The sequence below is a fragment of the Taudactylus pleione genome, unplaced genomic scaffold (genome assembly GCF_031769625.1).
Source record: "Taudactylus pleione unplaced genomic scaffold, aTauple2 ptg000120l, whole genome shotgun sequence".
Classification (NCBI taxonomy): Eukaryota; Metazoa; Chordata; class Amphibia; order Anura; family Myobatrachidae; genus Taudactylus; species Taudactylus pleione.
In genome coordinates this window covers 10,737,190-10,809,278 of record NW_028284522.1, presented here as the reverse complement: position 1 = coordinate 10,809,278, position 72,089 = coordinate 10,737,190, and the positions used below count along the sequence as shown (strand labels likewise).

The 72,089-nt window shown below is 42.8% G+C and overlaps 1 pseudogene; it reads right to left on the bottom strand.

The window, feature by feature from the left end:
- Positions 1-26,886: 26,886 nt before the first annotated feature.
- LOC148524223 (uncharacterized) lies at positions 26,887-69,388 on the bottom strand (annotated as a pseudogene).
- Between the last annotated feature and the right edge of the window lie 2,701 nt (positions 69,389-72,089).

Below are 72,089 nucleotides of genomic sequence, written 5' to 3'. Positions count from 1 at the left end.
CAGTTTATATATACACACAGGGATGGACTGGGAGACCCTCTGTGCACACATCCGCAAAAGAGACATGGCCTCATCTCAAAATGGGCACGGCCTCACTTCACGGGGCATGCTGCGAGCTGTGGGCACGCCCCCATGTTTCAGTATCCCTGGCTGAGCAGAGCACTATGAGGTAGAGCTGCTTGGCCAGGGTTTGACGCCGGACTGGCCCACTGGCCATTCAGTCAATCTGGCATTTGCCAGAAGTGTCAGATGGGCAGTCTGGCCCTGTATATGTATTATAAGGGCACAGTCGTGCCCTTATATTAAGGCTGCACCTAAAAAAACGGATTTCTCCACAAAGAATTCGGAGGGGGGCATGGTGTTTAAGGGGTTACACCTCAAAAGCTATAAAATGTACCATGCTGAAATTTAGCACGGGCAGGTAGAACTGTTGCTCAGTGCTGCATGCCAAATTTCAGTGCAAAAACATAAAAAGTAAGGATTTGGGAGTAATCTAAAGCTCCAACTGTCACTTTTTGTTGACATTGAATTAGGATCACTTTTCTGCTGTTCTCTTTGGGGGATTTTGAGAAGGCATAACTCAGGGTAGGGGGCAAATATAGACTTGGGGTTTGTTTTATTAGGTAGCTATTGTGCCAGGGTAGGGCCTTTTGGGGTTCAGGTAAATTAGAAAGTTACAGTTTTTAAACTATTACCTCTAGAATGCGCCATTGAATAGATAGGAAATTTCAACTTGTTGCAGCCACAGTAGGAGCCTCCTCCACTCACTGTGGCTTCACTTGGGTGCACAAAGATGGCCATCGTTTGCTGGATTTAGCGGTGGTGGGCTTGGGGAAAAAAAGCGGCCATTAGCTGCAGCGGGACCCAGGAGAAAGGCTCGGGTGGTAGAGGGCATTAGCTGCGGCCACAACCCGGGGATGGTAGAGGGCCTTAGTGGCGGCGGTACATGCGGCATTGCGGTCGGCAGTGGGGCAGGCGTTAGGACCCAGGGGAGGTAGCAGCACCCAGAATGCAGGCTCAGATCTGGAAGATCCATGATACCTGCTTCTGTGTTTCAAAAAAAAATGTTGTGCAGGGGACAAATGACGTAGGGGTCCCCCATATTAAGCACAACCAGCACCAGGCTTTTCAGAACCAGTCCTGGTTGCCAAAATACAGGGGACAAATGACATAGGGGTCCCCTGTATTCAGCCCAACCAGCACTGGGCTCTGAGCAGGCCGTGGTTCTAGAAATACTGGGGAAAAATGCGTAGGGTCCCCCTGTATTTACCAGAACCAGCACTGGACTCTTTCTAGCAGGGGGGGGAGAAGCCACAGCCAGGGGAGCCCTATCACTGGGCCCCCCAGCCGCAGCATCACTCCTGACCGCTAGTTTGACCAGGCCGGGGATCCCTGGGGAGCTGGTGACCACCCCCAATAAAGGGCTATCCCCGGCACTCCTGGGTGGTGGGTGCCAGGTTGATTGTGTAGTGTTGAGCAAGTAAAGTTAAAATATTGGACCTCATTCAGAGCCGGTCGCACAGAGCGTGCGGTCGGACTGAATGAGGGGAGGACGTCTTGAATTTTCAAGACGTCCTCCTTTGTGCTGGTAAGGCTGTGGGTTAACACCCACAGCCTTACGACCGCCTAAGGTGATGGTCGCGATGGTCAAGACCATCGCGACCATCGGGGCTTACAACGAGACGCTAGGGTAGGGTCTCTCTTGTCGTAAGCCCCGGAGAGCTTTCGGCTCTGTCTGAGTAGTGTCTCACTAGTGATGTCAGTGGGGTCGCCCCCAAATGGTAGGCATTCCCATGGGAACGCCCCCGTTTGGGCTGCCACCCCCCGGCCCGCCTTCCAAACGGGGCGAGCTGTCAATCAACATCGACAGCTCGCCCCCTTTGGATCGAGACCCGCTACGACCGGCGCTGTCGGTCGTAATGGGTCTCACGCATGCGCACGATGGCGCCGGTGCCGTCGTGCGCATGCTCTGTGGGGGGCCATCAACCCAGTCCGAGCGCATCAGCGCTAATGACCAGGTCTGAATGACCCCCATTGTCTTTTGCCATGGAATTACAGTTCCCAGCAAGCCTCCCCCACATGCTGGTGCTTGGAGAAACACAAGTATCAGCATGCGGGGCATTACGGGCCTGCTGGTACCTGTAGTTCCCCATCAAAAGCAATATTAAAAACCACAGAACACACACATCGTAGAAAACTACAATTTTCTTAAAACACACATGCATACACACTATCTCACATACTCACCAAGTATCCCTGAAGCAAATCTGTCCTCTTCTCTAGTAGAAAATCCAATGGAGTACCTGTAATAAAAACTCTCACCTCCTCCTATGCGTGGATCTGTCCTCTTCAGGTAATCCAGGGTCTTGGCCAAAAAAAAACACGCAATTACCCAAGCCACGGACATTAGTAGTGTCCTCTAAGGACACTACTACCTGAATGACAGCTCCGTCTGGCATTCCAATTCAGAAATCCCTATGCAGAGCGCTCATTGGCTGAGAGAGGCGAGCCTTCTGTCTCTCAGTCAATGAGCTGTTCTCACCATTGACTTCAATGGTGGGAACGGAGCGTGCCCTTTTCAAATATGAAATTCAAAGATGGCCGCCGCGAACCAAACATACTTTTTGGCATGCACAATATTTACCTATTGAGCACAAGTTTATTTGTTTTGAAATAATACACTATTAGGCGCACGTCTTTATTAACATTTTTCATATATATATATACAGTCAGATGCATAAATATTGAGACATTGACAGAATTTTCATGTTTTGGCCTCTATTCACCACCACAATGGCTTTGAAATGAAACAAACAAGATATGCTTTAACTGCAGACTTTCAAATTTAATTTGAGGGTAATTACATCCAAATCAGGTGAACGGTCTAGGAATTACAACGGTTTCTATATGTGCCTCCCACTTTTTAAGGGGCCAGTTGTCACCAATTAGTATGCTTGGGTATGGTTCTGTCTCTTTAAGCCAAAGAGCCAGCACCAAAACCCACAAAATAAATATAATGTGTATTTAAAATCTATGTGATACCTGGAGCCAAATGATGCAGGGCAATGCTCATATTTTTGAGAGTCAGTGCAGGTACTGACCAGAATGGGAAGACCGTGATGTGGTTGGTCAGCTTGACAAATTTTTGTAATACAGTACTTTGGAACTAACATTCCCTGGAATTAAGTGAAGTACAGTTTGGAACATAATGATGATTGTGGAGTTTGTATATATATATATATATATATATATATATATATAAATATATATATATATATATACAAACAGACCGGCGGCACTCGTCCAAAAAAACACACAAACGGCAGGTCAAATGCGTATCAACGTTTCGATGTTAATACATCGTCATCAGGATGACGATGTATTAACATCGAAACGTTGATACGCATTTGACCTGCCGTTTGTGTGTTTTTTTGGACGAGTGCCGCCGGTCTGTTTGTATATTGAAGCCTACTGGAGTGGAGCTTCTCCGGAAGGCACCCTTACGTTTGCCATATTACATGGGAGTGCCACCCGTACTGGTATATATATATATATATATATATATATATATTAGCTAAGGACAACAGAGAATCAATTGCACAAATAGTGTCTGAACCTGTGTTAAGCAAACTACCACACACAGCAGCTACAGTACATGCCATTCCTGACCAGGTTAAAAACAAGAGAGGATCAATTATTGCAAAATACACCCCTGATTAACTCAAGAAAGACAAAATGTGTTGGATGGTTCACAAGGGGACCCTCTTTAAAGGAACTATACTAATTCTACCAGGAGCACACACCCACTGGAATGGAGAGGCGGACTTATTTGATCATCAAGAGCCAAAAGAGGAATTCCAACATGGTGTAAAAACAAACAATTTACAATGTAGGGCATACAGAAGCCAGGACAAGCATAGAGTAGCACACATCCATGCTACAGTAGCTCTCCAGCTACATTTGTCTCATAATCCACCCTATATCACTGCATTTCACGAATAAGTGCAGTTTAATTGTGTACTTGCGTTCATCCACAGGACCAGCATTTCCCTTCCCGGGACTCTTGAGGCTAGAACAAACACCCTGTTGCTTGATCCCACAGACTTCTCAGCCACCATCATGGCCCAGGACTTGTCTTATACCTGAGGTTACCTTGAGGCAAGTGTTATGGGCGCTGGATGTGTATGCACATCGAATGATTAATAAGTTTGGGAAGCTGTAGATTGAACAGTTGCCCTTTAGCTATAAACAGCACATGATTGGTGAGAATGTGGAAAAGGTTGATACCCATATGTCTATATCAGAGAGGGTACACCTTCCTATCACATTTAAATTTTAATATCTGTAAACTCCATTGATTGCCATCAAGCAACAGCTTTCCGGTATGGAAGGCCACCTTAATTGGTATACTGTTACTTTTGCAATCTTGCCCATAAGGAAGGGGGACACACAACCTGAATCCTATTTGGAGTGGATTCTGCAAGTCTCCTGTGGCCCAGATGTTTATCTGGAACTCACTGCTTCAGTATGTGCACACACTACTTTCACCTGGACTCTACCACTGAGGTCCTACCTGAGTGCCTTTCTACCTAAGCTGTTCTCCCATTGAGATGGAGATGTTATCATGGTCATGTTAGTATGGAGGACCCATTGAAATTGTCTCATGCATGGAGTTCAGTGTTTCCAGGCTCCCAGGGTCTCCCTGGATAATTTATGTCCAATTTGTACCACTGGAAAAGCTTTCAAGAGCCGTTTACTTGCTTTGTACCCTGGCAATTCTTTTTGCATTTCAGGCAGTATCAGCTGTGACGCCCTGCATTCAGATATATATAGAGAGGGACTTTGACTTGTTTACTTGAATGGAATGGATTCCTGACTACTGTCAGAAGTCTCAATGAATGTCTATTCTACCTTCCTGTTTCGTAGATATTTCTTGTATTTAAAGGCATATCCAATTGCAGGCAAAATTTTTAAAAACCCGTGGTGTGGGGTTATTACCTCAGCAGTAAGGTTTTTCTTATTCAATTGCTGGGAAGAAAATCAGTTATGGTAATTTCTATAGGAATTACCAAGGCTATTTTCTTGCAGGCCCAGAACAGGTCTAAAAAATAAAAAAATCCCTTTTTTAAGCTAAAAAATATGGGAACCTCTTCAGAACCCCTTGGACATGCCCATAATGACTAATTAGGCATATGGAAGCTTTCATCTAGCCTAACTGGTCCAATAATTACATGACATTATTGGTTGTTAAATCAGTGCCTCAAATTACCCCAAATTTATATTTTTAGTTAATTTTGGCACCCCAAATTTAATTAAAACATTTATTTTAATGAAAAATAATTGAACTTTGCTTTTTATAATTTTTTTACTTAAAAAAATTCACAAATCAGCCATTTAATGCATTTTTTTAAATAACAATATTTATTTGGGGAGGAAAGCAATTGCCATTATCACTGTTACCAAATATTTTTTTTATAATTTTATTGGGTACAGGCTGTTTTGCATTTTATATTTAAAAAACACCCCATGTCTGCGGGGTTTGGGCTGAAAAAATTTTGCAGCTGATTTTTTTCTATTGGATACTGCGGGTATTGGGAGCGCCATACCTGCACTAATAAAAAATGGTCACGATCCCCAGAAAAGCTCGAGGTCAAGTGTCTATGCCCATTAGTGCACCATGCTTTTAAGTGATAATAAATCTAATAATTTTTGTTTAAAATTAATCCTAATCCTTATCTAATTCTTGCATAGTCTATTTAATCATGCTGGTGCATATTGTCTCTCTTGATAATCTGTCAAGCATTACTTACTTGCTGTTTATCTTTTTTCTTACTGAGTCATTATACCGCTGGGGACCAACTTGCTTTGCAGTCATTTATAGGTTAGCTACCTCCTGCTATTCCTTGTTTGTGTTTTGGGATCTTAGGTTGGAAGGGGATGGTGAGAGAAATTCCATAGCTTGTGTTTAATAGGTTGTTAGGGAGCAAGGTATGCGATAGTTGGGTTTTGGTATATGGGATGGAGGAGGGTTTGGATATGTAGAGGAGTATAGTTGGTAGTTATGGATCCAGATATACTGACTTACAGGGTGGGGGGAAACTATTGTTGGGGTTTTATTTATCTTTTGATTATTTTGTTAACTTCTTACACAGTCATGTGGTCTCATATGGTTCTGGAAGCATTGGGTTGTCATTTGGTGTCTGAATTTGGTGGCAGGCTTGTCTCTATCGCATGCGTACTGCATGTTAATTCGCTGGAATCATAATTTCTAATACAGAATTCTGCAGGACTATACAAAATCTATGATTGAGCTCTATCTGAGTAAGCTCCGGGACTCCAATTAAATTGCATCGCAATACAGGTGCAAACTATAAACTTTGAGTATCACACACATTTACTTTTTACTGGTATAGCCAGGATTTTTAGGATCCACCTCCTTTAGGTTTAACAGAAAGATTTTATTGTGATATAATTGATATATTCACTAATAGGATATTTTTCCAGGGCATATTGCTATATGTGGGATGTTTAACTTTATGAACTGTCTTATTGCTGTTTTAAAGATATTAAATATATTATCTTTTGATTTACTTTGAGTATGTGATTTTTCAGAAAAAATACTATGGGAGGTATTCAATTAGGCTGCGAAAAGTCAGAATCGGCGACAATGTATCGCCGATTACATCATTTTCGGCTATTTCAATTGTCCCCATATTCAATTTCAAAGGCTTTTCACAGGTTCGAAAAGTCTTTGAAAAAAAACGGGGATAACTTTTCACCATGTTTTACATGGCAAAAAAAAGTGCAGAATTGGGGTTTAGGGGTGCAGGCTTTAAAAAAAATAGCCTGCATCCCTTGGAATAGCCCCTAAAAATGAACTGTCTCAAAAAAAGTTTAAAAAAATAGGGACACCCCAAAAAAATAATTTTTATTTTGAGGTACAAAAAAACAACTGGGGAACAGTGTTTAAAAATAGCAAAATAGGTTCAGGGGTATTCTGTAAGTATGCGGCAGGTGTTTTGTAGAATAGGCTATTAGCGGCAGGTGCATTTTTGCAGAATTTTTAAAAAATTAGTTTAGAGACTTAAAAATATGCTAGTACCCATTTTCATGTACCCCAAATTTGATGGGAACAATTTAAAAAAAAAAAACCCTATGTGCTCTTCTGCATCACTTCTTCAATGTCGTGAAAAAACACCTGCTGCGGCTATTTAAAAATGCATAACACATTCTGCAGGGCTAAACGGGGGTACCCACAGTAGTCCCCCATTTCTGAACATCATTAGGGGGGTCCCAGGATGAATTCCCCAAAATTCCCCTATTTTTCCAGATACCTCTCCGCAGGCTCCTGTTTTTGACGGCTCCAAATTAAATATAGGGATAAAGCGGGCACACGCCCGATACTTTATCCACAGAAAAGCATGGACTTTTCGCTCCAATATTGAATACAGGCCTAATTATCTGTGTCTTACCTGTTTTCCAGGTACATTTGTTGTGCTTCCACAAGCACATCTTGTTCTGCTTCTGCACTACACATTTATTTCTAATTTTGTTTTTCTATGTATTATTTAATATTATCCTTTTCTATAGTATATTGTGCAATGCAAGTTTATTAGCGCTTGTTTTTTTTTGTTATTAGTCCTAGCCAGGCCATGCTTCACCATGTTTAATGGTGTGTGTCCTCCTGCTATGCAATTACCACCCCAACTGGTTCTGCCTGGCACTGGTTAATGGAAAATAGGGGGACCACCACTCCAGTTTTCCACCTGATTTTTATGGCCAGAATAGGCTGAAAGGTTCAGGGCTGGTTGTGGATTTAAGGGGGACCCCACAGAATTTTTTTTTTTTTTTTATTATTTCATTGTGTAATACCATAAGAAGCCTGCAAAATGAAAACATTTTTGGACGGGTTTACCATCATGTTAAAATTTCTTTTTGCCATTAACTTTGAATTGAAAGTTCAAAACTGACGGCATTTACACCTGCAAAATTTGCCTGACATTAACATCAGGTTTCAATTGAAGTTAAAAGTCGATGGATGATAAATATGTGAATTTTGCAGTTGGAAATCCTGTCAATGCTGGCCAATTTAGATCAATTTTAAAATCGATCTAAAACTGATTTTTAGTAAATTTACCCCTAGAAGTTGTAGAATAAAATAGGTATACAAAAGTGCCATTTTATACTGTTGCTTCAGTCACACTAAATAACCTCTCTTTGTTCCATGTCGCAATGTCTCAGCAGGCTGACCATCTTTTTCACTCAAAATGTGCATATTATTTTCATAAATAAAACAACTGGGAGAGATAAAACTGCATTGCTCATGTAATACCCCGATATGCAAGGTATTATGCCTTACATTGTGTGGCCAATTCTCAGCAGTCTCTGCAGCTGCTCAGGAGGTCAGGAGCACGTGACATGACCAGTGTCAGACAGGTGTCAGTTGGAAGGGAGCAGCAGTTAGCAGTTGAAGTCCTGAGGTAACAGACCTGAGCATCTACCTGGCAGCAGACAGGAGCGGGCAGCAGCCACAGATGTGATAATCTTCAGATGGAGCACCGGGACTGACTGGGAATGGAGAGGCAGTTATCCCTGTCACAAGCCGTGGCAGTGGCTTGTTTCCCACCGGCTCGGGACCTACACTGACTCAGAATCCAGTTCCGCTGATTACCAAGCACCGGGGATGCTGCAGAAAGTGACTCATACTCCATATGCTGCTGATTGGCTGCTCCTCCTATTTGTAGCTTCCAGATTCATTCCCCCCACCTGTTATAGAGTTTCCTCCTACAGCTCGGTCTGGTTGTTCCAGCTATCCTCCATGATTGTCTACACTTCAGCCGCTGCTTCTATTTACCACTCTCCGTCTCCCTCCACACAGCCTTCCAGGCTTCAGCAGGTAGCTCAATTAATCAAGATTGTTGTTCCACTCTGCTCTGAATGCTGTTAGCTTGCTGTCTGTTTTCACCATCCACATGCTGTGCTCAGTGTATGCAGGCTCAATCCTTTGGGTCCGTGCTTCCTCTGTATAATCAGCAGCTACAGCTTTCTCAGCCCTACTGTGTGTAATCAAACTGTACATTTACACCTGAACTATTCACCATCCACATGCTGTGCTCAGTGTATGCAGGCCCAAGCCTTTGGGTCCGTGCTTCCTCTGTATAATCAGCAGCTACAGTTTTCTCGGCCCTACTGTGTGTAATCAAACTGTACATTTACACCTGTACTATTTTCAGCCTGTGTTATCCTGCCCTCCTGGCAGGCAACTCATCTATCCAAGTTATTCTGCCCTCCTGGCAGGCAACTCATCCAGCCAAGAAATCCTGCCATCCTGGCAGGCAACTCATCTAGCCAAGAAATCCTGCCCTCCCAGCAGGCAACTCATTTAGCCAAGTAATCCTGCCCTCCCAGCAGGCAACTCATCTAGCCAAGAAATCCTGCCCTCCTGGCAGGCATCTCAACTAGCCAAGAAATCCTGCCCTCCTGGCAGGCAACTCATCTAGCCAAGAAATCCTGCCCTCCTGGCAGGCAACTCATCTAGCCAAGAAATCCTGCCCTCCTGGCAGACAACTCATCTAGCCAAGAAATCCTGCCCTCCTGGCAGGCAACTTATCTAGCCAAGAAATCCTGCCCTCCTCGCAGGCAACTCATCTAGCCAAGAAATCCTGCCCTCTTGGCAGGCAACTCATCTAACCAAGAAATCCTGCCCTCCTGGCAGGCAACTCATCTAACCAAGTTATCCTGCCCTCCTCACAGGCTACTGTACAAACCAAGTTTTCCTGCCTTATCTGGTGAGACACTTTTCCATAACAATCTCACAGAGTCTGCCGTGATCCTGAGCAGAGGTTGGAGGATATCCTGGTGTGCCAGCTGAGTGGTAAGCGGAGACACTGAACCCTTCGTGAAAGCTTCAGTCAATCGGTCAGCAGGTAGACTGTGAGCCTCAAGTCCGTAAGACTGCATCTAGCTACCTTCCACCATTCTAGTACCAGAGCAGTTGCCCTCAGTACTTTTCTATTAATACTGGAAGGCATCCTATTAAGAAAAACTGCCAGCCCAATTGCTACAACAGTTAGAGAGAGAAGTAACACAAAGGAGACTTCAATTGAAATATATTAAGTAGCAACTCAGGCGGAGAACCTTGCTTTTCATTGAACCTTAGATACTCTTTTATAGTCAACAACCCGGGCAACGTTTCATGCACGAAAGTGAGACTAGAGCTGAACAATTGTTAAGGTAGTGAGCTCAGATACTGGTTTTAAAACTATATTGAGTTAGTTCAAGGAACAGATAAGACTGAAAATTGGACATATTAATTAGTGTCTCGCAGGGACATATAAAGTGTGTTAATAATACGACTGATTCAGTGTTTAATTGGTTATTATTTTATGTAGTGTTGTATGCACTAATATTTTCAATTTACAGGGTCTAGTGAAAAGCTTCAGTTGCCGGTTCCAGTTTATTTCCTGTAAAATAAAAAATAAGAAGGTGTTATTGTCCATTGGTGTGCACTAAAGTTACAGTGATTGTACCAAATTAATAATTTTGTTTTGTTAGGTATGCAGTCGGGAAGCCGGCAGACCTAATCCCGACAGCCGGCTTTCCGACTGCTTAATCCCGGCAAGGGTTAAATGACAGACGTCTAAATCTAGATGCATGTCATTTTACCGATGCCAGGAGACTGGCGCCCGGCATCCCGATTGAAGTGATGCCGGGTGCTGAGTGCAGACAGCAGTGGGGAGGGTTATGAGAGGGGCTCCCTGAGGGGACTTAGGGTTAGGTACCCCCCCAGGAGGTTAGGGTTAGGCTAGGGGAAGGGAGGGTTAGGGTTAGGCACCCCCGGGGGCAGGTTAGGGTTAGGCACCCCCCCGGGGGACTTAGGTGTAGGTGGCAGGGAAGGGGGGTTAGGATTAGGCACTTAGAGGGGGGGATTAGGGTTAGGCACTGGGGGGAAGGTTAGGGTTAGGCACCCCTAAGCTAGGGTTAGGGGGTAGAATTAGGTTAGACAATACTTACCTTGGATGATCGGGATTTCCTCCTCTGCCGGGATGCCGCTGTCGGGATTCCAACTGCCGGGCATGGGTTCGGCGGTAAATCTTACCGATTCTGTTTTGTTATGCTGGGTATACACTGGCCAATATATTGCCTGATCAACTGATCGGCCAATATATCTACTGGTCTTCGGCCAGTATGTACAGACGGTATGTCTGTGAACGGTGTCGTTCACAGACATATCGCATTGGCTGTGTTGCACAGCCGATGGACAGACATGTCGGCAGACATATCTGTCCATCGGCAAGTGTGTATGGGCAGTCTGCAGGCTGCCCATATGCACACAGCGGCAGCTGCGGGGAGGGGGGCAGCCCCGCCCTGATCTGCCTCCCTGCTAGCGGGACCTGCGGCTTATGGATAGATGATAGCCGTGTATGAACAACTATCATCTAAAGATATATCTGCAGATCACTCGATCTGCAGATATATCTTTCAGGTGTGTACCCACCTTTAGATTTAGAGAGACAAGTCTGATTGTGCTAAAGTACTTGTACAATTTGTCCAAATAAAAGTGACTTATCAGTTCAAAGAATTTGTATTTACTCAAGTGGGGAATCTCACCTCTCAGGTAATTACTACCACAATTCCTACTCCACAGCACTTAAATCGGACCACAACTAGGCGATTGTATCACTAACATACATGGACCACTCGAGCTTGTGACATTTGTACATCTACTTATTTTCACCAAAAAAAACTGCTTAATGCTATTCTTCACCATTTGTGCAAATATGCTAATTAGAGGCAATTGTACCAACTTAAGCACCCCAAACAGTTACATTCTGACTAATCAGGCACTACTACATTGATCCCCAATGTTACTGCATCTTCTTGTGGGGTTCAGGCTGATTTCCCCAATTTTGACACCACTTTCTGCCTGTTTTGACTTTGCGTGTTGCCGTTTTCACGTCTTTTGGAATTGAATACGGTGAATAACGGGGCCGCGCATGATAAGTTTCTGAGACCAAAAGATGCGATGTACTGTAGACGAAAAGTCCAGCAGGCAGCTTTTCCTCACTGCAAGTTCCATTATGCTTTATCTGCGACTTTGTAATGGTGCAAAACCAACTTCTGTGTGGTTAATATCACAGCGACTCAGGTGCACTGTGAGCAGCTTTTTGTTGCATCTGTGATGTGCTTATGCCACGTATCCACTAGACGATATATTGGATGTTTTGAACGATAATGACATCGTTATCATTCATCGTCCGCAATATCGTCCAGTGGATATGCCATCAACGACCAGTGATGCGTGCTCCCGATGTTCGTTGACGACATCTTTCATCGCCCGTACTTGCAGGGCAACCTGACAATATTGTCAGGTTCTGCAAGTATGGGGATGAGGGAGGGTAATGTCACTGAATGATATTGTGAACGATATCATTCAGTGCGGGTGCTCAATGACGTTAACAACATTGAGCACATCCACTGCTGGGATCGCTCATGTTGCATATCGTCTAGTGGATAAGCGACATTAGATTCAAGATTGAAGGAAAAATACAGTAAGATACTTGTTTAAGACCATTTCATGCCGGGCGTTTCAAGTCATAAAGATGCTCAGTGTACGAGGACACATCTGTATAGGAATTGGTATGAAATACCGCCATCCCTCTGGCCGGCAGTTTGAATCCCATCCGCGGCAGGCCAATAGAAGCAGAGACCCCGGCAGCAGAAGCCCGACAGCACTGGAATTCCAGATCATCCATAGGTAAGTAAAAACTAACCTGACCCCGTAACCCTAACCCTCCTTAGTGGTGCCTAACCCTAACCTCCCCCCCAAGTGCCTAAACCTAATCCCCCCTGTAAGTGCCTAACCCTAACCCCCACTTCCCCGCTGCCTAAGCCTAAGTCCCCTGGGGGGTTGCCTAACCCTAAGTCCCCCCCGGGTGCCTTAAACCTAACCCTCCCCCCCCCCGTGGCTGTCCGCTCGCGGCGTCCGGCATCCCTTTGATTGGGATGCCGGGCGCCTGTCTCCCAGCATCGGGAAAATGACAGGCATCTAGATATAGATGACAGCCATTTAACCCTCGCCGGGATAAAGCAGGCGGGAAGCCGATTTCCCAATTGCATCCCATATGTATATCATGGGTTATATTATTTTCATGAAAGTAGCTACAGTATCAAACATTTTTGTCCCCATTTCTCTGTTTTCTTCTTATATTTGTAGTTTTTTCCTAATCACTAGAATATAGACAACATTATTTTCCTTAGCCCTTCTGTGTAGGAGATACCTGTCTATTTTAATCCACCCAATGTTTGTTATTTCTAACTTGTACAGTATCTAAAAAAATTTAACATTAGTCAAGATTTTTACATAGGTGTGACAGTTTTTATTTTGCTTCTATATATAATTGTAATTTTTGTGATGAAAGGATTATAAAATGAACATAAATATTGACAGTATTTTGTTATAAAGCAACACGATGGGAATAACCTAATTATTTTAGAATAACGTTTGCAGGTTTATGCTTTCTGTAGATTGATTTACTGGCATGTCTATATCCATACTAGATTAATCAAGTAAACCCAATCACAATTATTTTTTTCTTCTTTTTTTTAACCTGTACCTTAATTGCTAAGTATTGATTTCACATTTACATGCGTTAAGAATAGAGACATTTACTCCAATGTTCCCTGAGCTTGAGCAGGTCATTTAAAATCTGATAGCCTGTCAGATAATGGCTAAAATGTGCATTCACTCTGTCTCATGGGAAAAATAAATATGTAATGTTAAATACAGTAATTACCTTTTAATAAAACCTGACACTTTACACTCTTTAAATAAAAGAATTGAGCCTCATTGGGACAGAATCCAATAAGCTTTTATGCTCCAACAGGAAAAGATTTAAGATTTAGTTGAAGATCAAGAGCATGGACTCTGTTTTTATTAACATTTGGATATTTTCCCTAGAATTATGTATTAATAAGTGTGGAAACAGATAGTGTATAGATACTAGTCATACTTTTGCACGATTATAATGAGTCTATAATGCTTCCAAAATTCAAACCAAAATACAGATATAGCCTGAGGTATTATACTGCATTGTTACTGGTGTCTGCACAGCAAGACATAAGTTTTGAGATATTCTGCATAGATACATGACATTTGAAGTAAATGGTAATGACAAACAGTAACTTGTATTGCAAGTAAAACTCCAATTATTCCCTATTTTTACAAAACAATGTACCACAACCTAATACTGTTGTTGTTATTAGTAGTAGTAGTAGTAGTAGTAGTAGTAGTAGTAGTAGTAGTAGTAGTAGCAATCATCATCATCATCATAATAATAATAATAATAATAATAATAATAATAATATTACTTTTTAATGTAAACAACAAAACTTTGTTTCCTTTCAATATTTATCCATTCTGTGAAGTGCTATTATAATAAATAATTATTTATTTAGCTCAACATTTGAAAACAGAAGTTACTTTCATAGTTACTATTGCAGATCATAGCAAAACAATAAACAATGAGGCATTTGATAAAAAGAAAAACAAGTGAAAATGATGTCCGATGAACTCAGAACTAATGCTAACCCTGCATTGACCAGCTTAGAGCAAGTTTCTGCTCTCACTGGTATAGTGATAATGAACTCATCACTTGGACTGGTTGGGGAATTTGGAGAAAGAGTCATGATGCACCTTACAGAAATATTTATTTTGTTAGTGCCAGTTCTGTGTGCAACTTATTATTATTATTATTATTATTATTATTATTATTATTATTATTATTATTATTATTATTATTATTATTAATGATAATAATATTAATAATAACAATTGGGCAAAAATACAATAATAAAATGGACTGTGTATTAAGAAATGTACAATTTACTGTATAGAAAACTCACAAATGACACGCAGAAAGGGACAGTAAATGCGGGCTTATTGAGATTCTTTTCCAGAGCAATGCCAAAGAGACAAACTCACAGTGGAGCTGTAAGATAAATAATAAATTCAAAGAATTTATCTACTACTGTGCAGCAATTTTGGAGAAGTATTGAAATGTCACTGTTTAATCGATGTACTAAAGAGATAGAACATTCAGCTGTATTGGGAAGTTTAGTATAACGTAGTACTAACTGTTTCCCACCCCTTTTGCCAGAGGTGGGTCTTGAAAGTGGACCATCAAAGCATTCAAAGTGCTTTACAGTATGATTTTGTCTACCTTTGGTTTCAAAACTTCATATTTTACTAAAAGTAATAAAAAATGTATAACTAGAAATTTGGTAAATGACAAACCCCTTATAAATGTTACAAATGGCCCAGTACCCTTCCAACATTACATGAACTCAAAAGTCACATGGAGCAGGTCATACTGTGTGTTTGCAAAGAAATGCTTATCTTTAGTTCTATGAGCAGGCACAGGCTGACCCAATCAGTTTACACTTTAGTATCAGTTATCCCAGGGACAGGCACAATATTTCAGCTCAGAAGAGTTGGCAAAAGTGGTCTTCCTCTTTACAGGTAAACTAATGGTGCGTACACACTGGGCGATTAAAGTGGACGACTGAACGATAACGATATCGTTATCGTTCAGTCGTCCACTTTATCGTCCATTTTTAACACAAAAAAGATGAACGATGACGACGACGCGCGTTCCCGCGGGTCGTTCGTCATCCTCGTTCATCGGGCTGACATGCAGGCCAACCTGACGACCTCGTCAGGTTGCTGCATGTCAGGGAATGGGTGAGAGAGCCCGGCGCTGAACGATATCGCTAATGATATCGTTCAGCGGCTGTGCTCAATGTCATGAACGACATTGAGCACAGCCTGCCGGGGACACACTAGACGATATCGCTCAGGGAGCATATCGTCTAGTGTGTATGCACTTTAACTGCATACATTGCATAATGTTGTTGTGTATGTTTTTCACATGTCTACAGCAATATCTTACAACCGCTGTTACACTCATTGCTCCTATAGATACAAATTCTTAAGCTGGGCATACACGTCCAGATAAAATGCCTGTCAGACCGACAGACATTTTATCTGGCAACCTGCCAGCCGCAGATGTCCGCCGCATACACTGTGAGATTTCTCACAGTGTTTTAGCCCAACATCTGAGCCGCCCCCGGGGGAGGAGACATTTCTTTCCAATGGAAGGAACACAGGAAATGTATGTCTGTCGGCCGTGGCTGGGCATACACTGCCCGATGCGGCCAACATTGTACTCATAAATATTGCATCGGACGGGTATGCTTGACATTCCATCATGCCCAACCGAATGATATTTAACCCTCGGTCACCCGTGCACACGCTACAATTATCGGGGTGATCCGCGGATATCCTGCGGATCTCCCCGATAATTGTAGCAAGTATGGCCAGCATTAGTAATGTCCTCATCTAAGGTTGCATGTTTACTTGGAAAGACAGTGAATGCACAGTATATTGGTAAAGTGAATACTGAATTGTTCTGGCTGATGCTAAGTAATGCAGCAAAATAAATATTAAAAAAAGTTTTTAGCCCAACTGCCATATTACCTTTTATGATTTAAGAAAATTAACTTTTGCACATTTACTAATCTATAACACGAAATTAACATAAAATCTCCATCTGCAATTTAAAACAATGAAACAAAAATAGATAACTAGACTTTGGTCCCATATCTCAAATCATAACATTACATACTGATCTGTTCGTTAGAGGATTGCGTTTGTATTTAGCCCCATATTTTCAATCCCAGACCCCTGTTGTTGTAAGAGCTGTATCTAATTAAAATTCTAGGCATGTGTTTATTTAGCTGGAAAAGATAATGGATCATTTAACACATTTACTTGTAAATTAATTTAAATATAAAACTGTCACTGGAATGAATTTTAAAGGGCTGGCAACCACATTATCTAATAAGGAGACTAACTAAATACCTTTTTATAAATGTTGTGTTGATTCTGGTATGTTTTAATTAGAGATGAGCGGGTTTGGTTTACAGAGATCCGAACCCACCCGAATTTAGCATAACCGAGTCGGACCCAAGTAGGCTCGGATGTTCCCGCCTTACTCGGATCTCTCAAATCGAGGTAAAACCATAGAGACATAATCTCGCTGTTCGCGAGCTTTCGTCTCTATGATCAATGTAGTATATAAGGGACCACACGGTGGGCGCCATTTCACTCTGGCTGTGGAGACTGAACAGGGAGGGTGGGCAGTGTAGGGCTGGGAGAGGTGCTGGTGCTATCTGCTGTGTCCTGGGCTGGTGACTGCTGATCCATTCTGGTCTCTGGTCATGGTGCTGTCGCTGTCACTGTGCTGTCTGCTGATCCATCTGGGCTGTCTGCTGTGTCCTGGGCTGGTGCTGCTGATCCATTCTGGGCTGCTGTTTTCATGTCTGCTGTGTCCATCTGGGCTGGTGCAGAACTGCAGATACATCTGGGCTTGTGCTGTGTCCATCTGGGCCCAAAAATATATAGTCAAAAAAAAATCAATCAAAGTGTCTTTTATATTTTTCTTTATGTGTGTGCGTGTGCATGTTAGGCTTAACCGCAGTACCGCACAACCGCCCAACTCCAGTCATGCTAAAAACAAAAAAAAGCAAAGTGTCTTTTATATTTTTTTGTGTGTGTGTGCGCGTGCTTGTTAGGCTTAACTGCAGTACCGCACAAGATCCAAGGGCAGCACAGATGGTGTAATGGTTAGCATTACTGCCTCACAGCACTGAGGTCGTGGGTTCGATTCCCACCATGGCTCTAACTGTGTGGAGTTTGTATATTCTCCCTGTGCTTGCATGGGTTTCCTCCGGGTACTCCAGTTTTCTCCCATACTCCAAAAATATACTGGTAGGTTAATTGGCTACCAACAAATAAAATTAACCCTAGTGTGTTTGTGTGTGTGCATGTGATAGGGAACATAGGGCCTGATTCAGAGGTGCTCGCAAAAAGCGAGCGCTCACTCTGAAACAGGGCGGGCGCTGGTTTTTTAGTTGCGGCCTCTTGGCCACCCGCATAGCTGTGGGTTACCACCCACAGCTATTGCGAGTGGCCAGGATGATGGTCGCGATGGTCAAGACCATCACTACCATCGGACTTGCGATGAGACCCTTGTGGTAGGGTCTCATGGCCGCAAGCCCCAGAGAGCTTCTGGCTCTAATAGAGCCAGAAGGTCTCCCACTGACATCACTGGTGATGTCAGTGGGGCCGCCCACAAACGACAGGCGTTCACATGGGAACGCCTCCATTTGTAAAGCCACCCCCCGTCACGCCAGAATGGGGTGAGCTGTCGATCAACGCTGCGCGTGTGCACTGGGCCACCATCGACCCACTTGCAAGCGAGTCTGAATCAGGCCCTTAGATTGTAAGCTCCACTGAGGCAGGGACTGATGTGAATGGTAAGATATTCTCTGTAAAGCACTGCGGAATATGTGTGCACTATATAAACAAATGGTAATAGTAATAATAGTAATAAAAATCCAGCCCAACTCCAGTCATGCTAAAAACCAAAAAAATCAAAGTGTATTTTATATTTTTCTGTGTGTGTGTGCACGTGCGTGTTAGGCTTAACTGCAGTACCACACAAGATCCAGACCAACTCCAGTCATGCTAAATACCAAAAAAATCAAAGTGTCTTTTATATATTTCTGTGTGCTCGTGCACGTTAGGCTTAACCACAGTACCGCACAAGATCCAGCCAGCAATGCCAGTTGCAACCTAGTGCTGCCTGACTCCAGTCGTGATCAATCGTTGCTGTGGGGCCAAGTTCTTCTTGAGCTGACAAAACATAAAAATCATCATTTGTCTTTATTTCTAATATTTTTGTAAGTGCGCACAACTGCACGTGTGTGAATTTTGTAACCGCGCCTTGGCTAAACTATTGGTGATTGTGACACTGCTTCAAGACTGCAGAAAATATGGAGGGATGTCACATGACAGGAGAGCAAGGCCAAGAACCACATGTTGTAGCTGCCGCCAGCAGTGCGAGGCCGTCAACTTCCTCTCCTCTATGAAGGTCCATGCCCCAGGGCTTAAGTCACGCCATTGATATATCAAAGCAAGTTTTACTGAAGTTAAGAAAAAAAAATTGAAAGGATATTTGCCTATAGATAAACAAAAAATTGGCAATATGCCATTCACTACACGAAGTGGCAAGGAAAGGATAAGGCCTTGGCCTTTCTCTGTGGACTACTGATTGTGATAGCCCTTCTGCTTGTAGTAGTAGCGATGGTGGTCCAATTAAAAATGTGAAAGTTGTTAAGACAGCTCCAGAATAACCAACTGTGGGCCTAATTCAGACCTGCTTGCGAGTGCAGGATGCTCGCAAGCGGGTCGATGGTGCCCTAATGCGCATGAGCGAGACCCACATAGCGACAGCCAAGCTGTCGCTCGGGGTATCGCACCAAAGGGGGCGTGCTGTTGATGGTAACTGACAGCACGCCCCCTTTGGTGGGCGTGCCGGGGGCGTGGCAGCCCAGACGGAGGCGTTCCCATGGGAATGCCTTCCATCTGGAGCCGGCCCCACTGACATGACTAGTGATGTCAGTGGGACTTGACCATCGCGACCATCATCATGGACGCTCGCATATGCTGTGGATGGTAACCCACAGCTATGCAAGCGTCCAAGATGCCGCTCCATTTTTAGATAGGATGGCCCTGATTCAGAGCGAGCGCTCTGGTCAGAGCGTCCAGCTCTGAATCAGGCCCTGTGTGCCCTGAGAAATCGAAATCACAAATCCCCAAGAAGAGTGCAAGTGTGTCCGTGGTTGCCATGTGTGAGCCCGACCTAAATACTAGTGTAATGGAGGATCCTCCAAGTTCCAACATTTGTGTGCCCCCTGTAAATGTGGGGAAGGGCAGTCAACATCTTGCACACGTAATCATTGAGGATGCTTCTGTGGAATTGCACATGGAGGAGGATATAATGGTAGTTGAAGGCTCTAAGGATGATGAGGATGTTGATGATGAAGATGTTGGTGAAGAGGATGTTGATGCCGAGGATGTCCTTTATGTAAGTAACGCAACAGCTGTTGCCCATGGTTTGAAAAAGCCAAAGCCCATTGTTGTCATGCCGGGACAAAATACAAAAAAATCTACTTCTCACATGTGGAATAATTTCCATCCCGATCCGGACAACAGTTGTCAAGCCATATGTGCCCATTGCCATGCAAGAGTGAGTAGAGGGAGGGACCTAAACCTCCTAGGAACCTCCTCCTTGTTACGTCACTTGGAGCACATTCATCAAATATAAAAGTGTACGTCACCAAGTTCCAAAACTCAAAACATAACAAGTCCAGTGTCACCTACCTGCTCCCTCTCTGTGAGATCCAAGCGCCTTCAATCTCCAACACCAACACCTACATCATCAACATCCTCATTCGTCATCGGAAGTAGTCCTGCTGCATCCAATGTTGGTATTCGAAGCATGATTGACTCCTCTCCTATCCGTGATTCCTCAGAAGGATCCTTGATGACTACGCCTGTTGCTGCTGCTGTTGCTGTGAGTGGATCTTCATTCCAGAAGGGGACAAGGAAGAAGATTACGTGTAGCGTATCCTCCAAAAAACAATTAACTGTCAAACAATCATTTGCAAGGGCAAACAAGTATGACAGTAATCACCCATTTGCACCGCAGATTACTGACGCCATAACAGCTATGCTGGTATTAGATGTGCTTCCAGTATCCACCATTACTACAGTGGGTTTTCAACAGTTAATTAAGGTCCTGTGTCCTCGCTACCAGATCCCTTCTAGATTCCACTTAGCTAGAATAGCAATTCCAAGTCTGTACAAGGACATTAAAAAAAAACCTTATTAATGTCCTCAGAAATGCCATTGTACCCACTGTCCACCTGTCCACTGATATATAGACAAGTGGGACAGGGCAAACTAAGGATTACATGAGTGTGACAGCCCACTGGGTAGGTGTGTTGCCTACAATAGCAACAGCAGCAGCAACATCTACCAAAATACAGCGGATACAGAGGCAGGCTACTCTTTGTATAAATGGTTTCACTAAGAGGCATACCACTGAGAACCTGCTTGTCGAAGATTGCATGACCAGCAGGTACTATTAAATTTCCCTTCCATCAGCTGAAGCAAGAGGTAGTAACTCGGTGGAATTCTACGCTCTATATGCTTCAGCGGATGGAGCAACAGCAAAAGGCCATCCAGGCCTATACAATGGACTATGACATAGGCCGTGGAGGGGGAATGCACCTTACTCAAGCGCAGTGGAGAATAATTTCCATGTTGTGCAAGGTTCTCAAACCCTTTCAACTTGCCACACGTGAAGTTAGTTCAGACACTGCCAGCTTGAGTCAGGTCATTCCCCTCGTCAGACTTTTGCAAAAACAGTTGGAGAAACTGATAGAGGAGCTGAAACAGAGTGATTGCGCAAAGTATGTTGAACTGGTGGATCAAGCCCTTGATTCACTTCACCAGGATCCAAGAGTCGTCAATCTATTGAAATCTGAAAAATATATTTTAGCCAGCATTCTGGATCCTAGGTTTAAGTCCTACCTTGTGAGTTTTTTTCCAACAGACCAAAAACTAAAACTATGCAAAGAGCTGCTGGTCCAAAAATTGTCAGCTGCAGCCGCATGTGAAACGCCATCATCTCCTCCTTCAGTTTCAACAGCTGCCAGGAAAAAACTAAATTTTCCTTACAGAATGCCTGCTGGTCATGCAGATCATTCACGAGAAAATGACATCTGGTCGAGCCTGAGAGAACTGCCTACTAATGACATGTCTCCTACCATGACTATGTGTGATACGGTTTCCATTCACAGAATGGTGGAGTACTATTTCAGATATAACATCCTAATAGACATGTCAGACAGTCCCTTTCAGTACTGACAGGAAAAAGAGGCAATTTGGAGTCCCATACACAAACTGGCTTTGCATTACTTAAGTTGCCCACCCTCCAGTGTGTACTCCGAAAGAGTTTTCAGTACAGCTGGCAACCTTGTCAGTGATCGACGTAGGAGGTTACTTCCTCAAAATGTGAAAACGATGATGTTCATTAAAATGAATTACAAATTCCACGAGGAAGACCTCTACCAACAATTACATAAAAAAATTACAGAGGCGCCTATGGTGGATTCCAACGGGGATGAATTAATATTGTGTGAAGGAGAGAATGTACACACTGATGGGGATGACGAGGACGAGAATGAGGACAACTTGTAATGTAAAGCCAGTTTGTGTATGGGATCATTTTCATTTCCATGTCCAATGCACAATGGCAGCTTGTTTTATGGGGGTCCAAACAAACCAATCATGTCAGCCACAATTGGCGGTCCTTGTCGCTGAAATGATTGGTTTGTTAAACTGTCCTGTTTTGTATAAAACATAAGGGTGGGTGGTAGGGCCCAAGGACTATTCCATCTTGCACCTTTTTCCTTTCCATTATGTGCTGGTTGGGGCATTGCTGCCTGACATTTTAAATTAATGTTATGGTTGGTTTAGGAACCAATGATTTTTTTTAAATTAATTTATGATTAATTTAACAGCCAGGGGCTGCACCCAATAAATTGTTTTAAAATGAATTTATGATCAATTTAACAGCCAGGGTCTGCACCCAATGAATTGTTTTTTGATTAATTTATTATCAATTTTACACCTTGCTGTCACTGTCATCGGCGTAGCTATGCAGGGGTGCTGTGCTCCTGTCTATCGAGGGACTGCTGCCCAAAATAATAAACAATTTTTTTTTGCATGTCAGCCACTCCTGTCATCGGCATAGCTGCGCAGGGGTGCTGTTGTTCTGTCTGTCAAGGGGCTGCATGAATATTGCAATGAAAACTTTTTTTTAAAGTTATTGGGTTACAAAAAGGTTTTTTTTTAAATCTTAAACATAGCAGAAATGTTATCCTAACAGCTTATGAAGTAAAGTTATATGCTCTAAAAAACTAAAGCCTATATTTGTAAAAAACTAAAGCCTAATTCTGCCAAAAGAGAGACTGACACCAAGGCTAAACAAAAGAGTCACCTTCTGGATGTAAATTGTCTAATTTGCATGGGGAAAACCCAACCCTCAGATGAGATGGATCTCAGCCAGCGGACAACATTGAAATCACCATTAAAAAGTCACAATGGAAGACTACAGTGTGGAGAATCTTTTTTCACAGTCAGGAGAGGCCTCAGAGAACATGAAAAAAGATGCTCTAGGTTCTGAACTTCAAGGGATTTCTCCATCATGTTCTGCAGTGTGGAAAGGTTTCATTCACATGCTTTCTATAAAGCAGTTCAAAGTTACAGCCTTCAAAGTGTCTGGCTATAACACCCACCTTTGCCAGGAATTACCAAAGATTATTACAAGCAAATGATCATCTGTCCGGATTCTGTCTGGGAATTCATGGATCATATTTGGCCTGAATGCACTAAGACATCCAGTGATTCTGTCACTGTGTTCTGTAGCCCACTAGTTTATTCCTACCTGAATCACAAACTGAAATATGGAATAGTAAGCACAGACAACATGGAGACCTTTCTTATTCCACTGCCTGCATGAAAACCAATACCTCCCAGACTACACCCACTGGGGGGACCAGGTCTTGATAATGACCATCCCCATCTGTTGCTAGGCCTTCTTCTTCCAAACCATCCATCCTGAACTTCCTGTCCAAAAAGGGTAAGCAGAGTACAGAAAGAGGAGCTAGATGTCCCCAATGACATTTTTTTCTTCTATCATAGATGATGTGGAGAGATAAGAGCTTCAGATTTTGGAACAGGGGCTCCCACCTATTTGCCTTCCCTCCAGAGAACAGAGCTCTGTTCCTCAGGAAGTGTCTATGCCTGAGCTGATAGGTAGGTAGTCTCTGTCTGTTGGTAAACACCCTTCAGGAGATGGAAACCTAAAATAACAACAACTTTAATAAATTAATGTGTCCACTGATGATTACCAGCCTGATCCCTTAACAGCAACATACCCCATATGGCCAACTCATAACATGACACCCAGTTTGCAGCCTCCTCTTCCTTTTGACACTAATCCAGTCGCCATGGTTGATCAATCAGCCATGTATGGTCCACCCAAATTTTGGCCTTCTACATTCTATTCTAAGTTTCTAACATTCACATATCTAAGAGAAGTGGACAGTGGGAACAATGGCAATTTGAAGGCCACTAACTAACTCTGTTTTTTTAATGTCCCTGTACAGGTTGGGAAATTCCATTACAGAACAGAAGGTTTGCAAAGGATTATTTAAGTCAATTGTCTTATTTATTTTTTGAAAGCACGCTTCTTGGTCCCCTTCTGGGATGAAAAAAATCAACTCCCAGCAAGCAGGCATGGCACTCAAGAAAGAATTCCCAAGAAAGACACAATGTAATACTTAAACCTTAAGTCTGAAATGTTGCATTTGCTGCTCTATTCCGCTTGTTCACAATATATCTCATATGGTTAAGTGTACAGTGGGAACAACGGCAGTTTGAAGGCCACTAACTAACTATGCTTTTTTTATGTCCCTGTACTGGTTGGGAAATGCCTTTATAGAAGATTTGCAAAGCATTATTTAAGTCAATTGTTTATTTATTTTTGGAAAGCACACTTCCTGGCCCCCTTGTGAGCTGAGAGGTGGTCAAAATTGAATGGAAATGAATGTTATTGAGGTTATTAATACTGTAGGAACAAAATAATGCCCATTTTATGTGATTTTAGCTGTTTTTTTTATTTTTTAAGAAAAAATCCAGATCCCAAACCCAAACCAAAACCAAAACACGAAAACAAAACACGGTGGTGAGGTTTTGGCAAAACCAATCCAGATCTCAAACTAGGGGAGATCCAGATCCAAAACCAAAACCAAAACACGGGGGTCGGTGCACTTCTCTTGTTTTAATCAACTTGCCAGCCTGGGTCTAACAACTGGAAGATGCAAGGTGGGTCTCAATTGAGTATTTGCATAAAACTTTAAGTATATCAATTCCCCTTAGACACTGCCATCTAATTCTGGCCCCCATTATATTTGAAAAGGCAGTCTCTATTAGGTGGTCTCAATATGATGAGACCTTCACCTTCAGGTAACATTTAATGTCAGAAATTAATTTCTTAAATTATTTCCACTGTATTGATTGGGTCAAAAAGTTGCTCCAACAAATATATTTTTCAAGTCACAGGGGATTGCTGCACCTTTAAATAGACAGTGCAGTTCAATTAATCAGAAGTGTTGCTCACCTGTCTAGATATATTGAGGGCATAGTCAGACAGTACAAAAGGCCTGGTAAATAGCAAACACAGACAGTATTAGGCATGGATGAGATAGAAGATTTATCAAATTATAAGTTCAAATGTGTGGTACACAGTAAGACATAACAATGAAAGAGCAGACAGGAGAATGGTCAAAAGTCAAACCAAAACTCAGAAACTGGTGTTCAGTTCAAAGCAGTCAAGTGTGCACAAATACAATTTCAGAAAACAATCACCTAGTATTGACTGCTACAGTAGGTGACATTTCCTCTTAATCTAAAAGGGGTAGTCATACAAAGTGATAAAGGCCACCAAGACATCTCTCTGGCATGAGTTTTAAAACCATTGTTAATAGCAACATTCTAACATTTATAAGAATACAGATTGAAATGAGCTTGTTACTATTAATTATAAAGCTTATAGAAATCTCTGCAGACCTAAAATTGCATTGGAGTGTGCAATTTAATTTTTTTTTAAAAATCTAGGAGCTAGCTTAAAAGTTAAGGAGCCAGACAATCATCCATGACCAAAATATATGAACACTTGTATAGACGACCACACATACCCCTTCAATGCCCCTTAATCTCCCCACATGCCATCAGACCACCTCTCATGCCTCTTCAATGCTCACCAGATTCTACCACATACCCATACCTGCATCTAATTCATATTATGAGACACAGTAGGGCCCAAATGGGCATTATGCCACATAATAAGGCCCAAATTGATAGTATGCCACACAGTAAGGCCCAAATTGATATTTTGCCAGACAGTAGGGCTCAAATTGATGTTATGCCACACAGTAGGACTCAATTTGTTATTATGTCACACAGTATGCCCCAATTCATATTATTCTAGACATTATGCCCCAAATTCAAATTATGCCATACACAATGTCCCAAATGCACATTATGCCACACAATATGACCCAAATTCATATTATGCAACACAGAATGCCCCAAATTCAGTGAAGTCCATTCACAACACTACACACAGCACATACACGTTCTATGAATTAATAAAGCACCTAAATCTAGAATAGCACCTGCAATGGTTTATCTATCTAGCACTGACTAGTTAGAGGGGTATGTAATGAACAGCCCTCTGGATTCTGTGGAACTACAAATACCAGCATGCCCTGCAACAATTTGACTGCTAGAGCATGCTGTGAAGTGTAGTTCCACATTAGCTGGAATGCTACACATTGACTACCCATGGTCTAGCACATTTAAGACATCTCCTTTATGAGATAACTATTACATATATGGAGAGTACACTTTGAGTTAGCTGGATGGCAAGTATCAGTACAAAGGTGTGGATGGCAGCTAGTCCATGTAACCCCCACCTCAAGGCCTACCCAACTATAGCACCAAAGAAAGATGGCAAGACAGAGGATGTGGCATAATGGTGACTAGCATAAATACAGCTGGGAGGGCAGTTATTGGTGAGTCACATAAATACAGTATTCTGTACTGAAACCAAAACTCAAAACCTAGGATACCAATAAAATAATGTCCCCCCAGCTGCAACACAACTCACCCAGCTACAAACCTGCAGCTTAGCTGCCATCACCATAGGGACTTTCCCCTTAATGAACCAGGCTGAGGAAGCTTGCAGGGGAAGAACTACCAGCATGCACTTTAGGAGCCCCAGGATGCAGTTACAGGCTTATCTACACCATCTTGTGCAAGCTAGGAGTGGTACCTCCCACTTATGTTCAAGTCAGAGTCATTATCCTTGTCCTCCTTCTCCTCCCCATTGGACTTGGTCTGCATGGGCTTCCATCAAAGTTGATCCCACGGGCCTCATTGCTTTCCTGGAGCTGGTTCTCCTTCAGGTGGGCGAAGTAGAACAGGGTGAACTCCACCAGGTCCTGAGGCCTCTGGTGGATGAACCCTGCCATGTAGACCTGCAGAAACTCTGTCATGCTGGGAGGTCTCTGTCCCCTCTGGTGGGCATTCACATCATGGTGGCGTGACCCGAGAGTGAGTTAAATGGTCTGTCTGAGGCATCTCCAGTGAGGCATCTCCAGTGGAGGGAGGAGACAGAGCCACACTGACAGGCATGCCTCACCTACTCCTATAACCACCTATGCTTTTTTGACAATTAGCTATATTTGTAGTGTACCCGACTCTTGTAAAACCTGGTCATCAGGACTAAATCTTGGTCGCCATGGTGATTTGTTGAGCCTTGAGTTAAAGGCTCTAATCATTTCTCCCCTTATAAAGATTCTGGAGGTTCCTTCTACTGAGGGTATGTAGTCATTTTTTTCAACAGTCACTATGTCGACAGTGGCTATATTGAAATGAAAATACCAGCACCATTATGCCAACATGGTGGTTTTAATGCTACTTAAAGAATTTTTACCAGCATGTTTAAACAAATGCTGATAGGGATTGGAGAAATGAGGTGTGAGGCACTGAACAAAAAGGCACTGCAGACAGGACAGGAACACAAGGAGAGCCACTAGAGCTGATTGAAAGCTGAGGAGCCAACAGAACTGGAGTCACAAGGAGACCAGGAGTCAATGATCTGCAATCCACTAGGGATATAAAAAGTTCTGGCAATGATTGGAGTTTAAATCGGATGTGTAAACCCGAACGTGCCTGTTTTTGATCCAAAACGGTCACATGACCGGAGTTCCTATAGGATAGATTAGTAGTCAACTCCCTGGAAGAAACTGCAAGATGGAGGCTCACATGTCTTTGATCATAGTGCTGTCTGTACGCAGTCGGCAGAAGACATGAAGCTGCAATGCTTCACAGAGAGTAGAAGCGACTACCGGTTGAACCTGGTTGAGGAGACCAGGATGCATGTCTGCCATGCCAGACCCGGTAAGATGCACCTGCAGTGTGCCATATGACATTTCAGTAGTGAGCATGACAGTAAAGAAACATGATCAGCTATGTCAAACTAACAGATAACCCCTGCAGTCCCCATGCAGCATGAAGCAACTGTTTCCTCTAGAGCCATCAGAAAAAGGATGCTGAGTTATGATATTTGGTAAAGGGTAGGCATAGTTCCAGCAAATCACTGATTTCTACAGTGATTGGTTCAAGTTTTGTGAATCTGCCTTCAGCAGAATCACTTCATTAGATCCATAATAAACAACCTTTAACTGGGAAGAATGGCAGTTGTCAATGACTACTTTATTATAGAAAGCTGTATAGCTACATACCTGCACTTTTCTCCGGCTACTTTATGTATCATGTGCTGCAGTGCCTATACCTCATAGGGGTCTATGTACTAAGCAGTGATAAGTGACAGAGTGAAAAGTGATGTCTGTGATAAGTGCCTGTCAATCAGCTTCCAACTGTCATCTCACAGGTTGTGTTTGAAAAATGACAGTTGGGAGCTGATTGGCTGGCACCTTATCACAGACTTATCACTTTTCATTCTGTCACTTATCACTGCTTAGTACATAGACCCCATAGATTGTAAACTCATTTGGGTAGGGCCACTTTTACCTTCTGTTTAATGTCATTATTTGTCATTTGTATGTGTTTTGTGCATAATACGTCAACACTTTTTAAATAAATAGAGAATAATAATAATAATAACAATAATAATAATACAGCTGTATGTGGAGGTTTGCATTTAGCAGTTCTCATGGTTTACAAACTGCACATGAAACTGCAAGTGCCGGTATACTGAGACAGGCTTGCTGGTGCCTGTAGTCCATCTGTAAAGAACAAATATTATGATCTATTTTTTATACATCAATCCTGCATCCTCCGCTACCAGGGGTGCAGGGAATTGCCCCAGACTTTCAGCCAAGGGTTGGAGGGAGGACCCTTTTTTTGTGGGGGGTCACGACATCCTGAGGAACTCCAGCCCTAGTCTGACCAGTTTGAGGCTGGTTAATGTTATGTCAGGGGGATCCAACACTGTGTGTCTCCCTGCTATGGCATTAGCTCCCCGGCTGGTTCAGCCCGTCGCTGGTTATTGGAAAATAAGGGGAACCTCACTCAGTTTGCTCCATCTACTTTACAGTATTATTATTATCCTTTATTTATATGGCACCACAAGTGTTCCATAGTGCCTTACATAGTACATGGACAAATAAGTGAACAAGCAATAAGTGACTTACAGTACAGTACAATGCAGGACAAGGACAAGGTTTATATACATTGCTGCATTAGTGATCATGACACTCAAAAAAGCAACAGAGCGTAATCAACGAGGTGTTAGGTGACCGAGTGAGTAGTAGATGACAGTATAAGTAAGGAGAAGCACAAGAGGGTAGAGGGCCCTGCTCATGAGAGCTTACATTCTAAAGGGGCGGGGTAGACAAGCAGGTGTGACACAGATGGGATAGACAGGGAAGAAGGAGCAAGTAGCAATGGGTTAGGATGATGCAGTACCAGCCCAGGCTGAGAGATACGGGGCTGGTTACTGATCTGGGGGGGAAGACCCTACACATTTTATTAATATTTCTAAGCCTTTCTTTTTGATTTAACCTAATTAACCCTGCACAGATCAGTATGATCTGTGCAGTGCTTCTCCCAACCTTGCCTGACACAGGCAGGTATATTGTTTGGGTGGATTAGTTTTTGTTTAGGGTTTTGGTCAGTTTTAAAACTGACCTTTATTAAGTTTGTGTATCCTATTTTTTTCTATGTAAAAGTATCTGTTGGTTTTCACTTTAGAAAATGGTCAGTTTACAAAATCGATGGAAAATTGTCCAAAAACACCAAACCAACCGTTTGATTGAGCCGCACACAAAAGTGAATGCAGAAGTGTCATTTGACTGTCTCCCGTCTGTTTATGCAAATGTCCCTACAAACTCGTTCCCTTGTGTAAATCCATACGGCTGAATGTGCAAGTATTGAGATGCCCAATTAGTGCATTCTAATATGTCACCATTGATTACCGTCTGACCACGTCCTCCTATACCTGCATCTGTGCATTGAGGTGCCCGAAAGAATTTCAGAAGATACCCACTATTTTTGCATGCGCTACTACCCACTTCGCAGTCACCGCCCATCACTTTTCTGACATTTTTCTGATAACATCTGACCTGAAAACAACAGTACCTTTGTGCATTCATTCTACTGTATGTAATGCATGCATCGTAGGGGTTTACAGAAATTGTAACGCATGTGCAGTGTCAAAAATCACTCAACTACGGGACCATCATTATTGCGTGCGGATTTTGTGCAACTCAGAACCACACCCTTAATATTAATGTTTTATTAATCTACTTTGTGGCTTCAATTTGTAAATATTAGATTTAGTTTCATTAATTATTAACTGGAAGTAATTAAAAATTAGAGATGTGCACCAACACCCTGTGTTTTGGTTTTGGTTCTAATTCATCATCGTGTTTTGGTGTTTGCTTTTGCCAAAACCACCCTCATGTGTTTTGGCTTTGGTTTTGGATCTGTATTTTTAATTTTTTTTAAATTGTTCCTACAGTATTATTTACCTCAATAACAATAATTTCCAGTCATTTTCAACTAGCACCAGGCTTTTCTGAGCCGATACTGGTTGTGAAAATATGAGAGAGAAAACGTAGGGTTCCCCCGTATTTTACGCAACCAGCACCGGGCTCCTGAGCTGGTATTACACAAAAACTACAAGATGAATTTGGATTGTGTTTTCAATATTGTATAGCTTAGTCACCTAGTGACCTAGTGGTCATTATCTCAATGTGACATCAGGGAGAGGAGCAATAAAGGAAAAACCAGATTCTCGACACTTGGCATGTGCAGCATGCAGAATCCTCAAGCCAAAAATAACTAGATGTATATATATATAATTTTGGGGGGGACAAACTTTTGTATATGTATATAATGATACCTATATATATATATATATATATATATATATATACACACACACAGTATATATATATATATATATATATATACATATATTGCACACCCCAAATGCAAGCAGTTATATATGTACTGTATGCATATGTAAATTCATAGAGGTATATATCTAAGATCTATTTTGCAGGAAAATCCAACTATTAATTAATAACTAACATTAAGCACTAATTTGGCAGTTTATCTTGACTCATGCAGTTGCAGTATACATGTCAATCCAGTAGATGGCGCACCAAGACAAATACTACATACAAAAGAGTTGCTGCTCATGTTACTTGCAACCTTACAGTGTTACTATAGGTTAAGTAGCAATGGATTTGGGATCTGCAAGATAGTGCAGCTGGATTCCAGAGTACGGCATTGCAATGAAAATTGGTGTTCCGATCATACTTCTGAGGAACTTGACTCTGCCCAAGTTATGCAACTGAACCCGCCTTAAAGTCACTGTTCTACAAAGGAACCTAATTGAGGCACAGATTCTAATTGGACCTGGCACAAGTGAGACTGCCTCTCCCATGACCAGCTTTACTTGGCTTGCTCATGAGTTAGTAGCCCCAATCAACTTTTTGTGTTACTCCCTGAAGGGAAAACTGCAAATATTGCTTACAAAAACATTTTGTGATTGTCTACAATAAAAAAATATACATTACAATATTAGATGCCACTACTGTTTTTGTAAAATTAGTTCCGCAGAGCAATAACAAACATCCACACGTGTGAAGCTGCCGGCAAACGCTGGTGACAAATACAAGGGATAAGAATGAATGTTGTGGGTTACTGGACTACTTGAGAGAAATGGAGAGGGAGAGGTGAGTGTAACACTACCCATTCTCCTTACCTTTGAGGTCACTATATCAGTCAGGGTGTCTAAACTGAATGTGATATTGTAAATCTCTGAATAATACAGAAATACAGCATGAAATTATTATTTTTTTTAAACTACAAAACTGTATATTTGTAAAATAAGGAACATACATTAGTATTACTAGAAAACTATTGGGTAAAGTTGCTAGTGTAAATTTTATCAAGGTCTACCTACCACCCACTACACCTATGCATTTTTAAAATCCTAGCCCCCCTGTTTTTTTTATATTAATTTATTTCAGTCTTTTTTTGGACAAGAGACTTCAATAATGGATAATAATAGTAGCTATATTTAGATTCAGTTTCCATGGACCTATTAATGTTTTATGCATATTTGACCATATTCAAGCCTTATCTGGTTTTGTTAATATTTTTATGCACAAAAGGAATACTTGTGTGACACAGGTTGGCCCTATACTATACTGTGATTTAGCCCCACTATTATTATTGTTATTATTATTATTATTATTATTATTATTATTATTATTATTATTATTATTATCATTTATTTATATGGCACCACAAGTGTTCCGCAGCGCCTTACAAAGTACATAAACAAATAGGTTGAGATTACAGTGACTTACAGTACAGTACAATACAATACAGGACATGGATAATATACATTGCTACATTCGCGACCATAACACCCAGATAAGCAACAATGCAAAGCTACCAAGTGTTAGGTGCCCTATTAGAGAGAAAGAAAGAGATGAAAGTAGAGTAAGGAGAAGCACAAGAGGGTAGAGGGCCCTGCTCATAAGAGCTTACATTCTAAAGATAAATGTTGATTAATTTTCAACAATTTTAAATTGACCAAAATCAATTAAAATAGACCTTTAGTAAATATACCCTTTTGACATAAGTGTGTAGTTGAAACGTCATGGGCATGGAATTGATGGCTATTCAGAGGTGAGCATATGCAGAGATATCGCTGGTTTCTGATGGATTTCTTGCACCAAGAATAGGGCTGTTAAAAGTGCGCACTAATAGTGATGACGGCTACAAGCGGATATATAGGAGTGGTGCCGTTGCATTAAACACCTGCCTTTTTTTTTTACATCAGATGCAACCACACCAGACTGGGCTTTCCGTGACGCGGTCGCATCTGATGCGACCAGTCAGAAATGCCTACTAGGCAGTTGCGGGAAGCTAATCTTCCAGCAGTCGCCTATGTCAGAGGGACCTGCTAGTCCCTCTACACCTTCAGAATCCCCCTACAGTATGTCCCGATCACGCTGCCATAGTGATCAATTGCCCAGCATGACCCCCTTTCGGCACGACTGCAGGCAGTTGTATCTTCAATGGTAGACTTAGCTGCTGCTGTGTCCCTCTCATTGTGGCCAGCAGTGATTGGTCAGCCTGCATGAACCCCCTCCCGGTGCAGCTGCCCTGCTATGTCACCAACCCGGGCAGTCAGCGGCACCCCCAACCAATTCTCCCCATGCGAGGCTATGACTCATATAGAAACAGGCAGCAGCTGCAGCTCCAGGTAGCCACGGCTGCTGCTCTGTCCCGCACCCACTACTACCCATAGCTGTGACTCCTATCGAAGCAGGCACTGGCAGCAGCCGTAGCTGCTTACAGTGGTGTCCGCAGGGGGCGCCACCACTGTGGAGGAAAAGTAGCTGGTAAGAGAATGGCTGCAAAGCCACTCCCACGCTGGTAGTTATTGGATACAGTATACATATAGTATACTATACTATATACAGTATATTAGGGATGGCCAATGACCATCGATGGTTTGTCCCCCAACTGTTGTTAAGGAAACATCAGTGGCTGTGGTCTCAAACAATTGATGGTTTCTATTGATAGTTGACCCATCGGCTATCGATGGTAAAGCTGTCAACGGCCATCATTACAGTAAACCATAGAAATTGCTATATTTATGGTATGCAGTGTTTAAATAAAAATGTTTTTTAGAAAATCATGTTGGATAAGTTTTAAAAATAAGTTCTTGAACTAATTCATTCATAAAACAATTACAATTTCAGAGCGGTTTTTGGAAAAAATATTAGCCATTTAATTGGTTAATGCAGCCAACTCTGAATCAAACAGAGATTATCATGTTTTCCTGGATTGCATATGAATCAGCCCTTTAATGCACTTTTCTTGACAGACTTGGTAGCTATAAGAACTTTATGATCTTTATGATCTTGACTCTGGGTACCTCAAGCTTCATCTCACTGGCTGGGCCTTATCTGGAATTATATGCGAGATTATATAGTTTTCATGTGTGACATTATGTTACCCCGGTGTGGTGAGGATGGACTGTACAACTCAGGTGTACCTGGATGTTGGTTGGACTCTCACTGGTAACAACTGTTTGCTGGACCACCCGTAGCAGAGAGGTAAGGAGTTTTCCCAAAAAAACCATTGTAGTTACATAATCAAGATAAAGTTAAATGTTTTGCAGTACAATGCCACAAAAATATACATTCACAATATATTCTATATGAAATTGAAGTGGATTATCACTTATCAAACAGTAGGCCTACAGCTCACCCTATCCCTAAACCAGGAATCAGTTAGTTAAATGTAAAGTCCAGGACAGTTTAAAAATTGTGAACCCTCCTTCAACAATTTGTACTGTATGTTGGTAACAAAGTTGCTTTAGGTTCTCTGTATGCACAGTTGGAGCTTGTAGTGGAGAGATTGTTGCAGTGCTGTAATGTAAGTTTAAATACAGACATTTTTATTTCAAGAGATTGATACTTGGGACCAATACAATGGTTGTTTCTCACCAAATCCAAAGAAAAAACTGAATGCAGATTCCCTTCCAAACATTAGACACAGCTTACTCTGGAATGCAAGTTGGGCAAGGATCCTGTGGCCGACTATAGGGGTATATATACTAAAGTGAGAGGTTTTAGAAGTGGAGATGTTGCCCATGTCAACCAATCAGATTCTACTTATCATTTATCTAACACCTTCTAGAAGATAATAGCTAGAATCTGATTGGTTGCTATGGACAACATCTCCACTTCTAAAAACTCTCACTTTAGTAAATATACCCCTAGGTCTCAGGAATCAGGCTTTTGCTTTTGTAACCTCAAAGCACACACTGCCTTCTAATTGTGACTTCTATGAAGTCTTATTCAGTAGCCTTCAGTCTGTTTATTTCAAGAACAGGGCAGGACAGCTCCTCTAATGTTTCAGTTTTACAAACAGTTCTCTGTCCAGGATATGTGCAGCTGTCTGTTACAAAACCATCTTGGCCTTGTGAAAGTATCATTACATGTAATTACTACAACCAATAATAAAATAAAGACTTGGGAGACATAGATTTGGCATAAAATTGTTAGCTATTTATTTAAGGACAGTATGGTGGCAAAGAAAGTGTGTCTAGATTTACCCCAATCCAACAATGCACAATAGCAACTAACATCTACATGTATTGCAGGTGGATAATGCCCCAGGCACACAAAAAACAATACCAGTAATGCCAACACAAAAGGATCCAATCAAACTTCTAACTTGACTACCCTCTTGTGAAGGTGATGGCTTTGCGCCTGTCAAGGTGGTCCAGCCAACTACCCAGTCAACAATGGTGAGTGCAGCCAAAACTACAGCAATTATACAATTGTACAAACTTAATTGCACCCTGACTGGTGATCTGCCAGTCTTTTCCACACCAAATAGCCAATGAGAATCACCATCATATCAATCACATATGGAGGGGGGGAAGAGAGGAACAAAAGAGGCTTTGGCCCAGCCTGTAATTACCTTGAATAGCAAGATCAATGAGATACTATACCTAAATCAATAGGACAGATTTTGACATGTTTCCTCACAAGCCAGCTCCCAGGCTTGAGGTTTAAATTCCTTCATTCTTATATAATGATTCAGTTACCCTGAACTGCCAGTTTAGCCCAATTAGCAGTCGAGGGTGTTTTCTCTCTGCACCTCACACCACATGCTTCTATTCTCCAAGACATGGATAAACAGTGGCATATACAGTACCACTAATTAACCTTCATAAGGAACCTATTTTGCTCTCCATATTTCTTATTAGTTCACTGTCTGAACTCCTGCACCTCATTTCAGTCACCTCAGACTCTTAGACTTCCCCCAACAGTCAGTGACAGTTTAGTATATATCAAATGGTGTTGTTCAGCTTTCTAACCTGCAGAATGAGACTCCTCTCCCTTGCTGTCCACAAGACCAACCAGTTTTATCCATGAACTGGGTTTTAATTCTTAATGTCAGAGTTCTCAGGATTCAGCCTGGGATCGGCCATTACTCACCATGGTGTCGTCTTCCCCTGACTAGCTGCGCGGTCAGATGCCAGGTGCGGTGGCAGGTGACACACTGAGTATTATCCCCAGGGCCCTGCTGACTTCCATGCAATCCTCCATATCGGAGTTCCAGCAGTGGCGGTCATGGGCGCAGCCAAATTGTCTGTCTCACATGACCGGACCATTTACCAATGGTAACCTGGTCACCTCTCAGCTGACTCCTCCAATGGACAGCTACCTAAGGGTATAAAGCAGGACTCCAGGAAACAGGAAGTTGCCTGAACAACTTTTCTTCTCCAGTAGCTGCTAGCTTCGAATCGCTGTTCCAGGCTCCATGTTGTTGTATACTCAGTATGCTTCACCAGTCTCTGTGATATTTTACTTCAGTCACTACTGTTATTTTCCAGTGATATTCAGCATCGGTCGCTACCAAGATTATTTAGTGATATTCTACATCAGTCACTTCAGTGATATTCAAAATCAGTCACTTCAGTGATATTCAACATCAGTCACTTCAGTGATATTCAACATCAGTCACAACCAGTGATATTCAACATCAGTCACTACCAATATTCTTCAATGTAATTCAACATCAGACACTACCAGTTCAACATTGGTTACTATGGATTCTCTCTAGTGATATTCTACATTGGTCTCTACCAATATACTTCAGTATTACTAACAGCAGTGATTATCAATATTCACCATTGATATTCTCCAGCCACTCAGTTGTCTTCTTATCTCACTGTCAGTTGCTAATTCCTGGGTTACTGATCAGGGGGCCACGACCTGCTCTTTGAGCGCAGCTAAACCCATATACCTATTGGAAGGGTCACTGGCGAAAACCACCAATGGGTTAGATTCCATGCCTCTGGTGAGGTCTCGTCAACACCTGGGATTAGCCGATGAGAAAGTCGTATTTACTTCCTCTTCGTTTACTGCTGTCTCCTCATCTAGTCACGTTGACTCCCAGGCCTCTGACTGGAAACCTCAAGGGCCAGGTCGTGACAAGAGTAATTGCTGCCATGGTAAGCTCTACCTCTCGCTGCAACTGTTGGGTGCACAGGGGTATCATATCATCCTATAGTTTCCAGAGAAATCATGTCTGTGAGGACTGCAAATCCTAACTGCTAGCACTGGCTTACTCATAGTACTTTTTACCAGTTCTACTAAACTGACTCAGATGAGAAAACATGTTCTGGTAAGTGAATGCCCTAGCACAGCAGTTTTAAACCGGTTGTGAAGTGTGCCACGGGGCTGACAGAGCCACCGGGCACATTTTACTGTACTTCAGCATCCCGGGCCGCTGAGCTCCTCTTGGAGACTCAGGCGTGACCGGGTAGTGACCTGCAAAGATACGGCGGTGTGACATCACAGGTCACGCACGCCGCATTGTCCACTGCCCTCCAGCCCACTCTGCCAGCCAACGCCCTGCGCCAATTAGCCAGCCTGTGCTCTGTCCAGGCAGGCTCTGCAGCCTGCCTGGAAGCCCGCCCGCACGCGATCCTGCTGCAGTGGAGTGACAAGGGGGGAAGAAATGTGGATTTTGTGGGGACCAGACATTTTTTTCTTCTTCGTGGGTACCAGCCATAGTTTATTTTTTCGTGGGAACCAGTCATGTCATTTTTTTTAGTGAGAACCAGTCATATGTTATCCAGCCATATATTTGCCTATTTAGTGGGGAACAATGTGTTTTGTTTTTTGTTTCTGTGGGGCCAGCCATAGGTTTCTTTTTCTGTGGGGAGCAATTCTGTGGGGCGCAATGTGGTATGGTTGTTTTTTTGTGGGGAGCAATGTGGTTTTTTTTTTCTGTTAGGCCAGCCAATGGGATTGTTTTATTCTTGTGGGGGCCAATGTAGTGTGTTTTTTATTCTTGTGGGGGCCAATGTAGTGTGTTTTGTTCCTGTGGGAACTAATGTAGTGTGTTTTTTCATAGTCCGCGCACACCGCATCGCCGGATAGTGTGCCTTGGCAATTTTAAAATCTTGTGTAGTGTGCCCTGAGTTAAAAAAGGTTGAAAATCACTGCCCTAGCATATTCTAATGTATACTTTATTTTCATGGCTGTTTGGATGTTGAGACTTTGACAATTTGTATGCCAATGCAGAGAATGGGAAGAGGTGTACTGGCTGAGTACTGTATTCTATCACTGTACCAAAGGTTGGTGCTACCATTAGGTTATCCTAATATACATGCAGTAGCAATTAGGTTGGTTCACTAGGATGCAAAACTTAAACTGCAATTTTTTCCATTTAACAGAAAATCCATTCTTAACGGATATACATACTGTAAATGGAGACATTCTGTTATAAGCAAAGTATGATGTGGTTCGTTAGCCAACAGGCACTAATCTAGTTTTGTAAATAAAGATGTTGCTGTTTCATACTTAACTTCATCAACAACTCTTGAAACAGTGAAAACTTTTGTCCTGAACAATTTAAATAAACAAAATTGTAATCACCATAAACATTATGAACACTGTTATCAAATCAATTTTATGTTTAAGTTCTATTCACTTTAAACATCTTAATAATGAAACTTACCCTTTAAAAGCAGTTTATTTAATGTTTTTACAGACTAGGCATATTGCCCTGTGATTAATTAATCCGCATTACTTAATATCCCATGTTTAAAATTGTGACAGTAATATTCTACAAAAATAATTATTCATTTAGACAAATTGTGTTTTAATAAGACCTTTAATACTCTGTTGAGGATATTATAAATTCATGCCAGAAATAATCTCCTTAATTATTAATGTAGACAACTGATACTTTTAGACAAGTAATAACCCATTCCAATAATTAATGCTACAAAGAGGCAATTTAGATCTTGTTCAGTTTATTATTTATTCAGTATATAATAACTGGTTCCAAAATAATTCTGCATATGGATTTAAATAAATTTCTAGTAATTATGTTGTATTCTCTAATGCAATTGTGGTATGTTAGCTATGCTTACATACTGACACATTCACGCCATACTGTATGCAGTTTTAATTACTCTGGAATGATTTGCACTTTTCATATCTCTAATGAGTGCAATTATTTATTAAGGGCATACAGAGTCTACTCTAAAGCTCATGCATCCCTTTTATTTGCCTTTGTAACTTGTGTAGAGTGAAACTACAGATGTGATACATCCTTTCCATACATATCTACATTACTAGCCCTCCCTAAAAAAACTGTACATATCTTCATTATGGCATATACAGTATCTACTTTATCTAGTGCTGATGCACCCTGAAGTTCTAAATACTTTACAGTATGTGCAGCTACCTTATATACTAGCCTGCAGTCTCTAAGTTAAATCTTATGTTCAAGTAAAAGAGTTGAAAGTTTTTAGTGCTATGTCTATGGAGTAGATGTACTAAGTCTTGGCAAGAGATAAAGTACCAACCAATCAGCTTTTAGTTGTCATTTTTTAAAACACAGCAACACAGCCTGGAAAATGACAGGAGTTGATTGGTTGGCACCTTATCTGTCTCCACTTTATCTCTCTCCATGGCTTGATACATCTACACAAGAAGATCCAACACTCTTCATCTTGACTGTCTTCTTCTTCAGTGTGGTGCCACAACCTTAGAGAGGACAACACATGTCTACAACTTGATGAAAGGCTACATTTGTGAAGAGGCAGATGGATTGGAGCTGAAAGGTTAAAGCGGCACTAATGTTCAGTGTAAAGCCTGGTATGCTTTTCACTGAATATTATTGGTGCTTTAAATTTTCAGATTCAACCCGATGAGAAGCGGCAGCTTACAAAAGCTTCATAAATATAGCCCAAAGAATATACAGTACTTATGAGATGAAGGGTAAGCACGTAAAGTGGATTAGACAGAGTAGCTACTAAGTAAATGGGTGGTTTGGGTGAGTTTTGAAAATACTTTTTGAGTCAGGCAGTAATGGCAGTAATGTTTGTTGTGATTATACAGCCAAAGAGTGAAAACATAGTATGCACAGGGAAATAACCAGTCCATCCAGTATTGTGTCATGTTACAGAAATATGCAATGTAAAGAAGATAAGAGTGACATGCCCCTGAATGGTCAGTACTATGTCATCATGTAACAGAGTATTGTATAAAGAACATGCTCACCTTGGTCTAAGGCTTATCATAAGAATATGTTTGGAAACTGATAAAGTATAGCTCATTAGATTAGTTAATAATTAGATAAATGTGAACATATGTTAAGCAAGCCTTTTACGTAATAGAATTTGAAAATATTTTTTTCACAGATAATAGATTTTTGATACACTAATATTTACTTGCTTAAACAAAGGCATTCGCTTCTTTATGCATACGGATGTCAAGTGCCACCCTACAACATAGTGACACTCTCCCGAATACTGGCATTAGTAAGTGTAACTCCAGCTATTAATGGCGCAGTAATACAAAGTGGAATTTTAAGCTTCCTGTAAGCTGCAGTTTTAGCAGCCTGAACCTGGAGAAGCGGTTCAGGTGTGCAAATTAATTTCTGTAGGTATTATCACACATGTACAGCATTATACACTTGGTAAGAATCATGGTAAGGGCATGTAGGCATATCTATTGCAGGTTCATAACCCCACGGGTGTAAAGACACATGTACTGTAACTGCTGATCATCAGAACAGATCTTAGCAGTTACAGATAAATAATCAGCAGCAGATCACCCCTAAGGGGAATTGGGCATCAATGCTTCACAGCCAGGTGCTAGTTGCAGCCTGTGCTGTCTGTACTGCAATTTTAACTAGCTGGTTCTGCTGAAAACTAAACATACCAGAACTTTGGGGTTCCGGGTCGAATGGAGTCCCAGTTTGGATCACTTTTGGGGTTCCAAGTAGAACCGAGACCCATCTCCAGTCCGCTGTAAGTTTGGAATTCGGATTTAAAAAACAAATCTCGGATTATGGATTGTATGTAAACAGGTTAAAATTACATGATTTTAGCTGTTTTTATAAATTTTAAAGAAATCCAAAACAAAAACAAAAAAGTACAAAAACACTTAAGGGTGGTTTTGACAAAACCAAAACATGGGGTCACCACACATCTCTAGTTACAAACACCTCTTTTATTCACTGATTGACAAGAGAGGGAGTGTATTTAATATTTTAAATTCATTTGAGCATGACCTGTACACTTATTAAGTTCTGTAGTGATTCTGCTGGGCGGATGCTACTCCTCCATGTAGGTGATAGGCCGAAAATGAGAGCCGTGATCTCAAAGCACAAGCACCACACTCCCAGCCTGGCAATAGCACAAAAGAGCAGCAGCTGGCAGCAACTCAGTGTACGTTTAGCATTTGGGTAGGTAACCATAATGCTTTTGATCCCAATGTACGAAGTTCAAAGGGAGCACTGGCTGCAAATTGCATACTCATTTGTAGTTTCTACATAGGGAATTGTTATTATTATGCACTGATGTTGCATCAGGCCCATAATGGAGTGAGGGTGACTTCAATCTGTTGCTCTCTGCAATGCAGTATAAATAGATCCTTGTACATGTGATACCCCTAGTTTTGGGAGTGTCACTGAGGGGTGGCTTTGGGTTTAAAATGCCTTGGTGATACAATATATATACGAGGGGTGAGCGGGTTCGGATTTCTGAAATCCGAACCCCCCCGAACCCCCCCGATCCGAGGCCGATTCGAGTCAGGCTCGACTTTTCCCACCTGACTCGGATCTGAAATCGAGGCAAAACATCATCATCCCGCCTTCCGGGTCTCGCGGGTTTTGGATTCCATATAAGGTACCCGCGTCGGCGCCATTTTCTCACTCGGCTGTGGACAGTAAAGAGGGAGGGTGGGAGTTAGGGCTGGCTGGGCTGTGTAGTGTAGTGTTGTGCTGTGCTGCGCTGTGCTGCTGTTGTCCATAGGGGCTGTGTCCACTCCTCCAAAGTCCATAGGGGCTGGCTGTGTTGTGCTGTGATGCTGTTGTCCAGAGGGGCTGTGTCCACTCCTCCAAAGTACATAGGGGCTGGCTGTGTTGTGCTGTGCTGCTGTTGTCCATAGGGGCTGTGTCCACTCCTCCAAAGTCCAGAGGGGCTGGCTGGACTGTGTTGTGCAGTCAGTTGCCCATAGGGGCTGTGTCCACTCCAAAGTCCTGTGCAGTGTCCCAGTCCTAAAGGGGTGCTGTAGTGTTGTCCAGGGGGTGCACTGTCCATCAGGGGTGCTCCCCCAAAGTGCAAAAAAATAATATTTTTTCTGTGTTTGTGAATTGTGTGCGCAGTAGCAGCACGTGCATCAACAAAGTAGTGCCAAGCGTGCGCCTGTGTCATAAGTAAAGGGCCGGCTGGCTTGACCATTAAAGGGTGCTGTAACCCCCAAAGTGCACTCCAAACAAAATAAAAAAATATTTTCTGTGTTTGTGAATTGTGTACACTGTGGCTGCACGTGCATCAACAAAGGAGCAGTGCCAAGCGTGCGCCTGTGTCCCATAAGTAAAGGGCCGGCTGGCTTGTCCGTTAAAGGGTGCTGTAACCCCCAAAGGGCACTCCAAACAAATTAAAAAAATATATATTTTTTTGTTTGTGAATTGTGTGCGCAGTAGCCGCACGTGCATCAACAAAGTAGCGCCAAGCGTGCGCCTGTGTCATAGGTAAAGGGCCGGCTGGCTTGACCATTAGAGGGTGCTGTAACCCCCAAAGTGCATTCCAAAAAAAACAAAAAAATATATTTTTTTGTGTTTGTGAATTGTGTGTGCAGTAGCAGCACGTGCATCAACAAAGTAGCGCCAAGCATGCGCCTGTGTCATAAGTAAAGGGCCGGCTGGTTTTAAAGGGTGCTGTAACCCCCAAAGTGTACTCCAAACAAAATAAAAAAATATTTTTTTTTGTGTTTGTGAATTGTGTGCGCAGTAGCCGCACGTGCATCAATAAAGTAGCGCGAAGCGTGCGCCTGTGTCATAGGTAAAGCGCCGGCTGGCTTGACTGTTAAAGGGTGATGCAACCCCAAAGTGCACTCCAAACAAAATAAAAAAATATTTTCTGTGTTTGTGAATTGTGTGCACTGTGGCTGCACGTGCATCAACAAAGGAGCAGCGCCAAGCATGTGCCTGTGTCCCATAAGTAAAGGGCGGCTGGCTTGACCGTTGAAGGGTGCTGTAACCCCCAAAGGGCACTCCAAACAAAATAAAAAAATATATTTTTTTGTGTTTATGAATTGTGGGCCTGACTCAGAGCCGCTCGTAAGCGGCCGCTCGTTCGCTCCGAGCGATGTTCGCACATCTGCGCATGCGTATGGGTTGTAATGCACATGCGCCAACCAGTCATTGCGATCGGAAATAGAGCGCTCGCAGAATAGCGAGTGCCTGCTAATTTGAGTGACAGGATTAGGCGTTTGTGGGTGGTAACAGGGGAAGGTGCTTGAAAACGGGGAGTGGTGATCCGAACGCAGGCGTGCCAAAATGTCAAAATGGGCGTTTTAAAGGTGTGCATAATTAACAAAGCAGCGTCATCGATGACGTCACTTGGTTGTTTCTTAGCCTGAACTGTTCGCATGAGTGCGGTAGGAAAATCCAACCACAAGCACTGCGAGCAGTTCAGACGCCTTTCGATGTACTCGATTAAAAGTGGAGATGACGTAGGATGCGATCGGCCAGGAGGACGTCTTTAGAAAATAGCAAGCGCATATTTCGTTCACTCGCTCAGACATAGAGGCGTCAACAGACTGCAAAGAGCGAGCGCTCAATTTAAATAGCTGGCCCCTTTTTCTGAATGAGCGAGCGCAAATAGCGTCCGGCTCTGTATCAGTCCCTGTGTGCGCAGTAGCAGCACGTGCATCAACAAAGTAGTGCCAAGCGTGCGCCTGTGTCATAAGTAAAGGGCCGGCTGGCTTGTCCGTTAAAGGGTGCTGTAACCCCCAAAGGGCACTCCAAACAAAATGAAAAAATATTTTCTGTGTTTGTAAATTGTGTGCACTGTGGCTGCACGTACATCAACAAAGAAGCAGCGCCAAGCGTGCGCCTGTGTCCCATAAGTAAAGGGCCGGCTGGCTCATTTCTTAAAGGGTGGTGTAACCCACAAAGTGCACTAGTGTCCATCAAAAATAAAAAATTATTTTCTGTGTTTGTGTGCGCCTTAGCCGCATGTATATATCAATATAACATAAATGGAGGACCAAACTTTCTCCGATAAAAGTAAAATAGGGAAAGATCAAGAACCACTTCCTCCTAGTGCTGTTGCTGCTGCTGGGAGTTGTTCATCATCCCAGAGAGGAAGTAGGAACACCACTACTTTTACTAAACAATTGACCCTCCAACAGTTCCTAGCGAGGAGGATGAAGTACGACAGCAGTCATCCTGAAGCAAAATGTATAACTGAGGCCTTGACTGCTATGTTGGTGTTAGACGTGCGTCCGGGATCCGCCATTAGTACAGTGGGATTTAGACAATTGATGGAGGTAGTGTGTCCCCGGTTCCAAATCCTGTCTAGATTCCACCTGCATCCTCAAAGCAGCAGCGACAAACGTGCGTCTGTCTGTTAAAGGGTGGTGTAACCCTCAAAGTGCGCTCCACAAACAATAAAAAAATTCTTCTTTTTTTCTGTCTTTGTGAATTGTGTGGGCTGTAGCCGCACCTGCATCCTCAAAGCAGCAGCGACAAGCGTGCGTCTGTCTGTTAAAGGGTGGTGTAACCCTCAAAGTGCTCCAAAAAATAAAAAATTATTTTTTCATGTGTTTGTGACTTGTGTGCGATGTAGCCACACGTGCATCAACACAGTAGCAGCGCCAAGCATGCACCTGTGTCATAAGTCAAGGGTCGGTTTGGGCATCTGGTCTGGACTGAAGGACGTGCCAACAATTTCTGACAAGTCTACTGTCACTGCATATGATTCTGTCCTCAAAGCAGCAGCGACAAGCGTGCATCTGTCTGTTAAAGGGTGGTGTTACCCCCAAAGTGCGCTCCAACAAAATAAAATAGTCTTCTTTTTTTCTGTTCTTGTGTGTGAAATGTGTGCACATAAGCCGCATCTGCATCCTCAAAGCAGCAGCGCCAAGCGTGCGTCTGTCTGTTAAAGGGTGGTGCAACCCCCAAAGTGCGCTCCAACCAAAATAAAATAATCTTCTTTTTTTCTGTGTTTGTGTGTGAAATGTATGCACAGTAGCCGCACCTGCATCCTCAAAGCAGCAGCGACAAGCGTACGTCTGTATATTAAAGGGTGGTGTAACCCTCAAAGTGCGCTCCTCAAACAATAAAAAAAATCTTATTTTTTTCTCTGTCTTTGTGAAATGTGTGGGCTGTAGCTGCACCTGCATCCTCAAAGCAGCAGCGACAAGCGTGCGTCTGTCTATTAAAGGGTGGTGTAACCCTCAAAGTGCGCTCCACAAACAATAAAAAAATTCTTTTTTTCTTTGTCTTTGTGAAATGTGTGGGCTGTAGCCGCACCTGCATCCTCAAAGCAGCAGCGACAAGCATGCGTCTGTCTGTTAAAGGGTGGTGTAATCCTCAAAGTGCGCTCCACAAACAATAAAAAAATTCTTTTTTTTTTCTGTCTTTGTGAAATGTGTGGGCTGTAGTCGCACCTGCATCCTCAAAGCAGCAGCGACAAGCGTGAGTATGTCTGTTAAAGGTTTACATCAGTGACAGCATCCAAGTAGGCATGTCAGACAGTCCGTACATGTACTGGCAGGAAAAAGAGGCAATTTGGAGGCCCCTGTACAAACTGGCTCTATTTTACCTGAGTCGCCCCCCCTCCAGTGTGTACTTCGAAAGAGTGTTTTGTGCAGCCGGGAACCTTGTCAGCGAAAGGTGTAGGAGGTTGCTTCCACAAAATGTGAAGAAGATGATGTTCATAAAAATGAATTATCAACTCTTCCAGGGAGACCAGCCTCTATAACGTACAGAGGGACCTGTGGTGGTGGATTCCAGCGGGGACGAATTAATACTCTGTGAGGATGAGGATGTACACAACACTGAAGAGGATGAGGAATGAGGAGGATGAAGACGACATCTTGCCTCCGTAGACCCAGTTTGTGCAGGGACAGATTAATTGCCAGCTTGTTTTGTGGGGGCCCAAACGAACCAATCACTTCAGCTACAGTCGTGTGGCAGACCCTGGCGCTGAAATGATTGGTTTGTTAAAGTGTGCATGTCCTGTTTATACAACATAAGGGTGGGTGGGAGGGCCCAAGGACAATTCCATCTTGCACTTCTTTTTTTTCTTTGCATTATGTACTGTTTGCGGCCTAGTTTTTCAAACTGCCATCCTGTCTGCCACTGCAGTGTCACTCCTAGATGGGCCACGTGTTTGTGCCGCCCACTCGTGTCGCTTAGCATAGTCATCCAGCTACCTCGGTGCAACCTTTTTGGCATAAAAACACTATTGTGAGGTATGAGGTGTTCAGAATAGACTGGAAAGGAGTGGAAATTAAGGTTATTGAGGTTAATAATAGCATAGGAGCAATAAAACCCACAAATTCTGTGATTTTAGCTGTTTTTATGCTTTTTTTCAAAAAAATACATATCCAAAACACAAAACCCAGAACCCAAAACATGGAAGGGTGGTTTTGGCAAAACTAATCCAGATCCAAAACACGAAGAAAGATCCAGATCCAAAACCAAAACACGAAAAGTGGCCGGTGCACACCCTTAATATATAAATATGTATTTGACTATATATTTAAGTTGGATATTGTCCTTGGGGTTGTATTTTGTATTATGTTGTACTGAGTATGGGCATTGACATGCCAGCCAGACTGTCTCTATACCCCACCCCCCCAGGATTGTGGACTATCCCCTGCCATGAAATATTAGAAATGGAGGGGCACAAGGCTAAGATTTCTCCACCGGACTTAACAGGGAATTCTGTTTGCCCTCCTGTGTGGTTAGGCAGCCGTAGTAACTGCCATGCAGCTCGTGCACCAGGCGGGAGCAGAGCCAGCGCATGCCAAGGATCCGGATGGAGACTTAAAGAGGGCTGCTTAGCTGACCGTTGGGGAGTTCTGAGGTGGCAGAGGTACAGCGCGGTGTCCGTGCGCTTACCTGAGGTGCTGAGGAGATCGACGACAGGAGCTGGGGAAGCCAAGTGAGCCGGTCCGCTGACCAGGAATCGGCGGCTGGGTGTAACATGTGAGGATCGATGCCTACTGGGAGAGGAGGCGGGCCGGAGCTAGCTTGGAGGTGGGCTGTGGGAGGCTGTGAGTGCCAAAGACTGATCTGGAGGAGGAGAGGACCAAAGAGGGCAGCGATTACCCGGTTATTGCACTGTTCAAGCTGCCAGAGAGCTCTGTAACCAAACACACACCAATTCACATTACTGTGGCGTTGCCCTGCGACCCAGTCACAAGTGAACAGTTAACTAATAGAGGGGACAAAGGGCCTGATTCAGACCCACTCGCGAGCGGCTGTCTGCTCGCAAGTGGGTCGATGTTATGGACTGAGCATGCGCACGACGGAGGGAGCTCCGTCGTTCGCTTGCGCCAGACGCGACGAGCGAAGGAAAGTCCTTCGCTCGTTGTGTCTGATCAAAGGGGGCGTGCTGTTGATGTTGATTGACAGCACGCCCCCTTTGGTAGGCGTGCCGGGGGCGTGCCTCCCTGACGGGGGCGTTCCCACGGGAACGCCCCCGTCAGAAGCCGGCCCACTGACATCACTAGTGATGTCAGTTGGAGTGATTTTGGCTCTGATAGAGCCAAAATCACTCCAGAGCTTGCGGTTGAAAACCTCAACCGCAGGCTCCGGCTTGCAAATTCGATGGTCGCGATGGTCTCGACCATCGCGGCCATCAAAATGCACGCTCGTATAGCCTGTGGGTGCTGACCCACAGCTATACGAGCATCCAGAAGGACGCTCCATTTTCATGGAGGCCGGCCCTCATTCGGAGCGTGCACTCTGCTCAGAGCGTATGGCTCTGAATGAGGGCCAAAGACTACATCGGGAGTTTCAGTATAATTAACCTGGAGAATAATTAATTCAGGCAGTGATAGCGTAATAAACTCTATAGAGACTGCTGTGACGGAGTCGACCGTATAGATGACATAGGTCAGTGTAGACATAAAATAAAATTTATTAATGAATACAAGGTGATGCATGGAATATAAATGCATACAGTCAAGACGTGCTGTAGATTCAAAAGGGATGAGAATTCACAGAATCAGTTGATAAATACTGGGTGAGGCAGAAAAATGGTATCTGCCATGGACATTAGACATATGCAATAGGTGAATTATATATATTGTGGATGAATCAAGGCATGAAACATAAGACAAATGACAGGTCTGGTGAGTTCTGATTGCAGCAGGAAATGTGACTCCTGTTTTTAAAATAAGCACTATCGTGCAATGTACAAATAAATGGTAATAATTGTACACTTGGTAGTCTTGAAGAAGAGACCAAGTATCTCGAAACGCGTCGGCAAGCTACACCTGTAATCACTTCCAAGGACTCTGGACTTTTTCCACAGGATCTGATTTCCGTTTGGGTAAAGCGTAAGGAGCCTTGCAGGGCAACCAGGGCACCCTGCAATTCAACACCCGCTGGCTCCCCATCACCCACCGGGTATGATATCCTGTACTTTTTTGCCTACTACCAAGTGTACAATTATTACCATTTATTTGTACATTGCACGACAGTGCTTATTTTAAAAACAGGAGTCACATTTCCTGCTGCAATCAGAACTCACCAGACCTGTCATTTGTCTTATGTTTCATGCCTTGATTCATCCACAATATATATAATTCACCTATTGCATATGTCTAATGTCCATGGCAGATACCATTTTTCTGCCTCACCCAGTATTTATCAACTGATTCTGTGAATTCTCATCCCTTTTGAATCTACAGCACGTCTTGACTGTATGCATTTATATTCCATGCATCACCTTGTATTCATTAATAAATTTTATTTTATGTCTACACTGACCTATGTCATCTATACGGTCGACTCCGTCACAGCATTTATGTTGAGGAGCGCCTAAATACATGGTAATACCTACCTTTAGACACATAATTCAGACTTTGGTTTTCACTAGGGAAAACCCATTACCATTCACGGCCCGCTTACCCTCAACAGGAGCGCCCGGTTTCACCAATACACCACAAAATCTATAGAGACTGCAGCTACCAGTTATCTTGCCTGCAGCCTGTCAGTTGTTAGACTCAGCACCAAATATATACACTCCCTCCGCCTATGTAGGCAGTTGCAACAATCTTCGTAGCTCTGGCATTAAAAAGAATTGTTAGCAGCAAAGGAGCAAGTTTCAGGTGAGATACAGTGTTAAAAGCAGGGACTATTTCCTAGAAGTAGCTATATCCCTGAACAGGAGATTAAAATACTGCCACAGTTCACTGGTTATTTGCCTTGCACCATTTCCTATTGTTAAGGTCTTCTGCTACCTACAGTACCTACCGTATAGTGACAGCTGAAGTGAACTTTATTGCAAACAGGATGTGATTGCAGAATGTTCCTGATACTTGGAGTAGACCGTGCATTCTACCAAAGCTAAGCTCCATTGTATGCATCCTCTCCCTGCACCAACTTCAGTATTATAAAGTAAACATTGCACAGGGGATCGTTAGCTTTGGATATAAGTAGCGACATTGCTGCCAGCTGGTAGGAGTACAAGGAATAATAGTGTTACAAGAGTTAAACAGACTTACAGCACCCTTTGCTTCGCTACACAAGACATTTGCTAACTAGGAGTAAAATATGTGAGAAAGGAAAAGTTTGCAGAATTTATTCCAGCCCAAAAGTAACAATACTTACACCATTAGACTGGCAACAAGTCATCCAAAGTGCACCAACTTACAGAATTAGCTGGCCAGCCATTTGTTGAACTATAGTGAATTATAGACTAACTGTTAGAGCAGCTGCTCAGGGTTATTTGCTATTTTTAGGTCAGGTATTGAAGTTATGCTTTGAACTGTCTCGTATAAACCATTTCTCCACAGACCGCCAGTACCAGATTAAAAGGCGCTTCCAGTACAATAAAATAGCAAACCTTGTTAGGTGTAATTACTTTATGTGGAAATGTTCTAAAATGTATGACATGTAATACATGAATACAAATGTCACTGTCACTACTTTTTGAGTTGATTTGAGTGCAGAGTTCTGGTTGTAAATAAAAAAAACAGTGTTTATGGTACCAAGTGTCTTGCTGGAATAAGTGTTAACCACATTACTAAACTGTAACCAATTTAAGAAATTGTCAGGAGAGAGGGGGTTGAAGGTAAGGCCACCACATACACATACTTACCTGTGCACTCATACTGAACCCAAATTGGGTTATTACATACATATTGTCTGACATGTTAAATTGAGGAATGAAGACGTTGTCATTAAATACAGTAAGGGAACTTCACTAACAGTGGCCAGGGGCAAGGTCACTTGCAAGGTTCTAATGCAGCAGATGGCCCAGAGACATCAAAAACTGGGCACATTAGGCTGGTATATTTTAGAAGTGCCTTCCCCTCCTTGGCGCCCACTCCACCGTTACTTGGTGCTTCCGTTGAGTCTGGGAGTTACACGACTGATTGGACACTCAGTGACTCTATGCAAATGAGATAAACAGTGGCCTGAACTATTGTGGTTCAATGGCTCAAACAGACAGATTACTTCTCCACTCCCTTTAAATGTGTTCTCTGTTTGGAAAATTTATGTTGACCCCTTATCATCTGCATTGTTCTTGTTAAAGATAGGGGGAGGATTCAAGTAATTGGGATGGGTGGCACTGATTAGGATGAGTGATTTCCCAAAAGCAGAGGACCCTTGTAAGACATAACATCTTTTTCTCAGCTGCTGCAAATGTTTTTACATAATAAAGGCTTAACACAGCTTGATTTACATCCTTTTACTCTGATTTAATTTATTTGTTTCAATACATTTCTGCTTTACAAACAGTAATTAATTTATATGCTGACATTATCCAGTCTTATTAAAATATTCTATGTAGCTGAAAGTTCTCTGTTGAAACATCTGCTACCAATCAGCAGAAGGGTACAAGTCTCCCTTATTGAAACATGTCACGTCCAATCATGCTCTACACGCTGTGCTGGGAGAAATAAACCCTAGTGCAAGGACTGGCATTTAAACTACATGCAAGAACAAAATGTTCAATAGAACAAAATAATGGTGCAATTCTTCCAATGCTTCTTTATATGTGCAGATGTGGAATACAGATTTACAATGGGCTGTAAATGGCGCAGCAGAAATATTGTAGGTTCCAAAGCATTTCCTCCTCTTCGTCTTCAGAGGGAAGGTGAAAAATAGATCTAAATGGTGAATTGTATGGCTATAATTATGTTGTATTTATTACAACATGGTAATATGTATGACTTTGTGAAACAAATATATATATTTCTATTGGACTTATTGTACTCAGTATACTGTACAGTGATCTTATTTTATTTTCACAGATTTTCAAGTTGTAATAATCTGGTCTGATCTAAACATGTTGCACACCTCCCTTGTGTAAATACTCATGTCAGCTTCAACAGTGGTGAGCAGCAGAATATAAAATGTGAGTAAAGTGGTCAGTGCTGTAGAGGCGGTCTGTTGATGGGTGGTCAGTGCTAAAGAGGCAGCCTGTTGATGGGTGGTCAGTGCTGTAGAGGCGGTCTGTTGATGGGTGGTCAGTACTGTAGAGGTGGCCTGTTGATGGGTGGTCAGTGCTGTAGAGGCGGTCTGTTGATGGGTGGTCAGTGTTGTAGAGGCGGTCTGTTGATGGGTGGTCAGTGCTGTAGAGGTGGACATGTTGATGGGTGGTCAGTGCTGTAGAGGTGATCTGTTAATGGGTGGTCAGTGCTGTAGAGGCGGTCTGTTGATGGGTTGTGAGCTTGGACAGCGAAATCAAGTGGGCCCAGCTCAAACGAATGTTAGACAGTGGGTGTTGGGTGTTTGTACAATCAGTGATTGAACAGGGTTGTTGATGTTAAGAGTAGAAATTTAGGTGTAACAAAGCTCAGCAGGTTTTAGAATGTTGGTGAACCGTGGTTGTTGTCCCTTTGACTCGACACGGTTGCAGTTTGCATTAATTACAGCCATGAGTGCTTAAAGTTAGTGATTGTGTTATGCAGTCAATGCCCACCAATGCAGGACAGCAGCCCCCTACAGTATATACTCACTCCTCTTGACAATTGTCAAGCAACAGGGATTTAACTTTGAAGGGTTGTTACATATATTAAAAGTTCAGTACATTTATGAAAAGAGATTGCTACAGTAGTGACTCACTAAATTATGTTGAAATTTGTAAGTATTACAGGTTCAGAACCAGCAGCGGCTCCTGTCCTGTTACCTGAAGGGGGCTGCTGCTGCTGGTCTGGCCATGGCCGGCCAGGTTCTGCTGACCGCACAATGAACCTGGCAGGCACCAATACTCGCGCATGCCTATGAGCGGCAATGGCGCCATGCATGCACATAACACCTGCTTCTGGGGACTGCATTGGTTGCAGCCCCAAGAAGCCCTGTATGGCTGCCTGAAAGGCAAAGCAGCGGCTTTCACTGGAAGCCGCTCTCTGCTAATTGCAGCCCGGACTGGCAGTTCCAGGGAGCCACTTTCTCCTGGGACTGCCTGTTCTTTGCATGACTGGCAGGTAATGCTTCCAAGGGAAGCCTCCTCCATGCACAGTGAAGCCAGTGAAGTCACGGCTGCAACTGGCTCACTGAAGTAGCAGATTTTACTGGGGGCGTGCAGCCCCGCAGCCCCTAGGTAAAATCCGCCATTGCCCAGAACCCAGTCACATAGACTTGCAGCTTCTCTGCAACTGCGTGTTTTAGACTAGCTGAGGGCTGCATAGGCATGAAGCTATATAAGAGTTCTCAATTTTTTGTGATTGGTCAGTATTAGGGAATCTGTTGCTAGGCAGTTTTCTCTGTTATGAGGTTCTGCCTCTCCCCCCTGTTGTCGAGTCAGTGTCTCCTGCGGAATTAAAAGTGTCTGCTTCCACCCCTGATGTTTTACCTAGCAGCTCAGCAGCACCTATGGTTCCAGAAGATGTAGTCCAGCGAAAGAGACAGGTGTTTTGTGAGGAAGTGGCATTGGGGAACGTTCCTATGGAGACCACAGGAATTCTAGCTGGTGATTCAGAGCTTCCAGGACCATCTGGTTCCGGTGTGCATACATTTGCACAAGTTTCAAAAGACAGTTCTTCCTCTGATTATTCTGCTTGCAGCGAGTCTACGGGACCCCCTAGGCGCCCACGGAAATTGGCAAAATTAATTGCGCATCTAATTTTTTTTAAAACGGCAAAGAGCAAGGGTTCGGGTAAGACAGCTACGCCTGCTGAAGTGGCACCATATTCTGATATGGTGCATTACGCTAATACAGCTATAACTAGGGGTTTGAGGAAGAGGATCAGGGAAAAGATAAGAAAGGGGAAATATGTTGAAATGTTTACTCTTACTGAGGACATGAGGCAGGGTTTGGAGAAGGCCAAATAGACTGGTAGTGTTGTGGAAAATGATTTTCGCTTTTACCAGTTGTTGTTTTTCATGCATGTCGCAATTGTGGGGCAGGGCACCGAGCCAAGGACTGCAAGGTCGAAAGTGGTGGTTCCCAGTCAGAGCAGGGGGAGAACAATGGGGCTGCTAAATAGGGTGCCAACGAAAATTGTTATAGTAGAGCTCAGTGAAAATTACTGGCGTGTTATCCTAAGCGGGATGATGCAGGGTTTTTGTTAGATGGTTTTAGTCTGTGTTTTTGTTTGCCGATTTCCGGTTCATTCCAAGTAGTTGCTCGCAGGAATCTCAAGTCGGCGAGAGAGTTACCGCTGGTGGTGAGGCAGAAGGTGGAGATGGAGGTTTAATTGGGATGTATTAGTGGTTCTTTTGAGGTGGAGCCTCTGCCTGGCTTGTGCATTTCCCCCCTTGGGGTGGTGCCCAAGGGTAGATTCCGTGTAATCCAGCATTTGTCTCATCCGCATGGAGGCTCTGTCAATGACGCCATTCCCGAAGAGCTTTGCCGTGTGCAATATCAGCTGTTTGATTTTTGCATTGGTCTCCGGGGCATTAATGGCAAAATTGTACATCGAAACGACTTTTCATCTCCTGCCATTGCATCCCGATTCTATGCGCTATATGGGTTTTAAGTTGGATAATAAGCTTTACATTGAAAAGTATTTGCCAATGGGCTGTTCTGTCTCCTGTGCCTATTTTGAGAAATTCAGCACTTTCTTTCACTGGTGTATTGTTGAAGGCACAGGCCAAGCTGGAGTCACTCATTATTTAGATGATTTTCTCTTTATAGGCCCAGGTGATAGTAACATTTGTCAAGAAATTTTGTTTACAGCTAGCTCATTGTTCCATATTTTGGGGGGTTCCAGTGGCATGGGATAAGATGGGGGGTCCCACTTTTTGTCTGTCTTATTTGGGTATCGAAGTTGATACCAGGGCGGGATGCTGCCGGCTCCCGGCAGATAAAGTTCAGAAGCTGTTAGGGCAAATCAAATAAGTTTGAGGCTAGATAGGCTCAGATTGGTGCAGGTCCATTCCCCTTTAGGCTCTTTTAATTTTGCACGCCGTATCATTCCAATGGGGCGAATGTTTTGCAGTAAACTGGAGAAAGCAATATACTGTAACAATGGTTGAATACTGCACTCTGGTTGTAGCGGGGGAGGGGGGGTTTGCAGGAGGGAGGGTGTGGGGGATGAGGGTAGCTGAGGGGAGTGGAGAGGTAGTCTGTGCGCAGCTTCCCTAAGAGGTGTCCGGTCTCTACATTGGTATCTGAAGGTTTGGAAGGGTAGCGCTGCACAGGTGTAGGTGGGGCATGGTGGTGACTGGGGGAAAGGTGGGGGAGGGGGGATGTGGATGTATGGGGGGGAGGGGGGACAAGCAGATTGGGAGATGGGGAAGCCCGTGAGGTGGGGTGGCTGTGTGTGGTAATCTATACTGGTGTGAGGTGGGCTGTGATGCTGATGTGAATAAATACTGGACAGTGAATACAGGGTAAACAGGTGTTTATTGCAGTGTACAAATAAGAGACACAGTACTAGTGCAAGTCCCTCCTGGGCTCAGAACCGTATGAAGCTCGTTACAGTTCAAGGGGAAAGTCCATACCCTGTTGGTGAGGGGGGGTTTGAATAGTTCCAAGGTGGGGGTAGCCTGGCTGGCTCCATGGATGCACAGTCCGGGGTGTTCCAGTGCTAGAGCGGTGTCCCACTTAGACTTTATCACTTACCGGTAAGTGTTGTGGGTGGGGCAGAGGTCCAGCTGGAGCCTCGTGTCCTTGTCGCTTGGGTGCGCTGGTGTTGGGCCGGGGGCATTGTGCTGTGGTGCCCATGTGGTCCTGGCTTCTCAAGGTAGGATAACGAGTGTGGGTGTTTCACTGGTGGTTCGTCTCACTCGAACTGGTGTGCGGTGTCACCTTGCCGGTGGTGTGGGCGGTGTGGTGGCTACCAAAGCAGGTAACTTTCGATGTCTTGGCGGTGGGTCAGGACTCTTCTTGGGGGGCAATCCTGTGACTCTCTTAGCCAATATAGACACCCATGCGTCCGCGTGTTCCTCACTGTGTGCTGGTGACAGGCTGGGAATGTGATAATCAGCGCTCCTCTTATCCCTAACTTCCAGCTCCAAAGGCAGGCAGGTTTGGCTTTCATGGTGTTGGCTCTGGTTTCAGCTGGAGATTGGTGTGCCAAGTAAGCGGGTAGCATCGATGTTTGAAAGCTGGTGTAGCTGTGTGTAGATTGGTCCTTGTAGGTCTAATGCGTTTCAGCACAGCGTGCCTTTGTCAATGACTACAGTGTGCCTTTGTCAAAGAAAAAGCAATGGCTGGTGTTGCTAAGTCATATTTTCTCTCTAGAGAGATCAAGGATGACCTCCGTGTGTTTTTTTCATTGTTGGAAAATTTTAATCATGAGCTGTTATGGCCTTCCAGTGAGGTTTTTAATTCAACTCTGCAATTGTTTACTGATGCTCATGGTTCTTTGGGTTTCAGAGCATTTTTTCAGGGTGAGTGGTGCGCTTCGCATTGGCCACCATCCTGGTTTGTACAGGGCTTCACGGCCAACTTATTGTTACTGGAACTTTTTCCAATAATGTTGGCTGTGGAGCATTGGGCCACCGAGTTGGCAAATTGGAGTGTGGTGTTCCAGTATGACAAATTGTGAGTGGTTAACAATCAGCGTTCCTCTTCCCTTCAGGCTTTGCAGCTTCTGAGGTATTTAGTTCTGAGTTGTTTGCAATTCAATGTAAATTTTTCAGCAGAGCATGTACCAGGGGTTAAGAACGAGATAGTGGATGCTTTGCCACATTTCATCCTTACTAGATTTCATGCCTTGGTGCCTGGGGCTTTCCCCATTGGCCTAAAATGTCCTACCTACAGTATGTCTGGCAGATTATCGAGCAGGCATAGCTGGGCTGGTGCGTAAGTCTTTGGCACCATCTACTTTGAGGGCATATACATCTGCATGGCAGGACTGGGAGTCATACCGGGCTAGGTGTGGGGATGAGGGTACGTCCCAGGAGAATTGCCTGTTAGCATTTGTGTGGGGTCACTATCAGAGGGGTAGATCTGCGGCCGCCATGGCTGCTGCACTAGTAGGTATTTCATTTTACTCTAAGATTTATCAGGGCCATGATCCCACCAAGTCTTTCCTGCTCTCCAAGGCACTAAAGGGTTAGGCCAGGTAGAGTCTGGCCCCTGCAGATGGCCGCAGGCCCATTGATTTGAACATGTTACGGGACCTTATATCAATTTTGCCATCTGTGACGTTGAGCAATTCTGAGGTTTTGCTTTTTCAGTATGCATTTTCTTTCGCTTTTTTCAGTGCATTTCGGGTAAGCAAGCTGGTGGCGGGTAATAAACGTTCGGAGGTTACTGGCCTTTTGTCCCGAAAAGTACTGATTAAGAAGGAGTCAGTCATTTACAAAATAACTCATTGTAAGACGGATCAGATGGGTCGTGGATCACCCTTAAATCCCATGCTATTCCTGACATCTGCCCATTGCGCATCGCATCCCTTTTCAGTCAATCTGGACCTTCAGGGATGCACAATTTTTAGTTCATTTAGATTCTTCCCCCCTTACAAAGTTCCAGCTTGCGGCAGTTTTTAGGCAGTGTTTGCTTGGGTTAGGCCTTAAGAGTGAGGAGAATGGTACTCACTCTTTCCGCATAGCAACTGCTACATGCCTGCGCTGTGCCTAATGGTTTACCAGCATCTGCTATTCAGGAAATTGGGAGGTGGAAATCAGCTGCTTTTAAAAGTTATGTTCGTTGTGATAAGCTTTGAAGTTGCGCCCGTTCCGCCAACCCAGAAACGTTGTTTACCTATCAGTTTTTGAATGATTAGCATTCAAAAACTGGGGGTGTAAAGGGATATAATTTTTTTCTTTCAAAGGGGCCCTGATCACAATTGGCTAAACAAGAGGCCCACTGGAGTTTTTTTAAGTTTTCTTCTTCACCTGGGTTCTATATAACATTGTCTGTTACATGTTTCGTTCAGTTGCCTGGTTTTGGGTAAAGACATTTTCCATGACGGTTAGGTTATTTTACTTTTACAATATCCACTGGCTCTATGGAGTAGGTGTGGCATGTGGGCCACTCCTATATTTTTTGGTCTGAAAGGCACCCCTTGGCTAAAAAGGCAGAATTAGATGGCTTGGGATCCGAGATTGCATTGGGCGTCCCTCTTAGAGTTGCTGTTTAAACAGGAGCAGCAATGGGGGCGTCCTGACTGGTTAATTTTACATTTAGGAGGTAACGATGTGGTTCAGATTAAGGGCATTGATCTGATCCTTTGGTTAAAAGAGGATTTAAATACGGTTTTGTCCCATTGGCAGGGGGTACATGTAATATGGACAGAGATTGTACCCAGGTTTGTTTGGAGAGGTTCCAGAGATTTAGCGGCTTTGGACAAAGCCAGGAAAAAGGTGAATATTGGGGTGTCTAAGTTTGTGATTGCTGCAGTGGGTGTTGTGGTTAGGCACCCATTGTTGGTTCTTGAAAGTTCAAATTATTTCAGGCCGGATGGAGTGCACTTATTAGTTTTGGGGTTGGGAGTTTTTCTTAAATAAATTTTTTCGATCTTTGATTAACTGTTTTAGGTTTTGGGTGGCAGGCTGTGGTTCATGGAACTTTGGCATCGGCGGGAAGGCGCTACTAATCAGTGGCCACATGTGGTGTAATTGGTCGATGTGGGGCACTTGCCCCCTTTGAAGGATGGTGGGTGTGTCCTACCTATGCGAGTTGGACAATTGGGTGCTTTCTTTGTGGAAGCGCACGGACTGTGCCATAGTAAGGTGTGGTGAGACCTTCACAGCATAGGTTACACATATAGAGAGGGGGGCATCTTAGCTTAGCATAAGATGGTTGTCATGTTTTTCACAATAAATGAATGGACGCCTTAGCTCTATGCTCAAGAAACAAAGAGACTGTTCCAGTCATGGGACAACTTTTTAAAATGTTCTGGGATGCTTCTGTTACCCATTCCTCTATATGACTGAACAACACCATGTATACACACGGTTAGGTACTGCAGCAGCACAAATGGTTGTGCTCAAGCATCCACAGAGCTGTAACCTTCTGTACCATTTATGAAGTGCATTCATTTTTAATTTAAATTGATTGTGTGATGCCTACTAACATTGGGACAAAGAGTTTCCAATGGGGATATTCATTTGTTACCACTATACATTATTTTATTTGCAATCCTAAATATGAGATTTCAGATCTACTGCACATGCATTAGCCAGCTATACTGACTGGATCAGTGAGGCTGTAAATTTACCATAACACCTCTAGGCCAGTATCGCCCAGGCAGTTGAATAACACTTGATACAGTATTTTCTTTCCAAATTAACTAGGGATTTTTTTATTGCTGCAATAAGCGGTTATAGAAAATCCCTGCAATCACTGTTGATAATGTTGATAATGATAAATCAGCCCCTTAATATTTGAACTCGTAGTCTATTGCATTTAACAAAAATCTAATTTGTCAAGCTTCCTGGACATTTTGTTAACACTTTGTCAGGATAGTTTATTCTAAGAAAAATCTGAGGGTGTTTTCCAGAATAGGGACTACCATCTTGATGCTTGATAAATAGAAATCGGTATGATATCCTGGCGACCGCATAGCGGTAGTTCGAATCACAGCAGCGGCAACCCGACAAACCAGTAGAGTATGGCAGCGGATGCCTACTAACCTAACCCCCCTAACCCTCCTTAGGGGTGCCTAACCCTAACCTCCCCCCCTGTGCCTAACCCTAATCCCCCCTCTGAGTGCCAAACCCTAACCCCCCCTTCCTAGGTCCCTAACCCTAACCCTCCCTTCCCCTAGCCTACCCCCCCAGGTGCCCTAAACCTAACCCTCCCCCCCGCAGCTGTCCGTTTGTGGCGCCCGGCATCCCTTCGAACAGGATGCCGGGCGCCTGTCTCCCGGTGTCGGGTAAATGACAGGCATCTAGATTTAGATGCCCGGCATTTCACCCTCGCCGGGATATGACAGTCGGGAAGCCGGCTGCCGGTATTAAGGCAACCGGCTTCGCGATTGTATATCGATAAATATGCTCCCCAACTGGGATTATCGCAGACAGTAATGTAATTTATATAAAGGCAAATCAAAACTGGTATTCAAATCAAAGATGAAACCTTTTACTGGAGAAAACAATAGAAAACACCAAAATTTCTCCGGCAAAACGGCTTTCCACCCTCTCATAAAACAGCCCCTGTTTACTATACTGTAAAACACATTTAATTATTATGGTCCTGTGCTTGCTTGCCATGCTAACATTTTTCACCCAACACCTGCTAGACAAGCAACCAATTCATTACACACAGTAAAAAAAATCATATTAATTTCTTCCAATGGGAAGCTGGTATACTCCAACCAATCAGAAAATAAACAAACCATATAAAATTGGCTTCAAAGCAATATTCTTTTCTGACTGGTCTAGCAGCCAAAATTTAATCTCATCAACCAATGGGTGGCTGGTACTCCATCACGAATAAGAAAACACCCTCCCGTTATCACTCGAAGTATATGTTGGATTCCAAATTCATGTTTGATTGCTCAGTTAATCAAAAATAACTATCATTGGTTGTGAAATTGTGACTTCACTCTGGTCAATCACAACTCATACTACACCTAAATAATAGGGAACTGCACATTCTAATTCTGAGTGGCACGGAATGCTGATGTTCACGAAGTTCAGTTTATGTTACTTTGTGTGTGCTAAAATCCCAAACAACCCATACAATGAATGCATTCCATGATGTGTACACATGGAGATGCAGTTGCAATTAAGAAGCATCATAAATGTATTGTAAATATGCCTCGTCGGTGACTGGGAGGCAGTAGCATAACTAGGGTCTTTGGCACCCAGGGCAAGATGAAAAATGGCAACCCCTCCAACTGTGTGCACACCACAAAAATGAGTGGTCACTGAAAAATGAGGGCATGTCAACATGACATGCCACCATTTCTCGTAACTAAGGGAACATTCCTTTCTATTCCATGTGCACCTTAATGGCCCCAGTATTAGTGCCCCCTATGCAGTGCCCCTAGTAGCAGTGCCCCCTATGCAGTGCCCCTAGTAGCAGTGCCCCTTATGCAATGCCCACTGTAGTAGTGCCCCTTATGCAATTCCCCCTGTAGCAGTGCCCTTTATGCAGTGTCCCCAGTAGTAGTGCCCTTTATGCAGTGCCCCCAGTAGTAGTGCCTCTTATGCAATTCATCCAGTAGTGCCCCTTATGCAATTGTGCCTCTTATGCAGTGCCCCAGTAGTAGTGCCCATGACACAGTGCCCCAGTAGTAGTGCCCCTTATGCAGTACCCTCAGTAGTGCCCCTTATGCAGTGCCCCTTATACAGTGTCCCCAGTAGTAGTGCCCCTTACACATAAAAGACACAGACACACACACACAACACTATACTTACCTAAATCTCCACTCCTGCGCCCACCACCATCCTACTGCTCCTCACGCTCAGCACTATGGGAGAGATGTCATGATTACAAGCTTGATCCTGAGTAGAACACAAAGTGGCTGTAGCTGTAGGAAGCAGTGGAAACCAGATTTACCGTCTTATGCAAATGTGAGCAACTGTAAAGCTCTGAGTAGGAAGTCTCACTACCCACTCTTTTTCTGTCCACAATCGCAGCTGGCATTATTAGTATTGGCTAAATAATAGCCAGAGGGATGAGCTCGGATTGGCTCACTGCATCTGGCTCTTATTGGCTGCCAGTCAGATTGCGGAGGGTGCCAATTTTAAACAGCTAATGCGCTTTACTTTCCAGCACTGGGTGCCGATCCTCAGCCCCAGGACTGAGATTCCTCCTTGCAGCTGGCCACCATGCTTCATCACAATTAGAATAAAGAATTGCAGATTTTCCATTAAAATGTTTTTGTTGAAGTTTTAAGCAGGTAAATATGGGATACTAAAAAAAGAAAAGTACGGTTGGGGGAAGGGAACTAAACATTGGGAGAACACTGAAATATTCGAGGATATACAACAAGCACCATACCACATAACAAAATAGAAATTAATTTGCATAAAGGGCAAACAAGGACAAAAGATAGGTTTTTGGGGCACTCATTAAGTAATAATTTACAAATATTACAGTAATCATATAGTCAAATAAGTATACAGAAAAAACAACTGATAAAATATAACTTTTACTTATCGCTGTTAAAAAGGAGTGATGAAGGAAATATGGGCCTGATTCAGAGCCGCTCGTAAGCGGCCACTCGTTCGCTCCAAGCGATGTTCGCACATCTGCGCATGCATATGGGTCGTAATGCGCATGCGCCAACCAGTCAGTGCAGTCGGAAAACGTGTGTTTGCAAAATTGTGAGTGCCTGCTAATTTGAGTGACAGCATGAGGCGTTTGTGGGTGGTAACAGGGGAAGGTGCTTGAAAATGGGGAGTGGAGATCCGAACGCAGGCATGCCAAACAGTCAAAACGGGGCATTTTAAGGGTGTGCATAATTAACAAAGCAGCGTCATCAACCACGTCACTTGGTTGTCTCTTAGCCTGAACTGCTCGCATGATTGCGGTAGGAAAATCCAACCACAAGCACTGCAAGCAGTTCAGAAGCCTTTCGATGTACTCGATTAATCTAATAAATAGCGGAGATGACGTATGATGCGAGCGGCCAGGGGGCGTCTTTTCAAAATAGCGAGCGCATGTTTCGTTCGCTCGCTCAGACATAGAGGCATAAACAGACCGCAAAGAGCGAGTGCTCAATTTAAATACCAACTGTCACAACAAAGTACTACCAAACATCACTGGCAGTTGGTGTGGCTGCCCTATTTGAATAGTGAGGGAAGGGAATGTGTTACTACAGAGATGAGAGAGGAAAATGTGTTACAAAAGCAGAGAGAGGGGCATGTGTTTCTATAGAGGTAACTGAGGGGAATGTGTTAATACACAGATGAGGGACAGGAATGTGTTACTAGAGAGGTAAGGGAGGCGAATGTCAAACGTGTTACTACAGAGATGAGGGAGGGGAATGTGTTACTACTGGGGTGAGCGGGCTAATGTGTTACTACAAAGGTGAGGGAGAGGAATAAGTTACTACAGGTGTAAGTGAGGGTAATGTGTTACTACAGGTGTGAGGGTGGGATTGTATTTCTACACAGATGAGGGAGGGGAATGCCGAATGTGTTACAACAAAGGCAAGGGAGGGAAATGTGTTACTACAGAGGTGAGCGAGGATAATATCTTGCTACTGAGGTAAGGGAGTGGAATGTGTTAGTACACAGGTGAGGGAGGGTATTGTCTATAGCAGTGATGCATTAAAATAGAGGTGAAGGATTAATGTGTAATCATATACAGAAAGATAGAATATCATAGTAATTTATTCCTTTTGGACTAAAAATTTATACATTTACCTACCTTTCTATTTATTTTATACAGTAGTGTATGTTTATATGAATAGTAATAGTGAGGGAGTTTATTATTCAGTTTTTATATATTTATTAAGATTAAATGTAGCTCTTCAAGTTTCTATACTAACATGAATTCAGAGTACAATAAAATCATATTATCTTGATAGGTTCTCTTTAAAGTATCCTGCATGATCTTCAGTGTCAAAAAACTCTGTTTCATTACATTATCAACATGGCTTATTCTGCTGGGAATTGCTGTTCAGATACAGCTGTGTCTGTTATATAAAGAATACATTGGTAAGTGCTGTTCCTTCATCTCTCAGTTGCATTCTGTACGTTTCTGTGCTGTAATCTACTTTTCCAGAGGGAGTATATTTCACTTAAAAACAGTCACAGTGGGAGCAAATATTCATGTTTGCAGAATCTAATAAAGTGGAAGTAAAGGTAAAACAAATCAGGTTTACTAATATTTTTCCTCTGCATTTTTCAGTAAATTTATTTAAATAAGTTGAGTGAGCCCATATTTGATGGATAACACATGTGCTGTACAAAGCAAAAACTTTATTTACCGTAATTTTTTGCTTCTGCTTTGCAAACATTCGTAGTGAAATCATTACATGCTATAAAAATTAGAGATGTGTACCGAACCCCGGGTTTTGGTTTTGGATCTGTATCTCCTTTGTGTATTCGATCTGGATTTGGTTTTGCTAAAACCTGCTTGTTTTGGTTTTGGATCTGTAGTTTTTTTTTTAAATCATATAAAAACAGCTGAAACCACATAATTTTGCCATGTATTTGTTTCTACAGTATTATTACATAGAGAATTTGACGGCAGATAAGAACCACTTGGCCCATCTAGTCTGTCCTTTTTTACCTTTTGGTAACCTCAACCCTATGTGATTTTCAGTTCTGTATGGATATTCTTATTCCTATCCCAAGCATGTTTAAATTGTTCTACTGTCTTAGCATCTACCACCTCTGATGGGAGGATTTTCCACTTATCTACTACCCTTACCCTACTACCATTTTCTTTGATTCTACTGTACCTCCCTCCAGTTTCAGTCCCTGTCCTCATGTTTTAGTACTTCTCTACTTTTGAAGAATGTCCTTGTTAAAACCTTTCCCTTCTCTGTTCCAGACTATACATAGTGAGATCTCTTAGTCTTTCCTGAAAAGTTTTGTCACATAGGCCATGCACCATTTTAATTGCCCTTCTTTGTACAGTCTCTAATATATTTATATCATTCTGGAGATGTGGCCTCCAGAACTGAACACAGTGTTCTAGATGAGGCCGTACCAATGATCTATACAGTGGCATTATTACTTCTTTCTTCCTGATCCTGATACTGATTCCGTTCCCTATGCAACCAAGCATCTGACTAGCCTCATTGCTTTGTTACAATGCTTACCTGCCTTTAAATCTCCTGAAATAGTGACACCTAGATACCTTTCTTCCTCTATAATTTCCATTAGAGTACCCTCAATTCTATATTTAGCTTTTGGGTTCTTGAGGCCCAAGTGCATAATTTTGCATTTTTTAGCATTAAACTATAGTTGCCATGTTCTTGACCATTCCTCTAGTCTAGCTAGATGCTCCATCATTTGTCTTACCCCTCCAGGTGTGTCTACCCTGTTGCATATTTTGGGTCATCTGCAAAAAGGCATAATTTCCTTTTAATACCATTTGCAATGTCACCAACAAATATATTAAAAAGCTCTGGTCCAGACCCTTGGGGTACACCACTTGTCACAATTCCTTCCTGAGACCACACTCTATTTATTATAACTCTCTGTTTCCTATTCTGCAAGCAAGTTCTTATCCATTTAACCATCTTCGAATCCAGTCCCAAGTTTATTTATCAGTCTGCGATGTGGGACGGTGTCAAAAACCTTACTAAAGTCTAAAGCTACATCTACAGCCCCCCTTGATCTATTACTTTAGTCACCCAGTAAAAAATAACAATAAGATTTGTTTGGCATGATCTCCCCCTAGTAAACCCATGCTGTTTGGGATCCTGCAAAATGTTGTATTTGAGATGTTCCACCAGTCTTTCTTTTAATAGTGATTCCATTACTTTCCCTACTACTGATGTAAGGCTCACAGGTCGGTAGTTACTTGCCTTTTCCTTGCTTCCACTTTTGTGCAGTGGGATTGCATTTGCTCTTTTCCAGTAATCCGGAATTACTCCTATAGCTAGAGACTGGTTGAATAATTCAGTTAATGTTGGTACCAGCAGACCGTTAAGCTCTTTTAGTATCCTTGGATGTATCCCATCTGGCCCCATTGATTTGTCTACTTTAATTTTTGTCAGTTCTGTTAGGACCTTTTCCTCTGTAAATATACTTGTACCTACCTCATGTATATCCTTTCAACTTAACTGTGGCCCCTTTCCGTCTCCTTCTGTAGTTAATACCAAGCAAAAATAACCATTTAGAGCATCTGCTATTGCCTTGTCTCCCTCCACAAGACTCTCACTGTCTGTCTTCATTCTTATTATTCCACCATTTGATTTTCTTCTTTCATTTATATACTTAAAAAAAGTTTTGGCCCCTTTACTTACTGACTGGGCCATTTTCTCTTCAGCCTGTGCCTTTGCACATCTGATCACCTACTTGGTTTCCTTCCTTCTGACAAGATACACCTCTTTGTCTTCATTATTCTGAGTCTGCTTATATTTCCTAAATGCCCTCTTTTTTGCTTTCACACTAGCTGATACTTCTTTTGTGAACCATACTGGCTTCATTTTACATGTGCCTATCATAACCCTTTTGATACAAAGATCTGTTTTTTTCTCTATTGCATGTTTTAATTCTTCCCACCTCTCCTGCACTCATTCCAAGTTCCTCCAATCTGCCAATGAATTGCTTACACATCTCCCCATCTCTGCAAAATCAGCCTTCCTAAAATCTAACACCTTTGTTTTTGTGTGGCATGAGTCGAATCCTGTCTTTATACTAAACCATACTGCTTGATGGTCACTGGATCCTAGGTTCTCTCCAACACTTACATCTGATATCCTACTACCATTTGTGAGTATGATGTCTAGTATAGCATCTTTGTGAGTGAGCTCCCTCACCAGTTGCTTGAGGGATGCTAGGTGCAAGGCGTTTAGAAAGTCCCCACTTCTAGTGGAATATTCAAAAGAGCCCTCCCAATTTACATCTGGTAGATTAAAGTCTCCCATGATTATTACCTCTCCTTTTAAAGTAATTTTAGTGATGTCTGGCAAAAGGTTCCTGTCCAGTTCCTTCCCCTGGCCTGGTAGTCTGTAAATCACCCCAGTGTGAATAATGTCTTTCTCCCCTATTTCTACGGTCACCCAAAGGGCCTCAGGTTTTTCTGCAATATTTTGTATTGAAGTAGTTTTTATGTTGTTTTTCACATACATTGCTACCCCTCCTCCAATCTTTCCCATTCTGTCATTTCTAAATAAAGTATTTCCCGGTATAGCTATGTCCCAGTCATGTTTTTCATTGCACCATGACTCTGTAATAGCTACAATATCCGGATCATCCCTAGTCACTATTGCTATTAGCTCTGATATTTTTCTCCTAAGCTCCTAACATTTGCAGATATAGCTCTAAGGGTTTTGTATGTGCCCCTCTTAGTTCTTAGCATGTTCAGACAGTACATTTGTAATATTATGGCTTTCTGAGTTTACCTGGTTGTAGATGTTGTTCAATGTTTGTTCAACTGTTTTTTAACTGTTACATAAATTACACTTTGTGTTATAATACAATTAGTGCTTATAATAAATGGGTGTCATCGTCATCCACGGCTGCCTCTAGACTGATTCTAAACTTAAAGTAAGTCTGATTGAGACATGTTACAGCTGAGCACAAATGCCCCACTAATCAAAGAAGAAATGTAGCACTGGGTTTGAGTAAACACAAGCAGTATCCTACAATAAACTAGACATCACTGAACCACATCCCCCACCCAGGTAATACCAATTACAATCAAGTCATTACATCACAATCTTTGCAAACATAGATAAATTCCATGAGACAGAAATGTAAGCAACAATATGTAGTTTGCTAGATGGAAATAGATTACATACTTTTTTAAAAAAACAGCTGATCTGAGTGAGACCAAATTGCAAAGCAGTAGTGAGAATGTGCAACTTGAGAATGAATTAAATACCTGCAATAGGTTAACCTCAATAACTTTTATTTCGAGTCATTTCCAGTCAATTTTGACCACCTCACAGCTCACAATATTGATTTCATCCAGTTTAGGCAAAAAGGTTGCATCGAGCTAGCTGGCTGACGAAGCAAAGTGACAGCAGTAGGCATCACAAACATGTAGCAGTTCAGCTTCCAACATGGCACATCTAGGAAACAGAGTGGCACTGCAGTGGCAGACAGAATATCAGTTTAATAAACTATATGACCCCATAAGAAGTTAAAACTAAGAATGTGTTCATTAATCAAGAACTATGTCAGAGGCCAAGGGAGTTGGATTATGTTTATAGAGTAGTTGAAGACAGAAAAAGAATGGAAGGATTGATTGTTTTGTACATTTCTTTAAATTTTTTTATTCTAAAGAAAATTTATGAGGTATGGTCAATGTAGGATCAAGTTCTTCAAAACCTGAAAGACATCTTTGATCTGGAGGAGGTTCGGTATTCGCACGTGGATAGTTTGTCAGAAGATATTATGCAGTGTTTGCACCATCTCACAGAGATTCTTGTGGCATATATGGCAGCAGGCTCACTGAAGCCCACTTGTGTCCAAACCTATTTGAGCCAGACCTTGAGGAAGTGTACCATTATTGTCTACTGATCCAGAGGTATGTCATTTGGCTTTTTTTTTGCACTTTAACTCTGGAGAAAGGAAAACCAGATTTTTTTCACCAGCTTTTAGTCTTAAGCTTTATGGCTGCCTCTGTGAATTTTTCTTGTGATACCCCTGAATGTGTATTGGCCAGTTCATAGGAGTACGTGGTAATGGACATATAGAATGCACTATCTTTTAATATAATGTCAATTCATATATGTACACAAGTTTAATGTAAAAGCATGCCAGTCATATATAAACATGTACGTGCTGTTTGATAGGTATATATATACAGTGGCAATAGACAAAACATGTCCAGTTGATGTGTATATGGACTGCCCCCCCATGGAGAGACAGTGGAACCCTCTGCCCACTCTGGACACAGGGATCCAGTTGGCACGTGGCCAGGAGCGGGACAAACCTTCTCCCTCTGAACTTATCAGGGGGCCAGTGGACAAAGCGGCACGTGCAGTTGGCGGGAATAGGTAAACACATGCGACCGCTGATATATAAGCGACACGCGGAGGCTGGTGGGAGAAGGGTGCCTTAGGTAAGCCAGCCATGCGGGACTTACCGGTGCCCGCTGTGTGGACCCATTGCAGCTGGCAGGTGTCAGCCGGGATACAGACAGCCAGAGTGCTGTGAGGATGCTTCAAGCAGCCAGCAGGAAGCTGTGTGGGAGGGAGCCGCCCAGAGACCTCGCCTGGAGCTGATAACTGACAGCCAGGGGCCAGCCGGCAGTGGGGACCGCTGTCCGGATCCTCTAGGGTGCTGAATCTGCTAAGCTGATCCACAGGAGAGGTCTATAAATAAAACCAGCACCACCCAGCATTACTACTTCCTTCAGTCATAAGCTGTCAGTTATATAGAACCAATAGCTTTCCCTCAAGGGCCAATCCTCACTGCAATATTAGGGCTGGGGGTCCTGTATCTTCTGTTGAGGAGAATGAAATCTTAGGGCAGCTTCCATAAGAGCCGAGGATAGCTTTTGCCCCATCACAGACTACTTCAGTGAATATAGTCAAACAACTTGTTGCTGTGGGAAGGTACTATTACTGCATATAACCTGAGAAACAGAGTGCAGGTCCTGTCCATTTACTAAACAGGAAAGGTATATTAAAGCTGCATTATAGCAATAAAAAAAATACAACAGAACTCAGTACATTATATTGATGTCCGAAGTTTCATCAGACACAAGTTTGAGGCAAAGATAATTAGCATCAGCTGTAGACTACTAAAGAAATCCTCAAACCCGGGTTTGCAACATACAAGTCCACAACAACATTGGCAGATAGCATCCTTTAGTGAAGTAATATTATTGAGAACATTGTTTCTTCAGTAATAGGCTATTGTGAGCAACCTACTTAGCATCTAATGTGCACCAAGGTAATGGGTTACTGGCCAGAGGTTAAGTGACTTAAGGAATATTCTGGGAGTTATATATTAATTCAACCTGGTATGAGAGTAGAGTCATTATAATTGTTGCATATAGAAGCATTAAGATATTTCATTAACCCATTTATTTAACAGCTCAAGAAAGAAGCGTTCCTGATCAATAAAGCTTTGGCAAATGTATGTGTGAACTGTTGTTATCACTATTGTTGTAGTTGTAACAGAGGTATAAGCAGAAAAGTTAATTGCTTACATTTATTGCTTTTGTATGCAATTTCTTGCAACTAAATAAACTAATCTTAGTGAATCTAGTATTTCCCCGTGTCAGTACCTGCGCAAGTGTCCATCCTTCACTTCTCTGCCTGAAGAGATCAGAGTGGACATCTCTGGAATAACTTTCAACTCGGTGAGTGTGTTACACTCTTAGATTTTTTTAATACATACAATTTTTTACTAATTGTGGAATTATTTGATGTTTCCGGATCTGTGTTGCTGTATTGGAATACATTTTCCTTCTGGATCAATACTTTCGGACTATGTTGCTGTATTGGAATTAATTATCTTTTTGATCAATATTTTGGACTATTATAAATTTTGGAGATTGATTCAGAGTGGTGAATAATTATTGAGAGAGTGAAAGAAACCTTGATGTGCAGATCCAACACAGGGCCTGATTCAGACATGCTCGCGAGCGCTCAGTGCTTGCAAGCAGGTCGATGGTGGCCCAGTGCGTATGCACACGACGGAGCCGGCTCCGTCGTGTGCATGCGCGAGACCCGGATAGCGACGGGCAAGCCGTCGCTCTGGGCCTCGTACCAAAGGGGGCTTGCTGTCAATGGTGAGTGACAGCATGCCCCCTTTGGTGGGCGTGCCAGGGGCATGGCTGCCCCGACAGAGGCATTCCCATGGGAGCGCTTATCATCTGGGGCTTGCCCCACTGACATCACAAGTAATGTCAGTGGGAGTGCTCTCGGCTCTGTTTGAGCCGAAAGCACTCTAGGGCTTGCGACAATGAGACCCTACCACAAGGGTCTCATCACAAGCCCGATGGTCGCGATGGTCTTGACCATCGCGACCATCTTCCTGCCCGCTCGCTATAGCTGTGGGTGGTCACCCACAGCTATGCAAGCGGGCAGGAGGTCGTTAAAAAAAAAAAATAGCCCGGCCCTGATTCAGAGCAACCGCTCTGTCAGAGCGTCCGGCTCTGAATCAGGGCCACTGTGCTAACTGTAAGTTTGGTACGCAGTTTTGGGAAAATGTAAAGAAACCTTTACATGTGTTTTATTATTCACATCCAAGTGAGTGAATGGTATGCAGTACTTATCACATTTTAGATACACACTGGGTGAAAGATCATCTTTATAAAGAAACCTTTATAGGAGGCTTTAAGGCATTTTTCTGTGAGTAGGGTATGCACCATAGTATGCACAGACTATCCTCTAGAGTGTGAATCTTGTTTTGACTAATCATATTGAAAAGTATACAACGGTGACACAAACAATTGTTTTCCTCTTTAATGCACACATTGGTCAGAGGGAAAATGTTTGTGGAGCTGGAGACGGAATCTCTTAAAAGGAAGTTTTCGATGACACGATCCTAATTAAAAAAAGGAAACTCCTTGTGAGCATCTGTTATAAGTATTCTATTTTTTAAGTGGCTGCTTGTATATCTCCTCTGTTTGCTTTGTATTTTTATTTCTATATACTGTATATGAATTTGGTGATTTCCATTTAAAACTTAGGTGGTCCTTTAGGCTGCTTTGCGCATGTAAAATTAAACCCATCACTTCCCCCTTTCTTTTATATACTATTTGAACCAACCACCTTTAACCAGATCACCTGAGTGACATCTCCAGAGCACCTGTCGCTAACACACAGTGAGGGCAGCCATTTTGTGCCACATCCTGATTGAATATTGATTCATCCCATATATGCTGTATATTTTTTACATCTAATCGAAATGTGGTGGCCTTGCTTGTGATGGTGCTGCTAAATGGTACACACTGTAAACAGATGTTTAATTTATGTTCAGGTAGCTTGTTGGGGATAATGGGACCAAGACTTGCTGTTTACATCAGAGGAAAGCATCCTCTAGCTCTACTGCTGAACTATATCTACCAGCAGCCGAGATATTTGCTGGGCCTACTGGAAGTTGTTTGTCAATGGTTGGCATGCCTCAGGTTACCTCAGCCTGCTTTCCGCACTGTATGTAATATGTAAATATGTATGTATGTGACCAATATACACAACTAATATTTGTATTAAATGTATTTGCACCTTATTACACACATCCTGGCAGGAAGATGCTCTGCGCTGCTGCTCATTTTTCTGGTCTCTCGCATGACATCCACCATCTACATTATCCAGTTATTACACTTAGAGCTACATACAAAGGCGGCAGGTGTTTATTGAGCTGAACCATTATTTATAACAGTCTATCAATTCACTAGGGTCCTGGGGCAACTGGTTGAGATTGAGGGGAGCAATTAAAAAAACTGGGTAAATTTGAACAGCTACCATATTTTGCAAACCCAATAAACTTGGTGTTTCAGAAATTTTTTTTTGTTTAAATGAAGGGGCATACAGGAGATGCTGCCTGTGGCCATAAAATTTTTTGGACATTTTTGGCATTCAGCAACCACATGTAGAAGATTTCAGTGGCTGTGGCAGTGCGACTTCCAACATGGCACATCAGAAACAAATGTTTTTATTAATCAACAGGCCTGAGGGAGATGGAGTATGTATGTAGTTGAAAGCAGGGAAAGGAAGGGTTGATTCATAGTAAATTTAATTTAAGTTTTGGATTCTGAAGCAAATAAATGGGGGAGGAGGAGAGGCATTTACAAAGAAAATTGACTCATTCACATCAGTCCTTGCCCCAGTTGAGCTCTTTGGTGGTTCCGCATTTTTTAAAAAATAAATAAAAGGGTCATGCAGCAGATTCTGTATTTGGAAGCACACAAAATGGAAGCTCTGAACAGGAAGGGGGCAGAGGGATATAAAAGTCTGGTACTAAACATCTCTTTGTTATCATTGTGCTTTATGGATTATGTATTGCAAGGCTGAGATGGGAGGAGGGAGAACAT